The sequence below is a fragment of the Nicotiana tomentosiformis genome, chromosome 3 (genome assembly GCF_000390325.3).
Source record: "Nicotiana tomentosiformis chromosome 3, ASM39032v3, whole genome shotgun sequence".
NCBI classification, from domain to species: Eukaryota; Viridiplantae; Streptophyta; class Magnoliopsida; order Solanales; family Solanaceae; genus Nicotiana; species Nicotiana tomentosiformis.
In genome coordinates, this window is record NC_090814.1 from 90,204,451 (window position 1) to 90,276,539 (window position 72,089).

Below are 72,089 nucleotides of genomic sequence, written 5' to 3' on the forward strand. Positions count from 1 at the left end.
AATAAAAACTAAGCTTGTAGGTAGGGTGGAAGTCAAGAATGTGTTAGATGTTGCATATCAAAACGATATCTCCAATGTTCACCAAATAGTGGACGATCAGTTAGAAAATGATTTGGAACATCCTGAACGCATATTGGAAGAAGTTAATATAAATGAAGTAACAATTATAGAAAATGAGGATGAAGAATCAACTGATGAAGCTCAAACAAGTGAGGACGAAGAATTCTCGGACGAGGAAAAAATACGTTGATGAGGATTAAAAAGTTGGTTTTTTAAAGCACTCTCATTTTATAGCTAGTTTCTTATATGTTTCAATCTAAATGTATATTATATTATGCAGATGGCAGGCAAGGGTCAAGGTAACAATGACCCTACTAGTTCTCGGGGTCAAGAAAAGGGTAGGAAGGGAAAGCGGAGGGTAGAAAATAATAGTCCCTCTTGTCTATCCTTTTCAGAGATGCCTATGTATTATCCTCCACCACACGGCTATACTGAGCTGCCACAGCATCACGAGCCATACACCTTCATTCAGACACCAGGTCTTCCATCATAGGGCCATAGGACTATACGTCCGACATACAGTCCAGCTGCCTCACAGCCATCTGCATCACAGCCATCTACATCACATCCACATGGATCAAATCCCTACATATCACAGCCACATGGATCGCATCCATCCATGTCACAGCCACTCGGGTCACAGCCACTTGGGTCAGAGCCATCAGTATCATATCCACTTGGGTCGCATCCAGCTATGTCACAGTCACAGGGATCGCAACCATCTTCATCATCGACTCCATCTATTGCAGGTCTTCGCCTGCGAGGCAGTAGCTCTGACCCGCCTACACCGTCTTCACATGCCTCTGATACACATGCTTCGGATGGTGATGACGAGGTAATGCATTATGATCGATATGGCAGTATCATCATAGTCCCTGCGGGTGATGGGTAAGTGTTATTCATTATTTTTGCGTCTATTGATTTGTAACATTTTTACTAAGATATTAATGTATTTTTATTGTTAAATTGTAGGTTCAGGATGGGTAATAAGACTACGAAGATAATCACTAATGCCATCAGAAAGCTTTATGATGGCCCTTATGCGACTTGGACTGATTGTCCATTCTCGCTGAAGGAGCAAATTTTCAATCAATTTAAGATATAAATGTTCTTTTAAACAGTTTAATAATTTATATTTATGATGTTTCCATATAATATTTAACTTTTGAAATACAGAGCAAGTGTGTATGGGAAGACCACTATAGCGCGGAAGTGGCTGCAAATTTTCATCATAAATCTCGCAAGAGATTGGCGGATGCTTTCTCGGATGCTAGAAAGAAGAACAAGAGGCCTAGCTGGTTACTTGAGAATTTGTAGAATGATTTGCAAAGGCAATGGCTTACCGCAGAGTTCTTAGAGAGGAGCAAAAAAGGAAAGAAAGCTCGCGCATCCGAGAAGGGAGGCTCCTTGCACACTGGAGGTGCGATCAACCTAGGGACAATAAAAAGAAGATTGGTACGTAATTGCTTAAATTATTTTAGTTTTCTAAGTATATCTATTTTGTTTATTAACTAAATTAATTTTTTTTCAGAAAAAGAAGTATGGGCGTCCAATGAGTCATGATGAGATATTCAAGGAGACGCATATTGTGAAGAAGAAGAAAGAGGGGGATCAAGATAGGTGGGTCGAAGACTGAGCCTCGACTGCATATGTAAGCTTTCAATTTTCTTTAAGTATTATAATTTACTTTTATAAAAATTTTGAAATACTGATTTAATTTAAAATAATATAGGGTCTCTACCAAAGTAACATGGAGGAATTCATCCGTAGTCATCCAGCTGGTGAATCGGGTGAGCCGACCCAACCTTCGGACGAGGATGCTGAAAGAATATGGTTAGAGTCTGTTGGCGATCCAAAATGGGGGAAGGTATACGGGCTTCCTACTAAAAAATTTCATCGCTATAAGTGTGGAATGCGAGGAATAGGGACTTCCTCGCATGGCGAGCAACTTAATAGGGAGAACCTCTCCGCTATGCGGGAGACAGTGACAAATCTCACATCCGAGCTAGAAGCGGCCAAGGAAAGAGAAAGGCTTAGAGATGCTCAATTCCTTGGCATGCAAGCTCAGATCAGAACTCTCCTATCTAGTGGAGCTTTTCCGTTGCCCCGATCTCGTGAGTCATCTTTAGAGGGTCGACCTCCACATGATCGTTCCTCCCATCCTGCTCATGATCGTTCCTCCCGTCCTCCCCGTGATCGTTCTTCCCATCCTCCACAAGACTGTTCTCTATACCGTCTTGTAAATGAAAGTTCATCAGACGGTGTTGATGATGTTGTAGAAAATACCCCTTGACTTTTATATACTTTGAACTAGACAAATAGAACCAGTTTTGAACTAGTTGTAATTAGTTTTAACTTGGTTTTGGATTTTTATGTTCAATTGAACTTTAATTTGTTAGTTTTAAAGTATTTATTGAATGTTTTGGTTGTTGTTGTGTTGTTATTGTTGTTGTTGTTGTTGTTGTTGTTGCTGTTGTTGTTGTTGTTATGTTGTTGTTGTTGTTATTGTTGTTGTTGTTAATAGATGTATTGGTATGCTGGCAGGGGGTGTAGCTGCCAAAACAGGCATTTTATGCCAAAATTAAACCCTGAAAAACCGACCAAATTTGGTCGATTTTTAATTAAAAAAAATTTATTCCAAAATACCGACCAAAGTTGGTCGGTTAATGAACATTGAATTCCCAGAATTCAACATTACCGACCAACTTTGGTCGGTATTTTGCCTGCACTGTTGAGGTTACCAACCATAGTTGATCGGTAATGTTTAATTTTAATTATTTTTAAAAAATATACATTTTCAATTACCGACCAAAGTTGGTCGGTTTTTTAAAATTTTAATAAAAAAAAAATATAATTTAATTAAACCGACCAACTTTGTTCGGTAAAATTAAATTAATAAAATATGTTTCCGACCAAAGTTGGTCGGTAAATGCTTAAACTTGTCTGATGGTCGTTTTAAGCTACCGACCAAAGTTGGTCGGTAATTTCCGACCAACTTTGGTCGGTAAGCCATTCCGACCATCAAAACACCGTCCACACCCTAATGGTCGCGTTTTGGTCGATAATTGGCCATAACCGACCAACTTTATTTTTTTGGTCGGTTTTTAGCAAATTTCTAGTAGTGTAGTGTGTGTGTATATATATATATATATATAGGAGCACCAAAGAGTATTGCCATGACACCTCTAAGAAATTAGGATTCTTATTTATCTATTTTATTGTATTTTTACCTTTTTCCTTTATTAAGTACTCTATTAAAATCTGAACAGTCACTTCTAAAGATCACCTAACAGTCGTTTAAAAATTTAATCTGAGATAGAAATAGTCACAATTGCAGATATAATTGTTCCTAAAAGCTAATTCTCTGTTTAGTAGCTTTTTTTCTTACACAACCATTATTTTTTTCTTGCCTTTACAAATTCCAAGTAACTAAAGAAGTTGGAAATTATTTGCTTCCCTCATCAGTAGTATATTTTATTCTTCTCATCTTCAGATGAAAAATCCGACGGATTGGCGAAAGCTACATGTGTTTGGCTAATCAACTATCCTTAGACTCTTGACCAAGTTGCTCTAACCTCAAATTAGTACTTATCGTTTAGCGTTAATTTATTATTATTGTTGTACTGCCATGTAAATCGATTGAACCATTTACGAAGTAAAAGGTTAAACAACCCATGTTTTTTTGTGTGTTTGATCTATCGGATAACTTTAACAAAAATAGACGATGTTGGCTCTTTCTTTTCCCTCGACAAAGCATGTTATATTTATTCGTTGAGAAACTAAAACTGCAAATGTAAATGGAAGTGTATTTGCTTAGAATAAAATTACAGTATTTTTTTAAGAACTGAAAAACTTGTTACGTTCAGTTTTGGATAAGCACTGAAGGTTATTTTTTCTAGTTGTGAAGAATTGAACTTGAGAATTAAACCCACATAGATAATAATAGTGGATTACTATTTTAGTAGAGATATGTTAGGAGTGCATTTGTTTGTGATACATGCTTATTCCTTATCCTTGATATGAAATTGTTTGTTTTGTTGTCACTTTTTACGTTTTACAAGCTAACGGAATAATCATCGGCCATGATATGTTTGGTAGTTTATCTATATTTTACTGGAAATATTTTTCAAGTTACAACATCATATAATTATACTTTTATTCTCTAACTGAAATTCATTTTGATAATTTTGGTGACAGTAATTCCAAAATTTTATGTAAATTGAACATTAATATTACTATAACTTTTGGTGTATGATCTATTATGAAATTTTTATTTCTAATGAGCCTAAGTCCTCGGCCCCGAATATTCTCGTGCATTAGGTTGTATAACTTTACTAGCATTATTTGGTATTGCTTCAATGTGGTCAGATAACTTTTTCTTACTCTGATTAATTGTTTGTCGTGAATATAGTAAATTTTTCTAGATCAATCTCATTCTCTAAACCTAAGTGTCATTGGTGATTAGATAATAAGGTGTGCCATCATGTTATGCTCTACATGCTTAACATGATAATTCAAAGTTATTGAGACCATTAATCATATGCTTCAAAATGGAATTTGAAAGGACTAGATTGATAGACTTTAATTAACTTTAAAAAAATTGGATATAATTTTATAATCTATTATCTTAATCTTTTATATTTAGATATTATTTAGGGAACTTTATAAGACATTAGATGAAGATGTTAATTTTGGTGGAAGAATTTTTATGAGATGCTTGATTCAAGGATGAATGACAAATACGATTGTAGTTTTTTCCCATTTATATCGTGACGTTATCAATGATTAATGTAAAAGTGGTGATACTATACAAAGTGATGTACAAAATTTTCAACTTAACATGGTAATCAGTTTTTGGGTGAAGTTATTATGTGATTCTTTCTTCATCACTTCATTTTGGTTCACACTTAAGATAAGCGTGAACTCATATTTAAAAACTCTAAATAGAATTATTTATATTTATAATTTAATCTATTTTTATAATTAATTTTTGTACGCATATACACAAAATTCTGTAAATACATATTTTTTATGACGCGCGAAAAATTCACTAGTTAAATTAACTAGAGAGACAGTCGCACGCATGACACCCCACGCCAAGGCGCTCGTGCCTACACGAGACTCATCTATAAGTATCGCCGTTAAACACAATTACATCCTACTTATCATTCGATATAATGACAAACAAACAGGTCTTTATATCACTATCCTAATAATTACACTATCCTAATAATTACACAACCCCAAGTGTTTTGCCATACTAAAGATGGTAACATGAGTATATATAAAATAAGTCTAAAACGAAGTAATGCTATACCATTTAATTTGTGAAAGGCAAAGGTCCGGATTGGACCCCGGAGCCAAGCAATTGCAGAGTAGTCAGCCTGGACCATCTCGTACACTACAATTAAATGGACCAGCCTGTACCATCCCAGATTAAAGTCCTTAATTAGGACTATTTATGTAGTAAAGACATGAAATATGCAGCTTCTTTGACCTATATATACGTACTCGGAGTCGGTCCAAGCCCATGTGCACAAAGATATTGTATTTATTCGGGACATTTTCATATACATCTATTTTTTGGGGCAATCATTAAAGCTATATTTTTATGGTACAAAATTTTATAAAGTATATCCGCTCGCATTTGAATTAGTTCAATTTCTTCGATACAACTTCAGAAATCAAATATGAAGTTCTTTTATCTTTCAAATGCAACTTCATAAATTCGAATTTAAAGTAGTTCAATCTATTCAATGCAACTTCAGAAATCAAATCTGAAGATCTTTTATCTTTCAAATGCAACTTCAGAAATTCAAATCTGAAGTAGTTCGATTTATTGAATGCAACTTCAGGTTTCGAATCTTAAGTTCTGAAACATAAACATGTTTTTCGAATTTCAACAATCTAATACACGATTTCAATGCTCAAATCTACTCCAAATGAGCTCAAATTTGAAACATGACTTGTAAATATCATAAAGAACAAATCTCAATCATCATATTATCAAAACAACAACAAATTTAACAAACTCATTTTTCAACTAAGAAGAAGAAACTCTAAGCACAAAGAAGAAGAAAACATTAGTAAAAAAAGAAGAGAAGCGTGTATGTATTTGAAGTTATCCAAAAATTGAGTATCAATTAAATATTTTTTAAAAAGTAGGTACAATTCGTTGAGTGTCGTAAAACTAGGCGCACATGAAAATTTTACTATTTAAACATGATAAAATCTTCCATGGTTTTGGAACATTCTTCTAGAACACCACAAAAGAAAAGTGTAAGTGATAAGCCTCAATAGCCAAGTTGCTACTTGACAGGACTTGTTATTTAGCTGTATTTGTAAAATAATTATGGAGAAGATAAAATAACATAAATGTAAAAGAAACAGAATTTAATCCGAACCCACTGAATTCACAGTATTTTCTTAAGGAATTTAATCCCCTCCTAGTACCCAAGGTTGTGGATTGTTTTCTCCCAGGATAGAACGAATTATACACTGTTGTAGCGATACCTCAAACACCAATGTTTCAGCAAATACAAAGATCGGTAGCAAATCACACTTACTGATGCTTTGATTGTAGTTAAAACAATACAGAAGAAAGGAGGAGAAGTCAGAAATTCGTATAGAAAATCTGAGAGAATGGACTGGTATTTATAGCCAATGTTGAGCTCAAACTGAAGAGATGCAACTCTTCAAATCTGAAGAGGTGCAAACTGTTTCTTCAAATCTGAAGAGGTGCAAACTGTTCTTCAACTCTTCAGATTTGAAGAGGTGCAAACTGTTCTTCAAATCTGAAGAAGTGCAAACTGTTTTGTAAATGTCTTTTACAAAAAGCGAAGGGCATATACTATTACATTTTGATTTAATATTAATATTCCGTTTACAAAAAAACCCGGATATTTAATAACAATTCTGTTAATATTTACTATTAACAAATAAATTTGGTCCAAAAAATTAATCGATCATTTGACCAAATCCGAATCCAAATCCAAATCCAAATCTGAATTCGAAGCCGAAACCGAAGCCGAGCCGAGCGAGCGAGCGACGACGACAGCGCGAGGCTTGCCTTCTTCTTAACTCTTTAAGAGCTAGAAAAAGTGCAATTGTATATATACCATTAAAATCTTTTCCTCTTTCAATATGGGACAATATCCCTTTGCCAAGAAGGAAAACTCAAATATTTTTAATTTCCCTCCATTTCCTATTCACCCTCTTTTAAGCTACATTTAAGCTTAAAAAATCCAACAATCCCCCACATGAATGGGGAATGGCTATATCACGGAAATATGCATGAAAAACTGTATGATTCGCAAGCAAGGATTAATTGTATCAGGATAAGTAGATTTCCCTTTGAACTTTCCGTAGTGAACTTATGTCGGATATACTTGGTCAATCGGTAGATTTGATATCTTTGAACCGTCGAACTTTGGAGTATACCTAGACAACCATAAGTCACACAACCAACCCTAACCGTCTTTGGCTCTCATTGTTGTGTTCGTTTCAGCCATGAACATCGCCTGGTTTAATAAGTGCGTAGAGAATTAACCTTACAAAATTCTCCTTGAAGCGGCTAACACTTCACACTTACATAGGTGATTCCTAAACGTGTCATCCCGTAGATACACTATTTGATATATCCCGTATCAAATTTAGAAATCATTAAAAAGCCTTAATACTTTATCCTTGGTACTCAACATTATCTCATCACAAGAATGGACCAAACTTTTAGTTGACAATGTTGAACCGTCATTAATGACTTTGCTTTATCTCCTTGAACCTAGATCTTGGGATCTCCAGTCTTCTAGGTAGAGTTACCGCCACAATGGCTTCTTCTCGGCCATAGTCTCATTCCCCTCGATGATTTCTCAATTACCTCTCTAGTTAGGCCTTTTGTAAGTGGATTCGATACATTATCGCTTGACTTTACATAGTCAATTCTGATAATTCCTCTAGAGAGTAATTGCCTAACGGTTTTATGTCTTCGTCGTATATGACGAGATTTACCGTTATACATCACGCTCCCAGCCCTTCCAATTGCAGCTTGACTATCGCAATGTATGCATATTGGTGCCAACGGTTTGGGCCAAAATGGAATGTCTTCCAAGAAATTTCGGAGCCATTCAGCTTCTTCACCGGCTTTATCTAAGGCTATGAATTCAGCTTCCATTGTAGAGCGGCCAATACAAGTTTGCTTGGACGACTTCCAAGATACCGCTCCTCCACCAATAGTGAATACATATCCACTTGTGGACTTAGAATCAGTTGAACCGGTGATCCAATTTGCATCACAATATCCCTCAATCACCGCAGGATATTTACTGTAGTGCAAAGCAAAGTCCTGGGTATGTTCTAAATATCCCAAAACTCGTTTCATTGCCATCCAATGAGATTGACCTGGATTGCTCGTGTATCGACTCAATTTGCTTATAGCACAAGCTATATCTAGTCGTGTACAATGCATGATAGACATTAAGCATCCCAGTACACGAGCATAATCCAATTGTGATATGCTTTGGCCTTTGTTCTTTGCTAATGCAAGATTCACGTCAATTGGAGTCTTTGCAACTTTAAACCCTAAGTGCTTGAATTTTCCAAGTACTGTCTTAATATAATGAGATTGTGATAATGCCAGACCTTGAGGAGTCTTATTGATCTTAATCCCCAGAATTAAATCAGCAACTCCCAAGTCCTTCATATCAAACTTGCTAGTTAGCATACGCTTAGTCGCATTTATGTTGGCAATGTAATTACTCATTATCAGCATATCATCCACATATAAGCAAATAATGACTATGTGATTTGAACATTTTTAATGTACACACATTTATCATATTCATTTATCTTAAAATTATTTGACAATATTGTTTGGTCAAATTTCGCATGCCATTGTTTGGGTGCTTGTTTTAGTCCGTAAAGAGACTTAACAAGTCTACATACCTTCTTTTCTTTACCAGGAACCACAAACCCTTCAGGTTGTTCCATGTAGATTTCTTCCTCCAAGTCTCCATTTAAAAAGTCCGTCTTAACGTCCATTTGATGAATTTCAAGACCATAAACTGCAGCTAATGCTACTAACATTCGTATGGACGTAATTCTTATAACCGGAGAGTATGTATCAAAATAATCAAGACCTTCTTGCTGTCTATACCCTTTGACTACAAGTCTTGCCTTATATTTATCAATAGTGCCATCATCTTTCATTTTCCTCTTAAAAATCCATTTAGAACTCAAAGGTTTATTTCCAGGAGGAAGATAAACTAATTCCCATGTATGGTTATTCAATATAGATTCTATTTCACTATTGACTGCCTCTTTCCAAAATAATAATTCCGAAGAAGACATAGCTTCTTTAAATGTTCGAGGCTCATTTTTCAATAAGAAAGTCACAAAATCTGGTCCAAATGAAGTAGACGTTCTTTGACGTTTACTACGTCTTGGATCCTCCTGATTAAATATACTTTCTTTTGTTTCTTCCCGAGGTCGTTTAGATCCTTCACCAATCGACTCACATTCCTTATTATACGGGTATATATTTTCAAAGAATTCAGCATTATCTGATTCTATAACCGTATTATTATGAATGTCAGGATTTTCTGATTTATGAACCAGAAATCAATATGCTTTACTATTGGTCGCGTATCCTATGAAAACACAATCAACGGTTTTCGATCCTATTTTTACTCTTTTGGGTTTAGGAATTTGCACTTTTGCCAAACACCCCCACACTTTAAAATAATTCAAGTTGGGTTTTCTTTCTTTCCATTTTTCATATGGAATGGATTGTGTTTTGCTATGGGGTACTCGATTTAGTGTTCGGTTAGCCGTAAGAACGGCTTTCCCCCACAAGTTTTGTGGCAAACCAGAACTTATCAACAATGTGTTCATCATCTCCTTTAATGAACGATTCTTTCTTTTCGCAATCCCATTGGATTGGGGCGTGTAAGGGGCAGTTGTTTGATGAATTATTCCATATTCTAGACATATTTCTTCAAAAAGAGATTCATATTCGCCACCCCTATCACTTCTTATCATTTTAATTTTCTTATTAAGTTGCATTTCAACTTCATTTTTGTATTGCCCGAATGCATCTATTGCTTCATCTTTACTATTAAGTAAGTAAACATAGCAATATTGAGTACTGTCGTCAATAAAAGTTATGAAATACTTCTTTCCACCACGAGATGGTATTGACTTCTTGTCACAAATATCTATGTGAATTAAGTCTAAAGGATTTGAATTCCTTTCAACTCACTTATAAGGATGTTTAACATACTTAGATTCCATACATATTTGACATTTTGATTTGTCGCATTCGAACGTAGGCAATACTTCCAAATTAATCATTTTTCTCAAGGTTTTGTAATTGACATGACCCAAATGTATATGCCATAATTCATTTGACTCAAGTAAGTAAGAAGAAGCTGAAATTTTATTATTATTCTCAATAACCATTACATTCAGCTTGAAAAGGCCCTCAGTGAGGTAACCTTTTCCTACAAACATTTCATTCTTACTTATTACAACCTTATCGGATACAAAAACACACTTAAACCCATTCTTAATAAGAAGTCCAGCAGAGACTAAGTTCTTTCTAATCTCGGGAACATGAAGGACGTTGTTCAAGGTCACCACCTTACCAGAAGTCATTTTCATAAATATCTTTCCAGATCCTTCAATTTTTGCCGTTGCAGAATTTTCCATAGAAAGCGTCTCTTCGGGTCCAACAAGAGCATATGTAGCAAATGCTTCTCTAACAGCACAAACATGGCGAGTGGCTCCAGAATCAATCCACCACTCCTTAGGATTTCCTACCAGATTGCATTCAGAAAGCATAGCATACAAGTCATTGATATCTTCGTGCTTTTCAACCATGTTTGCTTGACCCTTTTTCTTGTCTTTCTTTGGAGCACGACAATCTGCAGATCTGTGTCCAGCTTTTCCACAGTTGTAGCAATTTCCGTTGAACCGCTTCTTGCTTGGGTTGCTTTTCGGTCCATTAGCCTTCTTCCTCTTTCTATCCTCAACAATGTTTGCTCTCATTATTGTTGAGTTTTCACGTCCTTTCTTTTCAGCAGCTTTATTGTCCTCTTTGATTCTCAACAGAATAATGAGATCTTCAAGGGACATCTCCTTTCGTTTGTGTTTCAAGTAGTTTTTGAAGTCCTTCCACAAAGGAGGCAACTTTTCAATCATTGCTGCAACTTGGAACGCTTCATTGATGACAAGACCTTCAGTGAAAATTCTGTTAGTAGAAATAATATAATTAATACTTTCAACATTAGTATTAATTTGACTTATACCTTCAGCAAGGAGATCGTGAATAATCACTTGCAATTCTTGGACTTGGGTAATAACAGACTTGCTATCTACTATTTTATAGTCCAAAAATTTAGCGGCAACGAATTTCTTTAACCCGGCATCTTCTATTTTGTATTTCCTTTCAAGCGTTATCCACAGTTGTTTTGACGTCTCCATATTACTATAGACGTTATACAGATTGTCCTCTAGTCCACTAAGAATGTAATTCTTGCATAGAAAATCAGAATGCTTCCACGACTCAGTCACGAGAAAGCGTTCATTTTCTGGAGTTTCGTCGGGCAGAACAAGAACATCTTCCTTAATGAACTTCTGCAGACTTAAAGTCGTCAAGTAGAAGAACATCTTCTGCTGCCAGCGCTTGAAGTCAATCCCGGAAAATTTTTCAGGTTTTTCTGCCGGTGCCAATGCCGGTGTTGTTCAGCTTGTCGATGCATTGGCAGTTACCATAGGAACAGTCTGGTTCCCGTTGTCATTCGTCATTTCTGTAAAAGAATGACACAAACAAACGTTAAAATTCCGTAGATTTTAATCTCCACTGGAGTAGAAACCACACAGGTTTTAGTCTTCAGAAACAGTGAATATAACACAAATACAGAAAATATTAAATTCCTTAAGCTTGTTATTTAGCTATATTTGTAAAATAATTATGGAGAAGATAAAATAACATAAATATAAAAGAAACAGAATTTAATCCGAGCCCACTGAATTCACAGTATTTTCTTAAGGAATTTAATCCCCTCCTAGTACCCAAGGTTGTGGATTGTTTTCTCCCAGGATAGAACGAATTGCACACTGTTGTAGCGATACTTCAAACACCAATGTTTCAGCAAACACAAAGATCGGTAGCAAATCACACTTACTGATGCTTTGATTGTAGTTAAAATAATACAGAAGAAAGGAGGAGAAGTCAGAAATTCGTATGGAAAATCTGAGAGAATGGACTGGTATTTATAGCCAATGTTGAGCTCAAACTGAAGAGATGCAACTCTTCAAATCTGAAGAGGTGCAAACTGTTCTTCAACTCTTCAGATTTGAAGAGGTACAAATTGTTCTTCAAATCTGAAGAGGTGCAAACTGTTTTATAAATGTCTTTTACAAAAAGCGAAAGGCATATACTATTACGTTTGGATTTAATATTAATATTCTGTTTACAAATAAATTTGGTCCAAAAAATTAATCCGAAGCCGAGCGACGACAACGGCGCGAGGCTTGCCTTTTTCTTAACTCTTTAAGAGCTAGAAGAAGTGCAATTGTATATATACCCATCAAAATCTTTTCCTCTTCCAATATGGGATAATATCCCTTTGTCAAGGAGGGAAACTCAAATATTTTCAATTTCCCTCCATTTCCCATTCACCCTCTTTTAAGCTATATTTAAGCTTAAAAACCCAACCGGACTAACTAACAAATCACATATGATCTAGCAGTCTAGTTAGTACTGGTCCAGTGAGAGTCTCCTGCTTAACAATTGTGGTTTCAGTTATTATTGTTTCTCTTCTTCAATTCCATTCATCTTCCCCATCACTTATATATGAAAAATAATAAGAGAAGTGGATAAAGATAAATTAATAGTATAACTGTTTTCAGGTAAATTCTGCTAGGATTCTTCAAATGATATTTCCTAGTATCATCCCTATGATTTATAGTTTAAATTAGAATAATAAAAAGTATTAATGTAAGTAAGAATCTACCTGATGCGGTGAGTAGTAGTCTTTCTTTCGTAATACCTAAATAGAGTTCTATCTCTAGCCTTCAGGATATATAACAAACGCCGGTGAGGACTTACGGATCATATTGGTGCCAAATGCTCAAGAAAAGATAATTATATTTAAACAACAAACATTAGAGATTAAAGAAAAACTAATTTGAGTTTCGACAAACATTAAAGATGTATGAAAAGCTAATCGAAATGGGACGTACTGCTGGACATTCTTAATCCTACTAGTCCCATTATTACATTAATTTATGACATTTGTCCTTGGACTTGGTATAGATCGCTCTCAAATATGAGTTAATTTGACAGAAGAATTTGGACCTTGGTGTGCCCCCTCTTTTTTCCTACATTTCTCCTAATTTGACATTTTTATTTTGTGCTTCAACAACTTCATTCTGCTTGCTTTCTTTATGTTTTGGGTTTGTCTCAAAACTATGCTCTTTCAGCCGGTTTAGTATAATAATTTCAAATCAATGCAAGCCATAGCAAGTGTTTGGGAAGTCGGCCAACTGTGTGTTTTCAACTTATTGTTTAAGTGTTCGAATTTGATGTACATATCCTACGTATATCTCATCCTCAATTCATATATGCAAATTGTTATTGCAATGTCTGTGGACTACTAAACATTTCATCATTTCATGAATTTACTCCTTGTTAGAGTTCTCTGATACATTGGAAGATGAAGTAATTAAACACACTAGAACTCGTCTCACAAATATTACTGCTTTTTGCTTTCAGTTCATGACACAGTTGTTATCCGGAGCCAAAAGAGAAGGGAAGTCTTAGTTTTGATGGCGTCTGAAGGGGACATATTCAGCCTCTCTGGTCCATTATTCCTCACTGCTATCGATTGGTAAGGGCATCTATTAAGCTTAGCTTTGAGATGGTTCAAGATGTTAATATGAGATTCTTTTCAAAAAAACAAAAAAAAAAGGCTATAATTCTTCAAATTTGGAATAGATCTATATATGAACTCTTCCTTTGGTACCACTTTCAAAGGATGGATTAATTTGAGTTCTAGGCCGCATTAGACATTCTGTAAATTAGGATAAATTAGAAATTTATCTTTTGTTAAAGTTACATGTAGTTGACTTTAAAATTTAAAGTCAAGTTTTCATCATTTTCACAGGAGAAATACAGATCATAGGAGGTGTGTAGCAGTCAGTTTAGTGCAGTGTGTGTACATTCTTGAACTCGACCGCCAGTAAAATCGTCTACGTCCTAAAGCCCTAGCTCCACCCTGGTGGGAATACTTCCATTTTCGTTTAATCCAAGTCTCGGTAGACAGTGAAACCAATCTTACTTTGGCGCCATTTTCGAATACACATTTCCAAATTCCCATTTCAACTACTCCTGTGAATCAGAATCAGAACCAGAATCAGAATCCGTCAAAATATGTGATCGCCTTTCGAGACACAATTGCGCAAAAAGATAGCAGATCACAGGACTACAAATTGGACCTTCGAGTCATTCGCAATAGTCTTCACACTAGCTCCCGTTTCCATATTGCCGTTCAAGCTGTACAAAGCATTGTTCACAATTACGGCCCCTCAGATATTTGGCTAGCTGGTCATTCATTAGGTTCTGCAATTGCATTAACAATTGAAAGGGATATGGTAATTAAAATGGGCATTCATCTCGAAACATATTTGTTTAATCCACCATTTGCATCTCTTCCAATAGAGAAAATCAAGAACGAGAAATTGAAGCATGGAATTCGCTTTGCTCATAGTGTAGTCAAAGCTGGACTTGCTGCTGCCGTCAAAAGTCAGAGGCCAGAGTCTCCACATAAAAGTGATCACTTTACTATATTATCTGAATGGGTTCCTTATTTGTTTGTAAATCCATCAGATCCTATTTGCTCGGAATATGTTGGATATTTCCAACATCGGGAAAAGATGGTTGCCATTGGCGCGAGGAAATTGAACGAATTGCGACACAGAATTCAATAAGAAGTATTATCTCGACTGCTATAGGAAACGATTCGGAACCGTCGCACCTACTTCCTTCGGCTTTTGTTACTGTTAATTCGAGTCCTTCTCCAGATTTCAAGCGAGCTCATGGAATCGACCAATGGTGGAAACCTGATTTGCAGTGCAACTTTAAGCTTTACCAGTTTTGATAAGATTTTGTTTACCCGAAAAAATTGGATAGAGTTAAATTTGTGTATGATTCTAAGTATATGTGATATAATTCGATACAAATCATATAGAGAAATAAAAATACGTGTATTCTTGACTATGAGAATGAGAATAGTGAGCAAGAAGAACGAATAAGATAAAGTGAAATAAACATAAGGGGATATCTTTCAATATGAGAAGAAACCTTTTTGTTAAAATGTGTCCCTCTTCCCCGTGCTTACAAGGATTCTCCCATTTATAGTAGATGAGTCTTACTTTATTTATAATAAAAAATATATAGTGGAGAACCCATGATGAATTGTCTCTTTCTCGATTCCTGCCAAGATTCTCTCCCCTAGTGCGGTCGCAATGGCTCCTGTCTGCGAGCTCGATACTTGCTCGAGCTCGGTATTGGGTCGAGCCCTCGGCCTTGGTTCGAGTTCGACATTCGGGGTGAGTGTCAATCGGTCTGTGCATCTCCGACAACCTTCACGTTGCCTTGCGGTTCGATTCGGTCATCGGCTCGATAATGATACCGAGCCGATTCCTCGATCGGTCTTGGAGCTCGAGGCTTGTTTGTACTATCCTCGGAACTCGTCTCGAGCTCTCACTTCGATCGCTTATCATTTGAACTCGATCAAACATACGGAGGTCGAAATCTATTTCGACCATATACAAACAGTCCCCTCGTTTCTCAGGAAGAATGTGGTGAGAAGCGATATGATTCGATCAGATTATAAGCTGACGTTTTCACCGGACTCGATCATGACGTACATGATAGCCGTTCCGTCGATTTAGTCTTTCAAGGTATTTAATGCACGTCAGACGATGGTCGGCCACCGTTGATACTGAACCGCCACGGTATAAACCTATAAATAACCCTTCCATTTATCATTTACCACTTTTACATCTTCAATCTCCCAAATTTTCTTACTCTTTCTGCCTCTATTTCGTCGCTTGTAGAGCCACCTTCATCAGCATTTTGCACCATCAACCTTTCATCTTCCTTTGCTTTTCTTTCTCTTACATCAATGGCAAAAACTTCAAAAACCGTACCTCAGAAGGAGAAAGCTTCCTCTTCACGGCCGTCCGGTGACAAGGCGCCAGTGGAGCCGCCTCCTCGCGAGTATGTTCTTGGCCCGTGTACTCTGAAGATCGATTTTAAGGTTGAAAATCCTTCGTCGGTTCCGGGTTGATGTGAGTATGTGTCGATGTACATGTGCTCGATAACAGAGGGCCATCTCGAGGCTTTGAGGAAAGACTGCAACTAGGGTCCCGAGGTTGTGTTGCAAATTCCCTCTCCCGAAGAGAGCGTCATCACTCATGTGGAGGGTTTTTTAAGTGTTTATACTTACCCCTTCACGTTGGGTCCCGTCGACCCAGTGATCATTGATTTTTGCAAAAGATATCAGGTCACCCTCGGTCAAATTTATCCTTCTCTATGGCGCATAGTAACCTTACTTCGCTTCTTCTCCAATAAGTGGGGGGGCTGGATTTCACCCTAAATCACCTCATACGATTGTATCGGCCTCAAATCTTTCGAGCACTAATCAGGCTTCATCGTCGGGCATCGAAAGCTTTAATGTCGAGCATCGACGAAGACAAGGATCGGGGTTGGATGGGCCGTTATATTCGGGTGAGGACCCATGACCTCATCCCGGAAGAGAAGATGTCGTTCCTTGAGGAATGGAATTTCGACCGTAAGTGATTTTCATAAGGCGTTGCTTTTCGTATCTTTCTCTGATTCTATCTGATATCTTTCTCCGACATACAGCTGCCCCTTGGATGCCACAAGTGGTACCTGACCTCGAGGATTGGGTTCGGAAGTTAGCCTCGACTTCCTCTTATGCCGAACGCGCTTGGCGTGATTTGGCAAAAGGTAGATAGGAGGCCAAGAATCACGGTAAGGGTCACTTCTCATATTTTTCGAAATGGTTTTTATGCTCCATTCGTTACAGACTTCCTTTCATGCAGGTGTAACCAAGGATGCCGTTTTGAGGCCTTCGAGTATTGAGGAAGGAACCAAGTCCCCGGTCCCAGAACCGGGGAAAGATAAAAAGCGAAAAGCTATTTCTTGGTCAGAGGACCACAAGCCCAAAACTCGAAGGGTGAGGAGGAAAGCAATCACTATTTCGACGGACTCGGTCCAACGACTGATAGAAGAAAAAGAAGAAGATGATGCTTCAACTTTGGTGATCCGATCCGTGAAAGCTATCGAGGTCGCCAGACCTTCTAAGCTGATGACGGTTATACCGGTCGGGGTCGGTTCTGATACCTCGAGTCTCGATCATAGCATCCCGAGTGATTCGCTCGGGACTATGATAGTGGATCATTTGCCTTCTCTTCCGACCTTTTCTGAGGAGGCGTTAAAGAAAGCTCGAGAATTGAAGACCCCCCGATATGGGCGGAGGCTTTAGTGTAGGGGACACTTTTCGGGATTGCTTTACTGGAGTCGATGATGCCTCTAATATTAGTAACGCTTCTCTTCTCCTAGAAGAGGCCCAACGTTTTATTTTTCGGGTAATGATTTTACTGTGCTTGGTTTCTTCATTCTTTTCTAAACTTGACTTGTGTTTTTCCCTACTGTGCAAGCCATTAGCAAGTTTTGAGTCGACCTCAGCCAGTGTGAGGTCGAGCTTCAGAAGGTCTCGGGGAGAGAGATGCTCTGCGGCTTCTTTGAGCCAAAAGGACGAGGTTATAAAGGACCTCCAAGCAGATTTGGCTAAGGCTCGTGAAGAAGAGGCTGAACTAGATAAGCAGGCGAGCCTTGTTCTGTTAGAGTATGGGTTTGACCCAACTGTGGAAGCTAACCCTTCGTTATCTCAGCTGCTGCAAAAGGTTGAAAAGATCGGGTTGCTACGGGAAGAAGTTGATCAAATTAAGGCCGAATGTGACCGGTGGAATGAGACTATCGACCGGCTGGCTATAGAAAAAGAAACCATCTTGGCCAAATTATTATCGGCCGATGTTCAGCTTCGAAGCGTCAAGCAAAAAGGTTCGGCTCAGGCCAAGAGGATCGAGGAGCTTGAAACAAGGCTTGCTGAGGCCAGGGCAGAGATTGAGTCATCTAAAGTCATGGCGGACAAGTCCATTGCCGTGTATCGGGCCGATGCCGAGGCTGCTCAAATGGAGGCAAGAGAGGCAGCGGATAATGCCGACACTCGAGCACATTGGGTTGCCGAACTTGCTAAGTGTCGGTCTCGGAGGGAGACCCTCGAGGAGATACACGCTCGAGGTTTCGACCTTGCTGAAGAGATAAAAAGGGCTAAAGAACTTGAAGCTGATGTTGAAGCCTTGGCTTCTGATGGCGATGATGATGATGATGATGACGGTAGCAAGAGCGGGTCCGAAAATGGAGGGGAGCCCGGTAGAGAAGAGACCGCTCTCGATGATAACCTAGAAGTTTAGCCCTTAGCTTTTTCTATGTTGCATTTATTTATGTAAACCATCTTTGTATATCTATACAAATATCTTTTTCTTTTACTGACTTGCTTCATGAAGATTGCATTCATGCCTTGCAGATGTTTTCATGAGGAGTTAGGTGATTTCATCGAATTCGGCCTTCGTAGCCTTTATGGCTAAGTGAGTGTTTGCTCGAGCTCGAAATAAAATTAGCCCCCATGCTTAGTGGTCGAGTGGGTGCTTGCCCGAACTCGAAAAATAAAATTATCCCACAGGCTTAGTAGTCGAGTGAACGTTTGGAACTCAAAGTAAGATAGCCCTTAGGCTTTGATAATTGAGTGCGTGATTGTTTCGAACTCGAACTCAAAGTATATTAGCCCGTAGACTTTTATGATCGAGTGAGTGATTGCTCGAACTCGAAGTAAGATAGCCTTTAGGCTTTAATAATTGAGTGAGTGATTGTTTTCGAACTCGAACTCAAAGTATCTTAGACCGTAGGCTTTTTATGATCAAGTGAGTGATTCCTCGAACTTGAAGTAAGATAGCCCTTAGGCTTTAATAATTGAGTGAGTGATTGTTTTCGAACTCGAACTCAAAGTATCTTAGCCCGTAGGCTTTTTATGATCGAGTGAGTGATTTCTCGAACTCGAAGTAAGATAGCCCTTAGGCTTTAATAATTGAGTGAGTGATTGTTTTTGAACTCGAACTCAAAGTATCTTAGCTCGTAGGCTTTTATGATCGAGTGAGTGATTGCTCGAACTCGAAGTAAGATAGCCCTTAGGCTTTAATAATTGAATGAGTGATTGTTTTCGAATTTGAACTCAAAGTTTCTTAGCCCGTAGGCTTTTTAATCGAGTGAGTGATTGCTCGAACTCGAAGTAAGATAGCCCTTAGGCTTTAATAATTGAGTGAGTGATTGTTTTCGAACTTGAACTCAAAGTATCTTAGCTCGTAGGTGTAATGAACCAATCGGTCATTTAAATTTTAGAAACCCGTTCCCAAAAATAAAACTCCCCGAACATGCTTTTATTAATTTATGACTCGCGGGGATGGTTGGTTTGGGATTTGGAAGTGTGCGGGTTGAAATCGAAATACTTGGTTCCTTAAGTTAGCTTTAAATGGACAAGTTTGACTTCGGTCAACATTTTGAGAAAACGACCCCAGAATCGAGATTTGACGGTTCTAATAGGTTCGTATGATGATTTTGGACTTGGGCGTATGTCCGAATCGGGTTTTGGATAACCCGGTAGCGTTTTGATACTTAATAGTAAAAATCAACTATTTGAAGGTTTAAAATTCTTTAAATTTGGTTTGGGGTAGGTTTTTGAGTAATTGAAGTCCGTTTGTAATTCTAAGTTTGGGAATAGTTCCGTATAGTGATTTAAGACTTGCACGCAAAATTTCGTGCCATTCCGAGTAGTTTAAGTATATTTCGACGCATTGGAAGTAAATTGAAGAACTTGAAATTCTTAAGTTTGAATCAATTTGGTTTAGGGTATGATTCTTAGATTTGATGTTGTTTTACGCGTTCCGAGAGTTCGAGCGAGTCCGTTTTATGATTTCAAACCTGTTGGTATGTTCGGGCGGGGTCCCGAGTGTTAATCAGACGAGGCTCGGACCAAGTTGGAAGTTGGGAGCCAAAACTGAAGCTCCCAGCTACTGTCAGAATCGCACTTGCGCTTGGCCAGCCGCAGGTGCGACATTCACAGGTGCGGCAGTAGCTCGCAGTAGCGAACCTCGCAGATGCGAGTCCTTGTGCGCAGAAGCGAAAAAAGGGAGGGGGCAGTGGACCGCAAATGCGGAGAATTTGCGCACCTGCGAACGCGCATGTGCGAAAAAGGATGCGTAGAAGCAACCTTGGCTCAGGCGAGTGAAACTCGCACCTGCGAGGATTTTCCGCAGGTGCGTTCCAACCTCCGCAGGTGCGAAAGGCTTGTTTGGCAGAAAGCTTAAAAGAACAGGAATTCACCATTTTTGCCCGTTTTCTCTTCACATTTGGGCGATTTCAGAGCTTTTGAGAGAGGGGTTTCAACTAGCAATTTGAAGGTAAGTTAATTCCATACCCCTTGAGTTAAAGACATAGATTATAAGTAGATTATAACTAGTAAATCTTAGAAATCAAAGATTTAGATGAAAAACTTAGATTTTTATAAAAGTGAGATTTTAACCTCGAAAATAGTTATGGAATTGGGTAGAAATTATATATTTAAGTTCTTGAGATTATGGGTAATGTTTTCATCCGAAAAGTTCCAGAATCTGAGCATGTGGACCCGGGGTGAATTTTAGGAATTTTACCATTTTGGATAAGGTAATTTATTTAATAGATAAATTTCGAATCATTTAGCATATATTAATTATTGTGTATAATAGTTGGATAGTTTCGGATCTTTCGGCGTCGAATCAAGAATTCAACGCAACGTGGTAATCAGAAAGTGGACTTTGAGACGAGGTAAGTCTCTTGTCTAATCTTGTGAGAGGGAAATTACCACATAGGGATTAAATTGAATAATTATTGCTAATTGCGGGGGCTACGTACGCACGAGGTGACGAGAGTCCGTGCATAGCTACTATTAATGCTAAAGTCCGGGTAGTTTAGGACTCAAAATATAAATTACTTGTGTAAATTATATTCCTTGTTTAATTAATATTAATTGATATATATGAATATATTGTGAATTATTAGATAAAGATATTAAACGATAAAAATCTCATATGCTTGATTTTTTGTTTAAATTAATTAATTATTAAAAGAAATTATTCTTCCTCCCGAATTTATCTTAAAATAAATATACTCTCCTTCCGGAGGTATATGAAAAAATGTCCTCCTTTCTTGTGGAGCGGGCCGAACTCCTCGGTAGGATAGATGCATCTATGGATCGTGTCGCACGTCCCTCGGTATTGTACACTACACTCTAGATCGGGTCGTACGTCCTCGGCAGAAATGGTGCTTAATAATAATAATTACACGATACTTTAATAGTTATTTCAAGCTTGCGAAGCTAATTGATTAATTGGAGAATCCTTGAAATTTAATGAATTATTATTTCTGCTTGTTAAGGAATTAATTGTTATTCCTGTATATGAGATTAATTGATAAATTGGAAATTATTTGAATTTAAGGAATTTAATTAATATATTGAGAATTGTTGCATTTGAAGGAATTAGATTATTTCTGATGATTAAATAATTATTGTAAATTCTGTAAATCATATTGATTTAAATATCCTAGTTGTATTTCAATTATTATTATTGACCCATAGTGAGTGTCAAAGTCGGCCATCTCGTCTCTACCACTTCGAGATTAGGCTTAATACCTACTAGGTACACGTTATTTACGTACTTATATTACATTTGCTGCACTTTTTATGCAAGACCTGAGGCAAGTACTAGTGGGGGACCTATCGTCTTACACCCAAGCTATCTAGGGGCTTAGTGGTGAGCTGCCTTTCTGAGCCGTTCTGCAGCTACTAGTGTCTGTCCTTGTATTTTTCATTCTGTCTATTTTTATTTCAGATAGTATTTGAGGTTTTGCATAATCTACTAGATGCTCATACACTTGTGACACCGGGTCTTGGCACACACATTGGTAGAATTTGGGTTTTATTATTTTTTTTGGTTTTAAATTTTGTCAATATATGCTTAATTTATTAATTTGGCTTACTATCTGTAGTGTTGGGCGCCATCACGACCTATAGGTGAAATTGGGTCGTGACAGTATGCTTTTTATGATCAAGTGAGTGATTGCTCGAACTCGAAGTAAGATAGCCCTTAGGCTTTAATAATTGAGTGAGTGATTGTTTTCGAACTCGAACTCAAAGTATCCTAGCCCGTAGGCTTTTATGATCGAGTGAGTAATTGCTCAAACTCGAAGTAAGATAGCACTTAGGCTTTAATAATTGAGTGAGTGATTGTTTTCGAACTCAAACTCAAAGTATCTTAGCCCGTAGGCTTTTTACGATTGAGTAGGTGATTGCTCAAAAAAGTAGCTCGTAGGCTTAGTAGTCAAGTGAATGATTCGAACTCGAAGTAATATAGCCCGTAGGCGTAATGGTCGAGTGAGTGCTTGCTCGAACTCGAAATAAAAGTAGCTCGTAGGCTTTGTAGTCGAGTGAATGATTTGAACTCCAAGTAATGTAGCTCGTAGGCATAATGGTCGAGTGAGTGCTTGCTTGAACTCGAAATAAAAGTAGCCCATAGGTGTAATGGTCGAGTGAGTGCTTGCTCGAGCTCGAAATAAAAGTAACCCGTAGGCATAATGGTCGAGTGAGTGCTTGCTCGAACTCGAAATAAAAGCAGCCCGTAGGCTTAGTGATCGAGTGAGTGCTTGCTCGAACTCGATCCTATTTGCATAATGAATCTTGGATGTAAGATATCGGTAAAGAAGAGAGATTTCTTTGCAAGTAATTATACATGCGTTCATGTTTTGCATCAGGGCTCGGGCCAACTACATGAGCATGGTTCGTTTTGACCATTTGGCTCTTACAACGTTTCCTGTCGAGACACTGTTTGTTATGAAATAACGAAGTAACTTCCTTTGCACCGAACTTGATAATCGTCATAGATATGTTCCATGATAGAGCCCCCCAAGTATTCGAGGTTGATTGTAAAGAGGCCTCGGATACTCAATACTAGTATCATTTTAGGCATTACACGTTCCAATTGCTTGGTAGTTGATTGCCATTTTATCAGACTGGGCTTGGGGGATTTCTACTATATGGTCGGTATCGATCTCTGGTAGACTTTTGCTTGGTAGTTCTTTTAGACCTAGAAATCAACTGGTCATCTTCGACTCTTATTTTGGATTGATATCGATTGTGCACATCGGTCCAAGTAATAGCTAGGTACTCGGTCAGATTATGCTTCAGCTGCCGTGAAGCCATCGAGCTTCGCTCGTTCAGACCTTGAGTGAAAGCTTGAACAGCCCAATCATCTGTTACTGGTGGAAGATCCATTCGTTCCATTTGAAAACGAGATACGAACTCCCTTAACATCTCGTTATCCTTTTGTATTACCTTGAACAAGTTCGACTTTCTGGTTTCGGCCTTTATGGCTCCGGCATATTCTTTTACGAAGCAATCTGCAAGCATAGCAAAAGAATCAATAGAGTTAGATGGTAAATTATGATACTATACCATTGCCCCATTTGACAGGGTTTCACCGAATATTTTTAATAATACGGATTCGATCTCATCATCTTACAAATCATTGCCCTTGATGGCACACGTGTAAGAAGTGAGATGCTCGTTGGGGTCGGTCGTTCCGTTATATTTGGGAATTTCGGGCATACGGAATTTCTTGGGGATTGGTTTTGGGGCCGCACTCGAGGGAAAAGGTTTTTGCACGAATATTTTGGAATCCAACCCTTTTATAATTGGTGGAGCTCCCGGGATCTGATCGACCCTAGAGTTATATGTTTCTACTTTTTTATCGTTAGCTTCGACTCACTTTGTGAGTTCCTCGAGCAATTTAGCAATTTCGGGAGTAGTCTCCTATTCTTACGCATTTGACTCCACTATGGCTGGCTCCGTTCTGTAGGTAATTTCTCGAAGCGGATTGGGCTCTAACCTGCTTTGCACCTGAGTTTGACTCTGCAACTGAGCTATCGCTATTTGCTGGGCTTGTAACATCTCGAAGATCATCCGTAAGTTGACTCCGATCTCCTCCACGTTATGGGTGTCTCGAGCTACGGATCGAGTTCCGCCCTGAATGCTTTTTCCTGGTTCGGAACGTTAATTCGCCTGAAGAGCCACTTGTGAATTGACATCCAGCGGTACTTAGACTCAGATTTCAGGTACTTCGACTTGAGCTTCAGTGACATCGTTAAATGGCCTTCCGGCCCTGTGTATCAAGTTGTTGGTTTCGTCTTGAAGGCCGGCTTTATGGTCGATAGGTAAAGCCATCAATCGAGGGTTTTCCATTACTGATTTGAGGTTGTAAACTTGTGTGTATTACAGATTTGTATCAAACAACCACCGTTACCCTTAGCCCCACGGTGGGCGCCAAACTGTTTACCCAAAAAATTGAATAGAGTTAAATTTGTGTATGCTTCTAAGGATATGTGATATAATTCGATACAAATCGTATAGAGAAATAGAAATACGTGTATTCTTGACTATGAGAATGAGAATAGTGAGCAAGAAGAACGAATAAGATAAAGTGAAATAAAGATAAGGGGATATCTTTCAATATAAGAAGAAACCTTTTTGTTACAATGTGTCCCTATTCCCCGTGCTTACAAGGATTCTCTCATTTATAGTATAGGGGTCTTACTTTATTTATAATAAAAAATATATAGTGGAGAACCAATGATGAATTGTCTCTTCCTCGATTCCTACCAAGATTCTCTCCCCTAGTGTGGTCGCAACGGCTCTTGTCCGCGAACTCGATACTGGTTCGAGCTCGGTATTGGGTCGAACCCTCGGCCTTGGTTCGAGTTCGATATTCGGGGTGAGTATCAATCGGTCTGTGCATCTCCGACAACCTTCACATTTCCGTGCGGTTCGATTCAGTCATCGGCTCGATAATGATACTGAGCTAATTCCTCGATCGGTCTTGGAGCTCGAGGCTTGTTTGTACTATCCTCGGAACCCGTCTCGAGCTCTCACTTCGATCGCTTACCATTCGAACTCGATCAAACGTACGGAGGCCGAAATCTATTTCGACTGTATACATATTTGATATTAATCATCTGTGAATTTATAGAAGCTGTGGCTCATGCGGCACAAAGTGTACAAAGCTGGCGTGCCTAATTATTTATTTATTTGCGGTTAGATTATTTTCTGAATTTATAGAAAATATTTTGTCATAGGATAAATCTGAATTTGTTTTCTTTGTAGTTAGATCGTTTTCTGTTCTATATTGAGAGATATACGTAGGGGTGTCAATGGATATTTAAAAACCGACCAAATCGATCGAATCGTACCGTACCGAACCGATTTTAGGTTTCTTTTAATAAACCATAGGTTTTTATATAAATTTATAACCGTACCGATAATTAGGGTAGGTTTTTTATTTTATGAAAATAAATCGAAAAAATACCGAACCGTACCGAATAAATTTACATGTAGAAAATATATTTATATATTAAGTTTAAAAATAATAAAGCATTAATTTTTTTTTTGGCATTGGAATTATAGAAATTGTTAAAAGCCAACGAGTAATTAAACTCAAAATCCTAATTCTCAAAACTATTATGCTACTTCTATTGAAACTACATTATTTTCAGCATATTCGCTAGCAAGACACAAAGTATTCTAGCGATTATGAGTAGCAAACTGCAATGTATTGAATATGTTTCTTTTCGTATGATTTAAATTTATATTTTTGAATATTTAATCTTTCATATACTTTATTCTTTAATCCCAACTTGGTTAATATATTTTCATTCGTGTGATTTATATTATTTTTTTTTGTCTTTGCTTAGTTTCTTTTATGCTGCTGTAGAATAGTTGATGGATCTAATACTATGATCATCTTTCATGTTTTCTTAATTCATCGCCCTTCAAAACAGTAAAAATGTCTAGAGCGTTTTGCGAAGTCCTATAAAAGTATGTATGTTATTGCATTCTACTTTTACTAGTGATTTTTACCTAACATTTAAAAAAAATACCGAAAATTAACCGAACCGTACCGATACCGAAGAGAAACCGACATGATTGGGACGGTTTCAAAAAGTCTAATTTTGGTTATACATAATAAAATAACCAAAAAATTGGTATGGTACAAATTTTGTAAAATAATCGGCCGAACCGAACCATTGACACCCCTTCATATACCCATTAAAACATTAAAAGAAGAAAAATACACAACCTATTTATTGATTTAGAATTTGGAATAAATATAACTTGACCCCTTTTAACATTTTGGTTTCTGGGAAACAATATAAACCATCATGGCCTGCTCAATGAGACATGTAATCTCTTCAATGCGGAAAAGGCGCAAGTACCCTCAGGCTGATTTCAATTAGACACTCAATTTTTATGGGGTCCTATTACTCGCTGAACTTTTTTGAAATGGTATAAATACATTCTTGAATGATGATATGACAGAAAATGTGCTCAGTCTCTTTATTTACTTGGGTTAATTACATCACGTTGTTTGTACAAATTATTTTAGTATTATACGATGCAATGCTTGATTCAAAGCAATATGACGATCCTTATAACATTAGCGACTATTTCATTTATATTTTTACTAGATTGACATAAATTTGCTATAAACACAAATGAATAAGATTAATAATGAGAAAATATAAAATTTCAATGTTATGCATATTTTTACATGGATCATGATGCGAGTAATAGTCATGTTAATTAGTGCGTATGAGAAAGAATTGTCATCGGCGCCGTAGAGAGAAATTAATTGAATTTTCTTAGAAGGCTTCATCGAAAAACCATGCAATTTTTTATTTTTATTTTTTTGCATTCTCAATCTTCTTTTCTTTTGTCCCCAAGATTTCATTCTCAATCTTCAACCTTTAAAAATCTTTGCCAACAGATAAAATGATCCTTTTAGGGTCGGTTTGGAAAGCCAACCGATAATTAGAATTGGTGTAATTATTAGGATTGTAATTACACAACCTAGTAATTATGATGACCTGTTTGTTTGTCATAATGTAATTACAGTATAATTACAAACATGTTGTTTGGTTGTACAAGTATAATTACACAGTTAGATTAAATTTTAAATAAAATAATTATCAAAACTTAAATGTTAGTAAGAAAATAAATATATGCCTATAAATAATTTTTTATAAGTATAAAAGATATTAGATTTGGTATTTAAGATGCATATTTTTTCTTGAATATACATACACTAATTAGTAATCATATATTTATAACTAATATTATAAAAATAATTGATATATATATTTCAAATTAATAACATTTAGTTTAATTAATTATAAAAACTAAAACCATACGTTTTGTAAGAGTATCATGGAATGCATGTTTGATAAAATAAATTAATATTTATAAATATAATGTCATAACTGTAACGACTCGATCGGTCGTTTTGAGAATTAGCGTCCCGTTTGGTGGCTTAAGGTCTCGAGAAACTTCGTATTATGTATTATGACTTGCATATGTGGTCGAGTTCGATTTTCGGATGATTCAGGATTGGTTTGGAAGGGTGATTCTTGTTTAAGAAGCTTAAGCGATAAGAGTTGACAGGAGTTTGACTTTTGTATGGACGACTCCGGAATGGTATTTTGATGATTCCAATAATTTCGTATGGTGATTTTGGACTTAGGCGAGTGTCCAGATTTAGATTTGGAGGTTCGTAGATTAGGTTGGTGCAATTTGGCAAAAATTGAAAAAGTTGAAGATTTGAAGATTGGGAGGTTTGACCGTAAGTTGAATTTGTTGATATCGGGTTCGGATTGCGATTTAGAGAGTTGGATTAGCTCTGTTATGTCATTTGGGACTTGCATACAAAATTTGATATCATTCCGTGTTGATTTGATATGTTTTGGCACGAGTTGTAGAATTTGAAAGTTCATAAGTTCATTAAGTTCGATTTGTGGTGCAATTTGTAGTTTTGATATTGTTTGATGTGATTTTAGATCTCGAGTAGTTATGGAACTTGTTGGTACATTTTGACTGGGTCCCGGAGGCCTCGGGTGTGTTCCAGATGAACTACAGACAATTTTCTCATGTTTTGAAATGCTAGTTCTGATATCTGTTTTTTCTTCATCGCATTCGGGTCAATTGCATCGTGTTCGCGTACTGTAATTTGGAGGCAGATAGTATTGTTCTTCACGTTCGCGATTAGGAGCTCGCGTTCGCAAAGGATTGGAAGACTTTTGTCTTTGCGTTCTCATACAGTGGTCCGCGATCGCGCAGAGATAAGGCGGGAAGGCACCAGACATTGTTTCTCTTCGTGTTCGCGAGTACACAGACGCGTTCGCGTAGTGTCTGAAGAACTTGGTCACCGCATTCGCAACCTTTATGTCGCGTTCGCAAAGCACGTTTTGGCAGCTGAAGATTTTTGCTCTTCGCGATGGATGTTCTGCGATCGCGATGTATAATTCAGTGGGAAGAATATAAGTTTCAAAAACGAGGGTTGAGTTATATTTCACAATTTGATTTTGGGAGCTCAGATTGAGATGATTCTTAGAGAGATTTTCAAGGGAGTGATTGGGGTAAGTGATTCTAACTCGGATTTGGTTAAATTACCTGAATATATCATTGTTTTCATCATTTAATTAGTGTTTTGGGTTGAGAAATTGGAAAAAATTGTAGAAACTTCCAAGACTTTAATTTGAGGATTTGAAGGGCAAGTTTTGATCAAATTTGAGTAATTTGGTATGGTTGGACTCGTAGTTGAATGAGTGTTCGGATTTTGTAACTTTTGTTGGATTCCGAGACATGGTCCCGGGGTTGACGTTTTGAGTTAACTGTTTATTTTCTTTTAAGATCGAAACTTTTGTTATTCAAAATTGTTTCTTATGGCTTTTATTTATGATATTAAGTTATTTTGGCTCGATTTAATCCGTCTGGAGGTTGTTTCACACCAAAAGACCATTTTAGAATATTGGTCTAGCTTAAGGGTGGCAAATAGGCCGAGACTGGTAGGACCGTTAGATGTGGGTTTGGGTCGGGCTCGTGGGTCGGTTCTTGCATAGTCCCGGTCCCTTGGCGGGCCAAACGGGCCCAATATATATTTTTTTAAAACTAGTCGTTTGGCTATTTAAAAAAAGAGCCGTTGGGCTTTAAAAAATAGACATTTAACCCCCCAACTTAGTTTTAACTCCAAACTTTTTATACTTTTTCCCTATTTTTAACTATAAATACCTTCTCATTCTTTTATTTTCTTACAACATCAATATCAATCTATTACAATCTGTCTCTAATTTTCTTCTATACTTGCTACTATTGCTTACTTTATTCCAAAAATAGTAAAACAATATTGAAGTTGTTATAATTTGTGAAACATTTGTGAAGTTGGTGAATTGAAGTCTTCAACGATAATAAATTTTAACCCACTAGTCCTGCTCCTGATGTTAACCCAACCTGAGGATGCTGCTTCGTCCGACAATAGAAGCGGCGATGACCAAGCTACTTTTCCGCCACCACCAACGGAACTTCCTCCGAACTTTGAAGGATTTATGAAGTTTGTAAGAGATAGCATATAACTTGTATGAATAAAAATTAGTATGTATTATGTAACTTGTATTTTGACATATCTTGATTAGTTACTGTTTCTTCTCAATGATGGTATTAGCACCTTGTTGTGCTCATTGCATAGGAAGAGGAAGACTAAGAAAGATATTGTCATATTTTTTATTGCTATAATAAAAGTACAACGCATTGCTTTTAACATCTTTTTACAATATTTTTGTCTTTAAATTTGAATTAAATTTTTTTTATCATAATTCTATAATAAATTTACAAGGCATTGCCTTAGATATTTTTTTAACATCTTTTTGTCTCTAATTTCTATTTAATTTTTTTAAAAAAATTATTACTTAGTTGTTGGGCCCACTTAGCCCACTTAGCCCACTTAGCCCGCGGGCCCGTTCTGTTTAGCCCGGGACCATAAATTTATGGGCCAGGTCCCGGGCCGATTCCTACAAAAAGACTGTTTAGCCCGGGACCATTTAGAACCGGGACCGTTGCCCACGAGACCGGCCTATTTGGCCAGTTAAGGGCCCGACCCAGCCCACTTGCCATCCCTAGTCTAGCTTCTTTGAAGTAAGTATCTTGGCTAACTCTATGTGGGGGAACTACCCCTTAGGATTTGAGTCATTTGTGTTAATTGTGTCATGTGAAGGCCGTGTACGTGAGGTGACGAGTATGTACTCGGACTTATTTATGAGAATTTGACCGTTTTGGGCTCTTTGGTTCTTATGTCCATTAAAAATGAAATTGTCTCATCATGTTAAATACTCCACTTACTAAATTCACCCTTACGTGTCTTATTTGGAGTTGATCGATTCATGTTCTATCCTTGTTGCCAATAAACCCTGATGTGCCTTAATTGAAGTTGTCGCCTCTTTATTACCATGTTGTCTTTTCCGTGATTGTTAGCCTTAATTGAAGTTATTGATGTCTTTTTCGTAATTGCTTAATCTAAATTAAAGTTATTGATGTCTTTTCTGTAAATGCTTAAACTTAATTGAAGTTATTATTATCTCTTCCATAATTGCTTAATCTTAACTGAAGTTTTGTTACCCCTTTTATTGTTGACTTATCCTTATTTGGAATCAATGATTCATGCTATCTCTCTTATCGTCGAGTTGTACTTATGTGAAATCATTGTTATACATTATCTCTCCCCTCGTTGAGCTATTCTCGTTGAAACCATTATTACCTGTTGTGTCTTTCATTGTGAGCTCGTTCTTCCGTTTATTTGTGTGTTTATAGTTCTTGTGTTGATTTACTTGCCGTACTCTCGTATTATTGTTGTTGATTATTGTTGTACTCAGTGTTGTTGAGCTGAGGGCTATGCGTGTGTGTGGTATTAAAATTGTTTCAAGGAAAAGTTGTGGCATATGGGCACATGTGGTGAAACACCATATATTGTGCTATTATATTTTTGGCACATGCGGTATTATTGAGAGAATTGTCGGGGTGTTCGTACTGAGTTGTCCGTACTATAATTATTATTGATATTTGCATATGCGACGTAATAAAGCGGGTTATATATGTGGATTTGCGCATGTGACGAGACAATGTGGAATATTGTTATGCGCGTGCGGCGAGACAAGGCGGGCATTTAATTCATTGTTTTGCACGTGGCGACAAGGTGGTAATGTCTGGGAATAAATTATGATGACATGTAATGGCCTGGGGGCATTATTATTGACGATATTTGTGGGGTGATTGTTGGTTCCCCAAGTACACGCAAGTATACGTGGCCGTCAAGTAATAAAGTGACTCAAAAGTCGGATGTCGAACCCACAGAGACTTAGATTAATCGTTAACTAAGTAAACTAAAATTAATTAACTATCCAAGATAATCAAAAATATTATTTATCTACTAAACTACTTTTGCAAATATTGAACAAGTAATTAGCTAATTTATCGGGGATGCATACGTGTGTTTTGGATTTTACTTAGAGGAGATGAAGATTCCATGGTTGTGGTCGGTTTATCAATCCTATTAAGTTCCATAATCACACTTGTTAATCCAGATTATCAATGGTTGCTAATTGACCGGATCGTTTATATGAGTAGCATGTTCCCACAATACTACTCGTATATCCACAATATTTCAATCCTATATTCCTATGGTTTTGAGTCTACCATGAACGGATATAATATGGTTTTATACTAAGCAAGACTATTAGGTATATTCCTATCCTAACCGCGAAATCGTTCCCTAAGCCACGGGTTTAGAAACAAGTTCTCGTTAATTCTATTCTAATCTAAACATGGCTTTCCCAAGCATAGCATAGATAGTAGGGTGAATTGGTAGTTACAACAATTCACAAGTTAAAACTAGAATTAAGATGATAATCCGAATTAATGAAGATGTAATTAATAAACATCAATAATCATGTCAACCATAACCCTAGAAACTAGAGTGCTTAGCCACTCATGTTCTTAGTAAAAATTTCCCAAATATTTTGGATAAACAAATTACAAAGAAAAGATGAAGTATTCCTTAACGTTATCTATCCCTCATGAAATCATGTGCCCTCACAACGCGTCGCCACGCGGAACACGTGAAGCATCTCATGCTAGACTGCGCAACGCGAGCTTAAACGCGAGAAAATTGCCTCGCTTCGCTTGACTTCTGCTTGAGTTTGATTCACTTTGTGCTTAGCTGCCAAACTTTGCATTCCTTAATTTCTCGTTCTTTTCCTTTCTTTTTCAATTTGCAATTGTCTTTCTTTTGTCTTCATTTATAATACTAAACTTCATTGTCCAATAATTAAATAATTATGAACCCATTCTTATAGTGTATAAAATACACATAAAATCTCTAATTCACTCCCAATTTCATCTTCAAAGTACTTATACATAAAATAAACTCAATTAAGTACACATATAATACAATATAATATTAAACCACCTAAATATAAGGTAAGTAATGCACTAAAAATATATAATTATAGCCAAACATCACTACCCCACACTTAAATGTTGCTCGTCCTCGAAGCAACCAACAATTTACTCTATATTGGAGCACTTTATATTTACCCAATCGATGCACACTACACCAATGGCCATGGTTGATAGCAACAATTAAGCTAGAGCATATGCAATCACATACATACTTCCTATAACTCATTCCATTCTTCAAAAGAAATAATCACAACGAAGACAACATGCTCCTGACAATCCTAGCCTCAAAAACTGACTTAATGTCACAATGCACTCGTGGCTTGAACGCTCAATATCCTAGAGAAGTCTAATAACGTTACCTATCCCTCATGAAACCATGTGCCCTCACAACAAGAATGAAAGAGTAAGTTGAATCCACACACTTAAATCAAATGCTCGAATATATTTGAAGGACTCATATATATATCAAAGAATATCACTCACTCTCACAAAAGAAGTCACATACATGCAATTGGTACCATAGGATTGCCCTTAATGAAAATCTCTACTGATGTAGGCTCACTTGGTCTAAAATTAATTAGGACTTTTTTATGGTTCTAATGTGGGCTAAGGGACGGGAATGATATATTTAGAAATAATGCTTAACCCTCCTAAGCACTTTAACACGTCACATAATCAACTGCAAGCGCAAATTCTTCAATCCCAATTTTAATTTCCTAACTAAAATCATCCCTAACAACGTTCGCTCTTTTTTTAAGCACTACTTTAATTCATACCCACTAGCAAGAATAAGATATCAATTTATTCAACTAAGTTTTTCCTTCTCTTTTTTCAGATTTTTTTTTTTTTACAATTTTCGCTAGTGGTGTATTCTTTACAAAACAAGTGCAGCTTTCTTCCTTTTATTGGTTCCACTCGAAAGCCACCCAAATTCCCTCCTTACTTCTTTTAGCGCCCATCTCACTATTAAAGTGCTTTAAGAGGTAAAAGGATCAAAACAACGCCAATTAAGAATAAAAAGAGTATAGGCTTATTTTATTTGTGATAGCAATAAAGCTATCACAAGTGGTTCAAAATGGTTAACTAGGAATATATTTTATTTGTGATAGTAATAAAGCTCGAAAAGATCAAAGAAAGCCTAAAATCATTTTTCAAACCGAACCTCACCTAAACATTCGCTTCGACTCACATACGAGGCAAGTTCAAGACACAAGTACAATGACATGGACTACAAAAATACATGGCACATGATTCACTAAGGACGGTCTCATTCCGACTCTCAAACTAATGCAAATATTTACGGAGCCACAAAATATTAATCATTAAGCACAAAGTGAACATAAGTCAAGAAAATGAGACATAGGCGTCACAAAACATGCTATCCAAATAACCAAGGCATCATAAGCAGTTTTAGCATATAGGGAAGATACTACACATGCCAAAACCTAATATGCTACTATCAAACAAGTCAAGGGCGCCTAGTAATTTCATCTTTCTTCCTCCATTTTTTCCTAAGTCCTACTCTAAAAAATAAAATAAAAGAAAAAACTACCACCCGGTTCAAACTACATCCCATGAAAAAGAACCGAGGTATAAAGAAAAATTACGGAGGATTTTTACTACCTAAAGGAAACTAAAAGACATATTTTTGGATTTTTGTTTAGACTTTAATCCCTCAAGAAAACCGTCTAGGAGATCCATCGTCGGGAAAAGTCCAATATTTCTCACTTTTTTTTTCGATTTGTTTTTTATTTTTCTTATTTAAAAAAAATAGGAGCTACTAAAATACTACTAAACTATGAAAACAAAAATAAGAAGATAAAATCAAAATAAGAAGTTAACATTTTTCTATCATACTACTAATAATTATCTAGAGGAATTCTCCCACCCCACACTTAAAGGAGTGCAGTATCCCTAATGCACAAATAAAGTAAAACAATAACGAGGGTGGACAAGAAACTCCCTAAAAGGCCAAAGGCTGAAGCAATAGCGGCTCACGGGTTACTTAGACTTCCCTCATGCATGGTCCTTTGTATGAGCACCCCACACTTAGTTCTCACCATCTAGCTCATTTTTGCACTCTTCCAATGACTTTGCTTCCTATGCTTATAATCCTACAAAATAAAAATAGACACTGCAAAAATAATATAATAAAAATAAAAATAAAAAAAAAACAGTAAAGTTGGGTTGTCTCCCAACAAGCGCCTAATTTAACGTCGCGGCACGATGCAAAATCTTGTATAATTATTGGCAAGTAACACCTTCGACTTCTGACGATCAAAGTCACCTTCATAATAGTTCTTTGCTCTTTGTCCGTTCACTAAGAACATTCTATCGCCACCTATGATGCGCAGCTCAATTGCACCATGTGGAGTGACTCTCACTACCTCAAACGGGTCCGACCATCTCGATTTGAGCTTCCCTGGAAAGAGTCTCAACCTCGAATTGAATAAGAGAACCAATTGGCCCAGTTCGAACTCACGATTATGGATATTCTTATCATGCCAGCGCTTGGTCTTTTCTTTATATAACTTGGCATTATCATACGCGCGCAAGCAAAACTCATCAAGCTCGTTCAATTGCATCAACTGTTTTTGACCCGCTAATTCTACATCAAAGTTCAGCTTCTTTATCGCCCAATAGGCCTTGTGCTCAAGTTCCACCGGTAAATGGCATGCCTTCCCATAAACCAGCTTGTAAGGGGAGGCTTTGATTAGAGTTTTGTAGGCGGTCTGGTATGCCCATAGAGCATCATCACGCTTTGCAGCCCAATCTTTCCTACTTGCACTAACAGTCTTCTCCAGAATCTGCTTTACTCTCTATTTGGAACTTCAACTTATCCACTAGTCTGAGGATGGTAGGCGGTCGCAACTTTATGTTTGACCCCGTATTTCGTTAAGACATTGTCCAATAGTTTATTACAGAAATGGGTGCCCCTATCACTTATCATCACTCTCGGAGTGCCGAATCTTGTAAAGATATGTTTTTTCACCAAGTTAACCACAACCTTGGCATCATTGGTAGGAAGAGGAGTGGCCTCCACCCACTTAGACACATAGTCAACGACCACCAAAATGTACTTGAACCCATTGGACGAGGGAAACAGGCCTATAAAATCAATTCCCCACACATCAAATTCCTGCAAGAGTAAAACCCAATGGATTAGCCTTGGTTTAGCGTCTTTCTTTTCGAACAAATACCTGATGGATGCATGGTGATGATGACTTTGGTGACAACCAAATAGGCCTGAAATTTATCGAACGCCCACACTACAACAAGCAACTCCTTTTTCTGTCACAATATAATTTATTTGAGCAGGAGTGAGAGTCTTGCTTGCGTAGTAAATGGAGTGAAATATTTTGCTCCTCCTCTGGCCCAATACGGCCCCAATTGCACCATCACTAGTGTCACACATCAGCTCGAATGGCTCGTTTCAGTCAGGAGCCACTATGATTGGTGCACTCACTAACTTCTTTTTCACTCCTCGAATGCTTTTAGACAAGGCTCGTCAAACGTGAACGGAACATCCTTCTCTAATAACCTGCACAAATGAGAGGAAATGTTTGAGAAATCCTTTATAAATCAGTGATAAAAACCTACATGTCCCAGAAAACTCCTAACTTCGTTCACTGAAATTGGTGGTGGCAACTTTTCAATTGTTTCCACCTTATGCTTGTCAACTTCCAGTCCATCTTTGGACATCTTGTGCCCTAGAACTATACCTCACGTACCATAAAATGGCACTTTTCCCAATTCAATACCAGATTAGTCTCCTCGCACCTAGCAAGCACTTTAGCAATATTGGTCAAGTATTCATCAAAAGAAGGATCAAACATAGAAAATCATCCATGAAGACCTCCACAAATCGTTCCACCATATCGATAAAAATAGCCATCATACACCTTTGAAAAGTCGCAGGTGCATTACATAACTCAAATGGCATTCTCTTAAATGCATAAGTGCCATAAGGGTATGTAAAAATGGCCTTTTATTGATCTTCCGGGGCAATATCAATCTGATTATACCCCGAATAGTCATCAAGGAAACAATAGTATTCCTGTCGGGCTAACCTATCAAGCATTTGATCAATGAAGGGGAGATGGAAGTGATCTTTTCGTGTAGCATTATTCAACTTCCTGTAATCCATGCATATTGACCAACCAGTCACCGTCCTAGTTGGGATTAATCCATTTTGTTCATTTACTACAACAGTCATACCCCCTCCCCCCCTTTTAGGTACACATTGGACAGGGCTTACCCACTTACTATAGGAGATACGAAATACTACACATGCGTCAAGACACCTAATCACTTCTTTTCTTACCACCTCTTTCATGATTGGATTTAGGTGGCGTTGATATTCCATGCTAGGCTTGTATCCCTCCTCCATGAGTATTTTGTGCAGGCAGAATGCAGGGCTAATACCCTTTATATCATACATTGTCCAACCAATGGCATGTTTGTGCTCCCTCAGCACCCTTAATAGCTTTTCTTCCTGCAAGTTAGACAAATGAGAAGAAACAATCACAGGTAAAGTGTTAGAACTTCCCAACTATGCATAATGAAGATGAGATGGTAAAGGTTTAAGTTCCAGTTTTGGGGCCTCCTCAACTGAGGGTTTAGGGGGCGGGGCCGATTGGTGTATTCATAAGATGCATCCAGAATTTGCAACATCTCCTCAACCTCTTCTTCAAGTTCCAAATGATTGAAAAACATCAATGCCTTTTCTAGTGCATCTTCTTTAAACGCACTTGTCTCCATGACTGGTTCATTTATCTCCACCACATAAATCATGGCAAGGTCCTCGTAATGACGAGGCAACTGAATGGCTAGATATACATTGAAGATTTCTTCTTCATTGTCTACACTCATGATCATCTTACCTTTTCAGACTTTGACAATTGCATATCCAGTGGCCAAGAGAGGCCGTCCCAAGATGATAGGAACTAACTCATCAGCTTCATAGTCTAGGATGATAAAATCTGCAGGGAAATAAACTTCCCAATATGCAGCAAGACGTCCTCAATTACCCCCTCAGGATAAATATAAGATCTATCAGCTAACTGTAGTATCACCACGGTGGGTCTTGGAGCTCCTAAGCCCAATTGTTTGAACACTGACAATGGAATCATATTGATACTTGCACTCAAATCACACAAAGCTCTACCTATATCAATTTCACCAAGCCTCACAGGGATGATAAAACTACACAGATCCTTAAGATTTTGTGGAAGCTTATGTTGAATCTTGGAAGTACACTCCTCAATAAGTGAGACGGTATCAAACTCAGTTAACCTCATTTTATTTACCACTATATCCTTAATATAATATGCATATTTTGGGACATTACGGAGCGTGTCCACCAAAGGGATGTTCAAGTGTATCTGCTTCAGCATATCTAGAAATTTGTGAAACATGTGGTCATCATTCTTATTTCTCAATTTTTAAGGAAAAGGGGGTGGCACCCTCTCTGATATATGCTCAGACTCTGTTTTGTTTTTCTCATATACCTTTACAGGTTTTGGCACTCTTTCTTCTTCGAGCCCAGACGACTCCTTTTTCTTCTTAGGGACTTCTACCAACTCTCTCCCATTTCTCAACGTCATTGTATTGACTTGAGAATTTTTCTCTGTATCACTTGGGAGAGCTCCAGCATGTCTAGTGTTCTGATTGTTAGCCATTTTCCCAAATTGCCTTTCTAGATTTCTTAACTCTGTGCGCAACTATTGATTATCTATCAAGAGCTTTTTTATCATGTCAGTTAAACTTTCCTCTGCTTGCTGTAGGGGTTTAGGCGACTGATTGTAATTAACTTGAGGCCTGTTATTCTTATTTCCACCCCAAGAGAAGTTAGGATGATTCCTCAAGTTCGAATTGTATGTGTTACCATATTGAGCATTTTGATTCATCGGCCATCTAGCTTGTTGCCCCACATAGTAGATGGATTCAGGATTCATGGGGTATATGTCACTTGTGTGACCTTCATCACATAACTCATAGCAAGTAGACATTCATTGCACATGTTGCATCTGTTGTGCTTTGTGCATTGTCATTTATTCTTCTGATTTGCTAATCTCGCTATATCTGCCCTCATGGCTGAGAAATCATAAAGCACAATTACACATGTTGCCTTCTGTTTAAGTGTTCTTCGTGGTTCCCCGTCTCATTGTCAATTATTATCATTAGCAGTGAAATATTTTAGCAGGATCTGAATTTCACTATACAGTCTTGGCATGCAACTACCCCCACATACTGAGTCAAGTTTCATCTTTGATGTCTCGTCCAACCCATCAACAAAAGTGTGACCTAACACCACATTAGTCTGACAATGATGTTGGCAATCTCTGTGTAACTTTTTGTATCTTTCCCAAGTTTGATGAAGAGTCTTGCCATCTCGTTGTTGAAATCCAAGAATGGGGCTCCTCAGGGACTTTGTCTTCTTAGTGGAAAAAACGTGATTAAAAATTTTTGTGCTAGATCATCCCAAGTGTGGATCGAGTTTGCGGGCTCCTTCTGCAACCATTCTTTGGCTTCCCCCAATAGTGAAAAGGGAAATAGTGTCAGTGTGACATAGTCTTTGGAAACATTCGGATAATTGTAAGTATCCGTAATTTCCAAAAACTTCTGAATGTGCCGTTGCGGATCTTCATGAGATAGACCCACATACTGTCATGTGCACTGAATAAGTTGTACCATGTACTGCGAGAGCTCAAAGTGACACGTGATATCAAGCTTCACTATAGCATGCATCATATTAGCAAGATTAGGCCTTGTAGCCTCGATCACTGGTCACTCTTCATTACCTACCATCTCAAGTGGTTGAGGTTGAACTACGATGTCCAACTCTCCTTCTGTTCTAGTCTTAGCTTTGACTTCCCTCCTTACCCTGTGAAGTTTTCGTTCTATTTCAGGATCAAGAGGAGGGAGGTTGTTCACACTTCTACTCCTCCACATTCAAGAGAAGAACCTGCGTTATCACAAATAAAGAAAACTAAACATTAAAATTTGAACAAATAACGAATAAAAGCTTAACTTAAATAAACAATCAATAACTAAGTCCCTGGTAACAGTGCCTAAAACTTGTTGGTTTCCCAAGTACACGCAAGTATACGTGGTCGTCAAATAATAAAGTGACTCGAAAGTCGGATGTCGAACCCACATAGACTTAGATTAATCATTAACTAAGCAAACTAAAACTAATTAACTGTCCAAAATAATAAAAAAATATTGTTTATCTATTAAACTACTTTTGCAAATATTGAACTAGTAATTAGCTAATTTATCAGGGATGCAAACGTGTGTTTTGAATTTTACTCATAGGAGATGAAGATTCTAGGGTTGTGGTCGGTTTATCAATCCTATTAAGTTCAATAACCACACTTGTTAATATAGATTATCAATGGTTGCTAATTGACCGGATCGTTTATATGAGTAGCATGTTCCCACAATACTACTTGCCTATCCACAATATATCAATCCTATATTCCTATGGTATTGAGTCTATCAAGAATGAATATAATACAGTTTTTAACTAAGCAAGACTGTTAGGTATATTCCTATCCTAATCGCGAAATAGTTCCCAGAGCCACGGTTTTAGAAACAAACTCTCTTTAATTATACTCTAATCTAAATATGGCTTTCCCAAGAATAGCATAGATAGTAGGGTGAATTGGTAGCTACAACAATTCACAAGTTAAAACTAGAATTAAAGAAACAACCACAAGATGATAATCTGAATTAACAAAGATGTAATTAATAAACATTAATAATGTTACGCGGCGCCTTCCTGAAGTTCCTTGAAAGGGCGACGTAAGGTTAAGCAACCAATGTCAGTACGGTTGTTGTCCGCCAACTGAGGTCCCCTCCGTACGCTAGACTAGATTGTCAATGCCGTACGAAAAAATCAATGTCATGAGCAATTGAAAGAGAGCAGAAAAGAGAATTGAGAATGAAAGAAAGCTTGATTGCATTGAATGAAAGCTATTACAGAAAAACAAGACGGTGTCAAGGGGGAGAGACACCAGTACAGAGAATTATTTGCTTGCTTGAAAGTTTTGATTGCTTGGTCCCCCTTAATAATGCTTAAAAAAAATAAACCAAAGTTACACGACTAGACCTATGAAAGCTGGAAAATCACACTTAAAGAAAATGCAGTAAAACTACTCTATATTTACAATGAAAAGGACTTAGTCTTCTACAAAGCAAAAACAAGTCCGTTGGCAGCAACTTTGTCTTTAACTTAAGGGTTTGCGTGCGCGACATTGTCTGCGCGCGCGACGTTGTTGGCATCTGCCTGTGGCTGGGCACTGGCGATGGCTATCGGTGGGGCGACAGAGGCACATGCACGCTTGTCACTTGGAGCTGCCGAGACCACGGGGCCGACCGTGGCGACGAGCATTGGGAAGCTTGCCAGGACGCCATGGGGCGCGTCCAAGGGGTCATGGGGCATGGCTGGAAAGCCGCCCATGACATTCTCCCCTACCTGAGTTGGCGACGTCCTCGGCGCCTTCCTTGCAAGGTAATCATCAATCAGGATCTTGTAGGCTTTGAGGTTTGTTCCCCTCTCCCAAGTATTCTCCTCTGCATCACATCCCTGCCATTTCACCAAGAACGCCTGGTGATCTTTTCTTGAGGTGTGAATCACTCTGTCATCAAGAATAGCTTCAGCACGCCTTTTCCCGGTTGAATTGGGACCTCGAATACTTGGTATTGTGAGTTGGCTTCGTGAAGGATCCTCCATGTCTTCCCGAAAAGGTCTTAGGAGACTGAAATGGAAAACATGATGGATTTTCCACCAAGCTGGGGTATCCACCCAGTATGCAACTTTCCCAATGTGTTTTTCAATGGACAAGGGTCCAATATATTTTTGCAATAGGCGAGGGTCATGGACCCCTGCAAACAAGTACCGCTTTGGGATTTTGACCATCACTTTGTCCCCCACTTGGTATTTAACAAAGCAGCGATTCTGATCATCATGCCTCTTCATCCGCTTTTGGGCTTTGACAAGATAGCTCCGCACTATCTACAAATTTTGCTTTCATTCTTTTGAGAAGCTAGCAGCCCGAGGAGATTTTGACATGTTTGGTGCGTTCACTGTGTGTAGGAGTAGCGGTTGCTCTCCGTTAACAATTTCAAAAGCGCTTTTGTTGGTACTTGAGCTCTTTTGTGAATTGAAACACAGTTGAGCAGCATCCAAAATCTTTACCCAATTCTTCTGCGATCTAGTCACAAAATGCCGGAGATATTCCTCTAGCATGCCATTGAATCGCTCCGTCTGGCCATCAGATTGCGGATGAAAACTTGAGCTATGACTCAATTTTGACCCGAGACACTTAAAGAGTTGGGTCCAAAAATTGCTAGTGAAGCGTGAGTCGCGATCACTAACAATGTCTTTAGGTAGGCCCCAATATTTGACGACATGAGAAAAGAATAGCCGAGCTGTCTCTTCTGCTGATATATATTGTGGGGCTGCTATAAAGTAGTATACTTGGAAAACTGATCCACCACAACCAAGATAGTTGTGAGATCTCCGACCTTGGGCAATTCGGTGATGAAGTCTAGGGAAACGCTTTCCCAAGGTATTTTTGGGACAGGTAGTGGTTCCAAGAGCCCTGCTTGCGTCAAGTGGTCTGACTTATCCTTCTGGCATCCTAGACAAGTCTTCACATACTGAGCGACGTCGTCGACCATTTGGGGCCAATAATATGCACGGCGAAGTAATGCCATGGTGCGTTCCTCACGGGGATGACCGGCCAACAAAGTATCGTGGCATTCCGCCAGAAGAGCCCTTCACAGATCTCCTCCTTTAGGAACATAAAGTCGGTTCCCTTTCACTTTCAGGAAACCATCTTCGGTGTAGAACTGGCGAGTCTTGCCCTGTCCTACCAAATCAACCAAATACTATGCAGCAGGATCCTTGATGAGTAGATCCTGTATCTAGTCTTTTATGGTGGTGCTTACTTCACTTCCCTTTAGGGCGGCGAGTACACACACCGATGCTAGATCAACTCTCCGACTGAGTGCATCAGCAACATGATTGGTCTTCTCACTTCGGTACTCCAGGTTGAAGTGAAATTCCGCTAGGAGTTCCTGCCACCTAGCCTATCGACCATTCAGCTTTGGCTGGGTCATGAAATGGCTAACGGCTGTATTGTCTATCTTGACCACAAATGGGGCTCCCAAAAGATAATGCCTCCAAAGGCATAAGCAATGAACGATAGCCAATAATTCTTTATCATGGGCGGCATAGTGCCGCTCTGCATCCTTCAGTTTTCGGCTCTTGTACGCTACCGGATGCCCTTCTTGTAGCAATACTCCACCAAGTGCATAGTCGGAGGCACCCGTTTGCACTTCGAATGGCCTGGCCAAGTCAGGGAGGGCCAAGACTGGGCTACTAGACATGGCCATTTTCAAAGCGTCGAAGGCCTCTGCCCGCTTGGGGCCCCAATCCCACGGTGTGACCTTCTTGAGGAGTTCTGTCAGCAGCACTGCAATGAGGGAGTAACTTTTCACAAAATGCCAATAAAAGTTGCATAGGCCAAGGAACGACCTCAAGGCGTGGATATCCTTAGGAGGCGTCCATTCTGTGATGGCCTGAATCTTCTGTTGGTCCATCTTGATCCGCCCTTCCTCGATGACATGTCCGAGGATGTCAATTTGTTTCTGAGCAAAGGAGCACTTGGATAGCTTCGCATATAATTCGTGCTCCCGCAATCGGGTTAGGACCTTCCGCAAATGCTCCAGGTGTTCTTCCAGTGTCTGGCTATATACCACAATGTCATCCAAATAAACCATGATGAATTCATCAATGTATTCTCGGAAGACTTGGTTCATTAAGGTGCAAAATGTGGTTGGCGCGTTAGTCAAGTCAAAGGGCATAACCAGGAAGTCGTACGACCCATATCTTGTCACACAGGTCGTCTTGTGCTCATCACCCTCTGCAATCCGAACTTGCCAATAACCTGTCCTCAGGTCTATTTTGGTGAACACCGTCGCACCACCCAGTCTATCAAACAAGTCTGCCATTAGCGGAATAGGGTACTTGTTTTTCACGGTGATTTTGTTTAGAGCCCGGTAATCCACGCAGAGTCGTAAACTACCATCATGTTTCTTTTGGAATAACACAGGGGACCCGTATGGGTACTTGGAGGGCACAATGATCCCTGTGTCTAACATTTCTGTCAATTGTCTCCAAAGCTCGGTGAGTTCGGGTTGTGACATTTTGTATGGTGCCCGGGCAGGTGGCTTCGCCCCGGCACCAACTCAATCTCATGGTCCACAGTACGCCTAGGCGGGAGTCGCTTTGGCATGTCTTGTGGCATTATATCTTCAAATTCCAGTAGCATCTCCTTCACGGGTGCAGGAATGGGACCCGAGGAGCACTCAATATCTTCCATGCAAAGGGTAGCCAAGAACGTGGGTTCATGTCTTTTGACTCCCTTCTTCAACTGCAAGGCCGAGATGTTCTCGGCGGCCATCTTCATGGGCATGCAGGGCTTGGCCCCATTTGCTCCCATCATCAGTAGCATGTCTGCATACGGTGCGGGCATAGTATTGGTCTGTCTCAGAAATTCCAACCCCACTATTAACTCAAAGTCATCTATGATCACTACGCGCAGGTTGAACTTTCCTTCATAAGGGCCAAGCTTCACTGGTACTTCTTTGGCTATTCCACCCACTGGTTGAGGTGGTGAGTTGATAGCCTTCACACGGCCTTTGCCCTTTCCTACAACTAGTCCAAGGCGCTCCACCTGAGTCGAGGCTAAGTAGTTGTGGGTAGCACCCATGTCTATCATTGCCCGAATGGGCTTGCCATTTATCTTCATGTCAACGAACATTAAGGTCCTCTCTTGATGAGGAGGAGTCCTCTCATTCGCCTTCTTTTTTCCTTTCTTAGCAATTGGACAGGGGTCCTTCTTCTTGTGGATACCGGCACTGATTCCTGCTAAGGGCTCAGAAATGGAGCCAACAATTTCATTGAATGCACCTACTGGCTCGGTCTAGTCCGCATCATCGGCGTCGTCATCCGTCCCATCCTCAAAACCTTGATGGGCATTCATCTGTGCATGTGGGCATTCATTATTCCAATGTGGTCCGCCACAATGACGGCATCCTGAGGGGGCCTTCCTCCTCCGATCATTGTTGTTAGATGCAGCACTAGTACTGCCTGAAGAGGGAGCCTTAGATTTGGGTGCACTCCGGTCTCCTCCACTTCTGCTAGGGCCACCAGTGTTTGGCTGGCCCCCTTTGTATCCTCCTCGGACAGGCTGTTGAGGACTATCCTTCTGGGCTTCCACTTGGTAATCCCCAAGGAACTCTGCTACTTGGATTGCCTTAGGCAACGTGTCTACCCTTTGCCTCTGCAACTCCATGCGGGCATAAGGTTTCAACCCTTCTAGGAAGGTGAAGAGTTTGTCTTTTTCCCCCATGTCACGGATGTTCAGCATGAGCGCAGAGAATTCCCGCACATAATCTCGCACTAATTTGGTCTGGCGGAGCTCCCGTAACTTTCTCCTGGCATTGTACTCAACATTTTCGGGGAAGAACTGTAGGCGTATGGCTGCCTTCAGTTTTGCCCATGTCTCGAGGGCATCTTCACCAGCCTTGATGGCTTCGTACTTCACCCGCCACCAGAGTTTGGCATCACCCTGAAGATACATGGCAGCAGTTGCTACCTTCTTAGCTTCTTCTAGGCCTCCCACGGCATCGAAGTATTGCTCGATGTCGAAAATGAAGTTTTCCACTTTTTTGGCATTCCGAGCTCCACTGTATGGCTTTGGATCAAGAATTTTCAGCTTTTGTGCCATAGGGGCGAGGTTCACACCACCCCCAAATTGGTTTCCGCCTCCTCGAAGTATGCCTTGTAAAGCAGCATTGACAACGTTGAGCTAGCCTGTCAAGTTGTCTATAGTTTGTTGCATGGCAGTCACCCTGTCTGCTTCTTGTTCCCTGTTGGCTAAATCCTCGGCACGCTCCTGCTGGAGGGCCTCAAATTTACCAAAGATTTCGGCTGCCTCTGTGGCTGCCGTTTGCCTGTCTCCTTCAGAGTCGCGACTGATGTTTTCTATGTCAACTTCGGCCTGAACCATTTTGCGGCCCAAGTCGTCCAACCTTTGCACTAGACTGGTCTTTGTGTCAGGTATCATTTCCACGATGGGCCAAAATGCGTCAACCGTTCCCTCAAGGGTCACGATGCGATCACCATAATTCACCATGGTCAGAAATGGTGGTAATTGTAATGTAATCCCACGTCCGATGTCGAGCCTAGGTTCCGATACCAACTGTAACGCGGTGCCTTCCTGAAATTCCTTGGAAGGGCGACATAAGGCTAAGCAACCAATGTCAATACGGTTGTTGTCCGCCAACTGAGGTCCCCTCCGTACGCTAGACTAGATTGTCAGTGCCGTACGGGAAAACCAATGTCATGAGCAATTGAAATAGAGAAGAAAAGAGAATTGAGAATGAAAGAAAGCTTGATTGCATTGAATAAAAGCTATTACAGAAAAATAAGACAGTGTCGGAGGGGAGAGACACCAGTACAGAGAATTGTTTGCTTGCTTGAAAGTTTTGATTGCTTGGTCCCCCTTAATAATGCTTTAAAAAAAAAAACAAAGTTACATGACTAGACCTATGAAAGCTGGAAAATCACACTTAAAGAAAATGTAGTAAAACTACTCTATATTTACAATGAAAAGGACTTAGTCTTCTACAAAGCAGAAACAAGTCCGTTGGCAGTAACTTTGTCTTTAGCATCAGGGTCTGCGTGCACGGCATTGTCTGCGCGCACGACGCTATTGGCATCTGCCTGAGGCTGGGCGCTAGCGATGGCTATCGGTGGGGTGACAGAGGAACATGCGCGCTTATCACTTGGAGCTGCCGAGAACACGGGGCCAACCGTGGCGACGGGCGTTGGGAAGCTTGCCAGGATGCCACGGGGCGCATCTAAGGGGTCATGGGGCATGGCTGGAAAGCCGCCCATGACATTAATCATGTCAACCACAACCCTAGAAACTAGAGTGCTTAGCCACTCATGTTCGTTGTAACAATTTTTTGAGTATTTTGCATAAACAAATTACAAAGAAAATATGAAGGAATAAAGAACTCGATGATTTTCTCCTCCAAAATTTGTTCCACGTGATGTTCTTGTCTCCAAAATGGCTTGTTCTCCCTTCGTCAAAATATTCTGTAAAAATAATGTTTAAAGACTATTTATAGGTGTAGGAAAAACTCCTAGACAAAATAACCAAGTCCAAAACCAAAAAGGAGACAAAATAGGCTTGAAACCCAGACCACGCGTCGCTATGCGGAACGTGCGAAGCATCTCGCGCTGGATTGAGCAACGCAAGCTTAAACGCGAGAAAATTGCCTCACGTCGCCTGACTTCTGCCCGAGTTTGATTCACTGTGTGCTTAGCTGCCAAACTTTGCATTCCTTAATTTCTCGTTCTTTTCCTTTCTTTTTCAATTTGCAATTGTCTTTCGTTTGTCTTCTTTTATAATACTAATTGGGCGTTTGGACATAAGAATTGTAAAATTCCAAAATAGGGGGAAACAATTTTCAAGTGAAAATGGTATTTGAAATTTAGAGTTGTGTTTGGACATGAATATAATTTTGGGTTATTTTTGAAGTTTTGTGATTGATTTGAGTGAAAATTTTGAAAAATAACTTTTTGGAGTTTTTCAAATTTTTGAAAATTTCCAGAATGCATCTTCAAGTGAAAATTGAAAATTTTATGAACAAACGCTGATTTCGAAAAAAAGTAAAAATTTATTGGAAAAAAGAAAAATATTTCTTATGTCCAAACGGGCTCTAAACTTCAATCATTGTCCAATAATTAAATAATCATGAACCCATTCATATAGTGTATAAAATATACATAAAATCTCTAGTTCGCTCCCAATTTCATCTCTAAAGTACCTACACATAAAATAAACGCAATTAAGCACATATAATACAATTTAGCATTAAATCACCTAAATGTAAGGTAAGTAATGCACTAAAAATATATAATTATAGCCAAACATCAGTGGTGTACCTACCTTGTACGAGTTATACATTGTACGTTTCGTGGTGTTGTATCCTATGTGTCATTCGTTGTACCTACTTGTACTTGTTGACTTGAGTTTTGATAGAAAACTTACACAAGCATTGACTTGAGTTCTGATAGAAAACTTACACAAGCATACACGTAATTAATCACCCATATCGGTTTAAGAAGATGAATTTTGATGATATTGACCATTTATATGTACCCTCGTTTACTTGTCTTATGTGTGAGAGTTATCCTATTGGCATGTGAGCTGTCCCTATTGTCATAAGTCATTGTTATTATTGACACGTGAGTTGTCCGTGCAGATATGAGATATTGTCACTCCGTTGGCACGTGAGTCATCCGTGCGGTTATTGATTGTAATGTGGGCACAAGATGCCAAAAGATTAGGGTTCATGAATTGGAACCCATGAAATGTGACTATGAGGTGAAATACCTCGGGAAAATCCTTGAACAAATCTTGTGTTACACTCCATATTTTTGTACGTGAGAGTACAATATAAGTCAATTGATGTAAGCTCATAAATGAGATCATCTTTGAAAGTACATAAAGTAAGTTAATCATATTACCTTGAAGGTTACAAATCTTTAAGATCAGGGATAACAACTACCAAGAGGGTTGAAAGGCTTAGAAGCTAAGCAAATTGAAGAAAATACGTTTCGTCGAATGTCGACAATATGGGAATGTTATAACATATACTTTTGGGGTGATACTAGGATTTTTTTACGTGATAAGTAGGTTATGTTATGATTTATTTTAGTCGTATGATAGTCGTGTGTTACATTTTGAAGTCAAGCGAGTTTTGGAACAAAAGTTGGCAAACGTCATCACAAGTTACATTCATAATGTGCTAATATTAGGACAAATGTATCGGGGATTTTCTCCTAATATACTTGGATTTACAGGATAATACACATATAAAATTGAATATATATGAGTCTAGTTTCTAACGCATTAAACTTTTCATTGATACGACATCGGAGTAGAGCGATATTTGCAGTTTCGCGAGACTGCACAGACTGCATAGGTGACAAGTAGGTGGGTCACTAAAACTTTTTGAGCAATACCTTTTGTGTAATATTAGGTCTTTTTAGGACATATTATATACCAAAGTGAAGGTCTTGGAATATAGTTTCTAACACTTTTAACCGTTCATTCATACGACATACGAATAAAAAGATATAAGCGTTAGAAGAAGGGCCAATGCTAGGGTGCCAAGTAGCACCTTTTTGACTTTTCAACAAAATGGATATTTATATCCCTTATGTCATCTCTTTCTTCATTTTTGCAGAAACCATGGCCAAATAAGACCCATAAACCTACCCTTAATCTCTCTACAAGGGTTTAAAATAAGATAAACATCCCGGGTACGAAATCAAGAAGCGATAACATTAGAATGATCCCTACAACATAAGTATCGCTATATCGCCTCTCTTTTTCTTTGTAGTTTGACTTTTGGAAGGTACTTAATAGTTACGAAAATTCCTTATTTCTGTATTTAAGATTTTAAATATTAAGAAAGGTTGATAAATTCATTTCCTAATAGTTAGAACTCACGGGACGGTGATCGGAAGCAGTGAGTTCGAGTTATTCGACTTGTAGTGGACGGTTTTTTTTTGTGGGCTATTTCGTGTTGTTTTTGGGATGTCTATTTTTTAATGTTTAATTGAGTTTTTGAGGAGAAATTGTGTGGATAAAAACCACAAAATGGCAAAATTGTGGATTAGTCGTTCTTTGTAATATTTTCGGGATGTTTGACACTACTATAGTTGTCGTTTTGGGTATGAAGTGATTTGGGTGTGCTGGGGTGTTGTAAGCTAAATATAACATGGATTTCAAATTGAATCCATTGCAGAGTAATTATATTGTGTTCTTGCTTGTGCTTAAGGTTATCTTAATGTTGATTAAGTTAAATGGATGGGCTAGACATAAACTAGTGAATGAAGTTGCTAATTGAGGATAGTTGGAGTTGTGAATTATTTTTTTTTTGTTATAAATATAAGATATAAGGCTGGAATAATTGATGAATGACTTCAATATCATGTTAATTATAATGTTAATTTAAATTAAGAAGTCTATAAGGGGTGATATGGGGTATAAAGGTTTCAATCAGAGCTTGCCGCTCATCATGAAGTAGTTGTGACTTGTTATTATTTTATGATGTCTTGTTATTGATAATTATGTATTGCTAGATTGCTCTGTTCATTGTTGTTGGTATATGGTATTGAAGGAGGCTCTTGTTATAGGGGATATGCTGCCCAAATTTACATAAACGAGCTATTAGTTTAAGTTGTTGATTTAGCCTTTACTCAACACTGATTTTGAATCTCTTTATGCTATGGTAGATTTAGTTGAGTTGTTTGAAGAATTTCTTGGAAGGTATTAAGGACTCAATGGAGTTAAGGTATGTTAAGGATATCCCTTCTTTCCTTTTAGTATGATCCATATGATACAAACGAAACGAGCAAACGCTAAACTTTTACAAATGACTCTATTCTTAGAAGTACTAGGGGTGCCTATGTTCTTGATTCCCATGAGTCTTATTACTATATCGTCTGTTCTTGGGTCTCAAAAAATACGTAAGTTGATAAAGTTTATTTCATGGTATTAACCGAAGGAAAATTGATCTTATGACATCCCGAGAGACATTATTGACTTACTTCTTATGCATTGCATTCATTTATACATGTACATTGACTCATGACCAGATGGCATTATATACGCGTATATTATATGTATATGGGATATGAGGAAAGATTATGGCGTTATATATGCACCACCACCTGATTAGCTGGTCTACGTTGATGATTTCGCCCACATAGGTTTAATGATGTTATGTACGCACATACCTATGCATGATGCAACATTTATATGCATATGCATGACATTATAAATGCTTCATGATTCGTAGAGCTATTCAGACTTACAGGTTGAGTTCTTTACTCCATGTTTATTTTATGTCTTTTATATACTCGGTACTTTATTTGTACTGATGTCCCTTTTTTCTGGGGACGCTGCGTTTCATGCCCGCATGTTCCGATAGATAGGTTGAGAGTCCTCCTAGTAGGCTATCAGCTCAGCGGAAGGTGTGGGTATACTCCACTTGCTCCGGAGTTGCCTATTTGGTCAGTATGATTTGGACATGTATTGATTGGTATGGCGGGGTCCTTTACCGATATTTATGAAGTTTATGTACTCTTATATGCGTGTAGACATATATATATATATATATATATATATATATATATATATATATATATATATATATATATATATATGATTGTACGGCCTTGTCGGCCTATGTTTTGAGTGTATAAATGATCGTGTCGGCCTTATAACCCCGTATGTTACATGTATAAGTTTCTATATCATATTGGATCATCCTATGTCTAGTATTACCTTATGTTTTATTCTGGTTATCTCATTACGTCACTTCTGGCCCATTTACATATGATGGTATGATAAGAAAGATATGTTACGTTGGTGCTCGGTTAGGTAAGGCACCGGGTGCCCGTCGTGGCCCATCTATTTGGGTCGTAACAAAAGTGGTATCAGAGAAATTTTGTCCTAGGGAGTCTATAAGTCATGTCTAGTAGAGTCTTGTTTATGTGTGTCTTGTGCACTACACTTATAAGCAGGAGGCTACAGGGAATTTAGGATTGTCACACATTCTTCTTACTCTAGATCGTGTGGTAGAGCTTAGTTGTAAGAATTCAAACTCCTAAATTCTATTTTATTTGTAATACAACGATATCTACATACAGAAAGAAGTTGTTAAGAGATTGAATATGGTTGTGGAAGAGTTGAGTAAGAGGAACTCGATTTTGCATCATACTTATGATGAGTAAATGTAAGGTCTTTAGCATATCATGTGTGTACTAAGATGTGTAAGCTTTTTGATAAGGAAACTAAGGCATGAATATCTATCTTCCCTATGGTAAAAAGCAACGAGAGAATCAGAAGGTAGATACAAGTTTCAACAAGTAAAAAAAAGCAAGATGAAGAAGGGTACGAGGTACCTAGTTAATAAAGATTATCAGTATTTACAATTCAGGCAGAGAAATATAAGCATTCTGAGTTACTTTCAACATAACAGAGATATATACAATTGACCACATTCATCTCAGTTATGACCTATGGGAGCTAATAAATATAGTTTAAGAGAAGGATGGGACATCAAGATCCAACTAGGATTAGGGCACCCCAAAATGGTGGATGGATTGTTAGCGTTGGCTGACGTTTTCGAAGTATATTGCAAACGTGGCAATAGTTCTCCTTGTGAGACACCCAGGTGGTGCACTCTATAATAGTACAGTCACATATGAATACTAGAATATTCAGAAAATTCAGAAGATACGCACTTGAATCCTAGAATGGATAAATATTTACCTTATTATGACTCTCGCCCCTAGGAAAAAAGAGAATGTTAAGCCACCCGAAGAGCCAGTGAGATGAATCAAGGGGAGCTAAAAGTGAAAGAATCTTTTGTTGAAGTTTTCAGAACAAAGTGATAGACATAAATATTAACGGAAGAATAGGAAGAGAGTAAATGAAGCATTATGAGTAAGATGTGATAAATGGATGATAACAGTAAATCAAAATATGACAGGATTATATATTCTGCAGTCAACTGAAGGAAAAGACAAGAGGTGACAGGTCTTGAGACAATAAAAGAGTATAAGCCATAAATTCCTGTCCCCATTTCGAGAAATGAGATGGTGACTCGTACGTGATTACCAGAAGGAAAGTTAGACCCCCGGAGTAATAGAAATTAGTATGGGCTAGTGAATAAGATAAGCTGAACATGAATTCGGGACCAAAGGATTTGATAATATTCGACATCGTGAGAATTTTAGAGATCGCGTTTCGGCGATAATAGAATGGACAACAGAAGAATAACCTTTAAAGGTCATTCAGGAAGACGTTTCCCTAAAGCAAGCACTGCAAGTAGAGTTAAGCTTAAGGGACTAAGTGTGCTAGTTACACTAGGGTGCCACCCTCGTGCATAAACAAATTCAGTTATCCTTGGTACAAAAGGGTTATCGCAAAATGAGTAAGATGTTAGTGAATATGTGAAAAGACGCCAAAGATGATGAGGAAAAAGGAATGAGATTGCATTTATTTAGATCCCAAGGATATGTTACGACTCCAGAACATTATGCAAGAACGATACCGGGGAGAGGAAGTAAAGGTTCCCGCCTGGGATGTTATTGATAAATAAGTGTGAATAAACACTTGATACATAAGGAGACAATATGAGAGGTAAGTTCAAATAAAGGACATATCCCAAGGGAGATTACGCGGAATATAGATATGAGAATAGACCAACGAGTAGTTAGTAGTTGATTCACGAAGAGTCTAGTTATGGCTAAACAAGAGGATACAGAAAAATCAGCAGATTGTGCAAGATAAACATAGTGAAACCCAACATAGGGAGTTCAGTCTCGGAAATATGATGGCATTGTGATCCTTGAGAAATATTCAGATATGAGTTGGGGTTGTTAAAGGTACCGTATAAGTGTTATGAAAATAAAAGACGGTGCCACTGAGAAGACAGTAAAATTTTTTAGTTCAGAAGCAACCCTACAAGCACAAGTGCGCATAGGTAAGTAACTAAGGATAATTATAGGCGAGTAAGAACATCAAAAATTCTTTTGGGTATACGATATAATAAGCTCGCAACTTTACATGAGTCAAAGGGTCTCTCTTAAGTACTACAAAGAAAGACTAACTAAGGAAATCAGGACGAAGGCTTCAACTTAAGCATAGTGACATAAAAAAGAAATGGTCTTGTAACAACAGTCTCACAATATCATTGTATGTACTCCATAAGAAAGTGGCACATATCGTGGCTAATGAATGGGAAGAAGAAAAAAAATCAAAAGATGCTACTTGAGATCATATGAGTTACATGAAATTCTAGTATTCATGGGCAATGAGATAAGCCATGTATTCATGCAACAAGTGGCAGAACGACTAGGAAAAGTAATTGCTTATGTTTAAAGGCAATTGAGAAGGCACGAAAGGAAATATATATGGTGCTAGAAGGTTAAAGGAAGGCTGCGAGTAGTATGAATAGATATGTGTAGGTCGCAAGCTAAAGTATCGTAGAGCGACAAGGGTTTAGGTAGATCGGATTAAGGATAAGTAAAGATGAGTGAAAATGTGACAAGAATAGGTAAGGCCTCGGGATTAAGCCCGTCAAAATAAGAGAGTCGATGGTTACCGTAAGTTATAGAAAGCTTAATATAGCTTGAATTGACTCGGAGGAGTCTAAGACTAGGAGCAATTAGAAGAGATGAAATGCTACCTTGGTATTAGAATAAGGGTGTAATTATGATATATAAGAGGATGACGTTTAGGCCTTTGATTGAGTAATGATTTTGAGAAAAAATGATTTCATGAATTGCACTGGATTAGAACCCATATTATGAATCACGTTGGGATGCTATGAAATATGGTTATTGAAGTATAGTATTGTCCCTAGGTGGATCAGGCAAATCACTTCAAATGTTCCCCAATGAGACGTGAGCCCTAGTGACAAGGTATTACATAAGAGGTTTCAAGTTATCAGTGGTAGATTATAGATCAATATTAAGGTTAATCGACCATAAAGGGGTAGATATTCCAAAGTATGGCATGATATTAGGCTGTTATTATTAAGATGAACGGTAATTAGGAAGCATTAAAGGACTTAGATTTATACATATACGATAAGTAACGAGAGAGTAACCTTGAGTTGGGTAGCAGACCTCAGTAACAATAAACCAAAGTAAGAGCTATGGTTTAGTATGGAGGAAAAAGGAGAGAAGAGTCGCATAGGCACTTACAAGGTCAGTGTCATACATACTACATGGTAGAAGGTAGCAACTGTTACGACATTGAAATGATTCCGACCACAAGTCGTGGTGTGATAAAGAGGCCTAAAGGGGGGAATGCTCTGGCCTTTGAATTTATTCACAAAACAGTTGCCTAGATGGAAATGATAGTATTAAAGTTTTCATAAAAGCTATAGGTTATGAGAATGATTGGCGCATCAGTCAACATTCGAGGACGAATGTTCCAAAGGAGAAATGATGTTACACCCCATATTTTCGTACGTGAGAGTACAACATAAATCAAATGATGTAAGCTCAGAAATGAGATCGTCTTTGAAATTACATAAATTAAGTTAATCATGTTAATTTGGAGGTTACAAAACTTTAAGATCATGGATAACAACTACCAAGAGGGTTGAAAGGCTTAGGAGCTAAGCAAATTGAAGAAAATAAGTTTCGTCGAATGTCGACAAGTTGGGAATGTTATAACATGTACTTTTGTGATGATACTAGGGTTATTAATGTGATAAGGAGGTTATGTTATGAGTTATTTTAGTCGTATGATATTCGTGTGTTACATTTTGAAGTCAAGCGAGTTTTGGAACAAAATTTGGCAAAGGTCATCACACGTTTCATTCATAATGTGATGAATATCATGTCAAAATAGAGTCTAATATACTTGGAATTACAGGATGATCCATATATAAAATTGAATATCTACGAGTCTAGTTTCTAACGCATTAAACTGTTTGTCGATACGACATCGGAGTAGAGAGATATTTGCAGTTTTGCGAGACTGCACAGACTGCATAGGTGGGTCACTAAAGTCTTTTGGGAAATACCTTTCGTGAGTTATGTGAGGTCTTTTTGGGACATGTTATATACTAAATTGAAGGTCTTAGAATGTAGTTTCCAACATTTTCAACCGTTTGTTTATATGACATACGGATAAAAGGATATAAGCGTTGGAAGAGGGGCAATGCTAGGGTGCCAAGTAGTACCTTTTTGACTTTTCAACAAAATGGATATTTATATCCCTTATGTCGTCTCTTTCTTCATTTTTCCAGAAACCACAACTAAATAAGACCCATAATTAAACTCTCTACAAGGTTTTCAAAGAATATTAACATCCCGGGTATGAAATCAAGAAGCGATAACATTAGAACGATCCCTACGACGTAAGTAACGCTATATCACCTCTCTTTTTCTTTGTAGTTTGAGTTTTAGAAGGTATTTAATAGTTAAGAAAAATCATAATTTCTGTATTTAAGATTTTAAATATCAAGTAAGGTTATAAATTCGTTTCCTAATAGTTAGAACTCACGGGACGGTGATCGGAAGCCGTGAGTTCGAGTTATTTGACTTGTAGTGAACTGTTTTGTGGGTTGTTTCACGTTATTTTTGGAATGTCTATTTTTCTACTGTTTAATGGATTTAATGTGATAATGAGGTTATGTTATGAGTTATTTTAGTCTTATGATATTCGTGTGTTACATTTTGAAGTCAAGCGAGTTTTGGAACAAAATTTGGCAAAGGTCATCACACGTTTCTATCATAATGTGATGAATATCATGTCAAATGTATCAGGGATTTTCTCCTAATATACTTGGAATTAAATGATGATCCATATATAAAATTTAATATCTACGAGTCTAGTTTCTAACGCATTAAACTGTTTGTCGATACGACATCGGAGTAGGGAGATATTTGCAGTTTCGCGAGACTGCATAAGTGGGTCACTAAAGTCTTTTGAGAAATACCTTTCGTGAGTTATGTGAGGTCTTTTTGGGACATGTTATATACTAAATTGAAGGTCTTGGAATGTAGTTTCCAATGTTTTCAACCGTTTGTTTATACAACATACGGATATAAAGATATAAGCATTGGAAGAGGGCCAATGTTAGGGTGCCAAGTAGTACCTTTTTGACTTTTCAACAAAATGGATATTTATATCTCTTATGTCGTCTCTTTCTTCATTTTTCCAGAAACCACAATCAAATAAGACCCATAATTAAACTCTCTACAAGAGTTTCAAAGAATATTAACATCCCGGGTATGAAATCAAGAAGTGATAACATTAGAACGATCCCTACGGCGTAAGTAACGCTATATCACCTCTCTTTTTCTTTGTAGTTTGAGTTTTAGAAGGTATTTAATAATTAAGAAATTCCTACTTTCTGTATTTAAGATTTTAAATATCAAGGAAGGTTGATAAATTCGTTTCCTAATAGTTAGAACTCACGAGACGGTGATCGGAAGCTGTGAGTTCGAGTTATTTGACTTGTAGTGAACTGTTTTGTGGGTTGTTTCACGTTATTTTTGGAATGTCTATTTTGCTACTGTTTAATGGATTTTTAGAGGAGAAATTATTTGTAGAAACACCACATAATGGTTAAATGGTGGATTAGTCGTTCTTTATAATATTTTTGGGATGTTTGACACTACTATAGTTGTCGTTTTGGGTATGAAGTGATTGGGGTGTATTGGGCTGTTGTAAGCTAAATATAACATGGATTTCAACTTGAATCCACTGCAGGAGGTAATTATATTGTGTTCTTGCATGTGCTTAAGGTTATCTTGATGTTGTTTGAGTTAAATAGATGAGCTAGACATGAACTAGTGAATAAAGTTACAAATACTTTTAAGTTAAATTAAGAAGTCTATAAGGGGTGATATGGGGTATACAGGTTTCAATCGGAGCTTGCCGCTCATCGTGAAGTAGTTGTGACTTGTTGTTGTTATATGGTGTCTTGTTATTTATAATTATGTATTGCTGGATTGCTCTGGTCATTGTTGTTGGTATATGGTATTGGAGGAGGCTCTTGGTACAGGGGAGATGCTACCCAAAGTTACATAACCGAGCTACTAGTTTAAGTTGCGGATTTAGCCTTTACTCAACACTGATTTTGAATCTCTTTATGCTATGGTAGATTGAGTTGAGTTGTTTGAAGAATTGCTTGGAAGGTATTAAGGTCACAATGGAGTTAAGGTATGTTAAGTCTATCCCTTCTTTCCTTTTGGCATGATCCATATGATACAAACGAAACAAGCAAACGCGAAACTTTCACAAATGACTCTATTCTTAGAAGTACTAGGGGTGCCGATGTTATTGATTCCCCATGTGTCCTATTATTATATCTTCTATTCTTGGGTCTTAGAAAATATGTAAGTCAATAAAGTTTATTTCACGATATTAATCAAAGGCATACTGATCCTATGACATCCCAAGAGATATTATTGACTTACTTCTTATGTATTGCATTCATTTATACATGTGCATTGATCTATGATCATATGGCATTATATACGAGTATATTATATGTATATGGTATATGGTGAAAGGTTATGGCGTTATATATGCACCACCACCTGATCAGCTGGTCTACGTTGATGATTTCGCCCGCAGGGGCGAGATGATATGATGGGATGCCCTCAGAGGCTTAATGATATTATGTACGCACATACCTATGCATGATGTGACATTTATACGCATATGCATGACATTATAAATGTTTCATGATACGTATAGCTATTCAGACTTACAGGTTGAGTGTTTTACTACATGTTTCTTTCATGTCTTTTATATACTGCTTTCATGCCTTACATACTCGGTACTTTATTTGTACTGATGTCCCTTTTGCCTGGGGACACTGTATTTCATGTCCACAGGTCCCGATAGACAGGTTGAGAGTCCTCCTAGTAGGCTATCAGCTCAGCAGAAGGTGTTGGTGCACTCCACTTGCTCCGGAGTTGCCTATTTGGTCAATATGATTTGGACATGTATTGATTGGTATGGCGGGGCCTTGTCTCGACCTTTATGACACTTATGTACTCTTAGAGGCTTGTAGACATATGTTATGTGTGATATATATATATATATATATATATATATATATATATATATATATATATATATATATATATATATATGATTGTATGGCCTTGTAGGCCTATTTTTGGGGTGTACAAATGATCATGTCGGCCCTATAGGCCCGTATGTCACATGTATAAGTTTCTATATCATGTTGGGTCGTTCTATGTCTAGTATTCCCTTATATTTTATTTTAGTTATCTCATGAAGTCACTTCTGGCATGTTTACCCATGATGATATGATAAGAAATATACATTACGTTGGTGCTCGGTTAGGTAAGGAAATGGGTGCCTGTCACGGCCCATCGGTTTGGGTCGTGACATCTTGTGTGGGAGCGGTTGCTCTTATTGAGTTGTTACTTGTTTTCTTTACTTGGTTTCACCAGACTTAAACCGTTGTCACGACCCAAAATCTCACCACAGACGTCGTGATGGCACCTTGTCTCTAAGACTAGGTAAGCCGATTTCAATTACATTTTGAAGCCACTTTTGTTTTTGAATTAAATAAGTGATCAAAACTAACAGCAGAATAAATATGAATATACAACCTCCCAAGAATGGTAGTACTGAATCACGAACTCTAACTGAATACATGGAATGATCACGAGGACCGAATATACAATACTGTTTGATTAAAAATTAACAGTACAATGAAATAAAAAGACTCCAAGGGACTGCGACGAACAAATAGCTCTACCTTGAATCCTTACGATCCCGCTTTAACTCTGCTCAAGTCCGATATCTCCAATACTTGGCTCTGCACAAAAATATGCAGAAGTATAGTATGAGTACACCACGGTCGGTACCCAGTAAGTATCAAGACTAACCTCAGTGGAGTAGAGACGAGGTACAGTCAAGACACTCACTAGTCTAATAGCATGTGCAATATAGTATACAAAATAATAGGAAATAAATAACAATAAGAGCAACACAAATCAACCAGTGATATGCCCGGCATGGCAACAAGAACACTATTAATAAATACAATTACACCCAATTAAATCAAGTCCTTCAAATAAATGTCTTTCACATATAATTCTTTCAAATAACTCTCTTTCAAATATAATTTTCTCAAATAATTATCTTTCAAATATAATTCTTTCAATAAATCTCTTCAAATATAATTTCCTCAAATAAATATCTTTCAAATACAATTCATTCATATAATACTTTCTAAATAAAAATTCTTCCAAATAAATATTTTGAATATAATTCTTTCAATTAAAAAGTCACCATGTGACACCTCATTTCATAATCATAAAAATACGGGTCTCAGCCCATTTTTCATATTTCCACAATTGCATGGATAATTCACGTGTAAAATATCATTATCATTTAATCACAACACCTCGTGCCCACATTTCATATCACAATTGCACGGATAATTCACGTGCCAATATCCTCATTATTTACTCACGACACCTCATGCCCACATTTCATTTTATAATCCGCCTGGCAATAGCCACAAGCTCTCAATTTTAACATAAACCAGATTGTTATCAATTTACCAACAATAAGACAAATTGTACAAGGTATAAAAATAAACACAAGAAAATCACAACATCACATGAAAATCACCAACACCACAACTCCACATCATCACATATCGTCCCTAACAATAGCCACTCTTATCTCTCTTATAGCCGCACTTATCACTCTTATAATAGCCTCCTTTATCCATCCACCCTGACAATATCAATAACCACCCTTATCGCTCCTATTTCCATCCTTATCTCTCCTATAAACAACCTTATCGCTCTGCCCAGACAATATTCCAACAAACACAACAGCAGTGAAATGCCACCATTATACCCACATAATAGCAATGGTGAAATGCCACCCTTATATCCTCAAAATAATAACTCACACAACACAATAATTTACATGAAAAATTATCACGGCAACAAAACAAAATCAATTTATATCACAATTTGCCCAATGGACATAACCAAAATTCCAAAGATACGACCAAATCAATAAATTTCACAACAAATAGCCGAAGGCTCTATACAATGTGTATAACACCCCAAAAAACAATCAACAGAGATGGAAATTACTCAGCATAAAGCAAACCTTCATTAATTCAAATTTAGATAATTATATTAATACTTCTTTTTAAACTTGCTTAATTAATTATTTCCATAGGAAAAATTCATATTAAAATTTAATTCCAAGAAATATCAAGCCAACAATACTCACGAAATTACATAAGTTTTCAAGTAACAATCACATCAAATTGTCATATAAAAATAAATTCAACAACAAGGATTTAGGCATGGCAATTAGATGATTTAATAAATACTAACAATTATCTAAATTACTACACAATATGTCCAAGAATTTAACTCAATGAATTTTGCACATATAAGCCCGAGTATATACTCGTCACCTCGCGTATATAGTTTTTCACATTTCACAAATGGCACATAAAACTCGATGCCTAAGGGGTAATTCCCCCACTCAAGGTTAAGAAAGACACTTATCTTATTGAAGTTATGTCGATATTCCAAAATCGCCTTCTTTCTTGAATTGACCTCCGGACAGCTCAAATCTATCCAATTCAATTATATAACTTCATTAAAATTAATCGAAATCAATTCCGGATAATAAAACGTCGACTTAAAAATTTATTCTAAAAAGTCAACAAAAGTCAACGCGGGGCTCGCCCCTCGGAACCCGATATAATTTTCATGAAATCCGAACACCCATTCTGATACGAGTTCAACCATACCAATTTTATCGAATTCCAATAAAAATTGACCTCCAAATCTTAAATTTAAACCAAGAAGATTTTCTAAATTTTTTAACTTAATTCATCCATTAAATGATGGATTCAAAGACATAATCATGGAAATTAATCAAAACTGGATAAGAATCACTTACCCCAAACACCCATGCAAGAGTCTCTCCGAAAATCGCCTTCTACTGAGCTCCCAATTTGATTTTGTGTTATGAACTCAAAACCCCATTTTGTGGAACTTTTAGTTCTGCCCAAAAATGCCTTCATCGCATTCGCGACCATGGCTTCGCGTTCGCAAAGCACGAACTTGACTGCCTAGAATTTAACCCTTCGCGAACGCGAAGCTTTACCAATCTCACCCTTCGCAAATGCGTCCATGGTTTCGCGAACGCAAAGCTTTACTATCTCAGACATTCGCGAACGCGACCACTACCTCACGAACGCGTAGAACAAGGACATGGGGTCCCCAACTGCCTTCTCTTCTTTGCGAACGTGAGCCTATCTTTGCGAACGCGTAGCTTTAACACCAGCTCCTCTTCGCGAATGCGACACTGCTCCCGCATTCGCGATGCACACGTAAACCACACCCTCGCGTTCGCGTCCTCCCCTTCGCGAACGCGGAAAAAAAAACTCACCACTCAGAAAACACTCTTCGCGAATGCGAAGGCCCACTCGCGAACGCGAAAGAGGAAACCAGAAGAATACAGCAGCAGATATCATCAATCTCACCAAGGCCAAAAATGATCCGTTAACCACCCGAAACTCATCCGAGGCCCTCAAGACCTCAACTAAACATACCAACGCGTCTCATAATATCATACGAACTTAGTCGAACCTTCAAATCACCTTCAATAACACCAAAAACACGAATTACATACAGATTCAAGCCTAATGAACTTAGAAATTTTTGAATTCCACAAGCGACGCCGAAACTTAACAAACCATGTCCGAATGACCTCAAATTTTGCACATAAGTCATAAATGACACAACGAACCTATTCCAATTTCCAGAATCGGATTCCGACCCTGATATCAAAAGTCAATCCCCCGGTCAAACTTCTCAAAAATTCATCTTTTGCCATTTCAAGCCTAATTCCACTACAGACCTCCAAATAATTTTTCGGACACGCTCCTAATTTCATAACCACCATACCGTACTATTGACATCATCAAAATTCTATTCTGGAGTCGTTTGCTCAAAAGTCAAATCTCCGGTCAACTCTTTCCATTTAAATTTCTAAATAAGGATTGTTCTTTTAATTTAATTCCGAATCTTCAGTAAATCAAACTCGACCATACCCACGGGTCATAATACATATTACGAAGCTACTCGAGACATTAAGTCACTAAACGGGGCATTAATTTTTAAAACGACAAGTCGGGTCGTTATAATCGTATTCAACTTACTCCACGACATTATTACCTATTGCTAAGTGTTGCTCTTTGTTTCCCATTTCAAGCATTGTTTTGTTATTGTTATCCTGCTTAGCTATATATTGATATCGTCCCCGGTTAGTTTTACCTTTATACTTGTACATGTTATTATATTTAGTAGGTGTCTTGACTGTTCCTCGTCACTACTCCACCGAGGTTAGTCTTGATACTTAGTGGGTACCGCTTTGATGTACTCATGCTACACTTTCTATATATTTTTGTGCAAATTCAGGTACTCCAGATTGGTTGATCACTAGCTAGTTGTTCGTGTTTTGCTGTGGAGACTCAAGGTAAACCTGTTGTCGCATTCGCAGGCCTCGGAGTCACCTTCTGATATTGTACTTGTACTGTCTATTTCTATTTTAGAACAGTTGCACTTAGAAGATTTGTCCTAGTAAACTCGGTAGAGCTTATGACTTGTACTACCGGTTTTGGGATTGTTGGCTTTGTATAGATAAAATTCGGTTTCATATTTAATAGTTATTGGTTGGGTTTGCCATTAATTCAATAAGTATTAGGCTTACCTAGTCCCTACCCTAACGACATGCTACGAAGGGAAATTGAGGTCGTGACAATAACATAATGCAAATGTTTGACAAAACTAATCTATCAATTCTAACTAAAAAATGAATAACATGCAATGTGAAACAACAAGTCGTCACTATTAAAACAAGTTAATTAGAACCATAAATATAACACAATTTCAAAATCCTACAAAAAAAAATACTTTAACATATGTCAAATTCCAACATAATAAAAATAAGTTCCAATACAACTTAAGATTAGGAAACATAATAAGTTCATCACTCATTATATGTCATGTTTGTTAATGACTCATTATTTCTAATATTAGGAAGTGTAGTTTCAAAAACTAGAATAATAGCGCAATTACGCAAAATGAAGAAAATAAAATAATTAAGAAATAAAATATACGAGCAATTATATGGAATCATAAGAAGTAAAGGTAGAGAAATAAAGGATAAATAATGTAAAAAATAAAATATATTTTAAAATATAAAATAAAAATAAAATTAAAAAAAAAGTTATAAAGAAAGAAATTAAAAGGTAACCTTGTAATTACACAGTATAATTGCCACCAATTCTCATCTCCCCCTTGAGAATTGGAGAGTGTAATTACACATCTCCAATTACACCAAATTTCATGCCGACTAAGTAATTATTTGGCCAGACAAACATGTCAAATGGTGTAATTACACCCAAATCTAATTCTAAGATGGCTTTCCAAACAGGCTCTTAAAGATAAGTACTTAATTGCTAACGCTGAGAGAATTATTACTGGCGAGCAGATTCCCATTAAGAATTAACCCAAATAGCCTTTACCCTACCACTTAAATAAAGAATAGCCGGTAAATGTATAATATATGTATAAATTATGCATTATATGTGTATAATTGTGTTTAATCTATGTATATAACTAGAAAAAATAAATAATTAATATGGCCGGCTATTTGTGTAAAGATGATAGAAGGGCACTGCGAGCAATAAAGGGATCTTTACACAAATAGTCGGTCATATTCATTGTATACTTTTTATAGCCATATACATAGATTATATAATTATTATACACAACAATACATATATAATATATAAATTATACATATATTATACCTCCACCGATTATTTTTAGTTTAAGCGGTTGGGTGGATGGCTATTTGGGTTAATTCTTCAGCAATAAAAGATCAAATGTTGACAGTTGACACCGTGAACTCGTGAAGGGCCTAACATAAAGCCCAATTAGTACTAGGCCTAGCCCAATACCTGAACAAGGATATCATCAATGAGGTTTGAGATTTAGAAGAAAACTGAAATGCAGTTCACGTTTTTATTAGGGCAAAATACAAAATTAGCAGGTCAGCGAACTAACTGCATTCACTAATCAAAATATATTTATTATATAAATAAAATATACATTCTATCGGCTATTATTTGGAAGCAGCTAAAAATATACATTTCTCTTTTTTTATTAGTATTATTTTTTCTTTTTAGGATAGGCAGGTTCAGAATAGGAGAAAGGATGAATAATTTTAATTTCTGAAATTCCTATTAATCATTTGATACATTTAGTTAGAATATGCCGAATCATGCCTCACTCAGCAGAAACATTCACATGCAATTTTGTTCACATACACATATCAATTTATGAAATATTAATTCTTTTAAAAAAAAGAAGAGTGGAAATAAGTTTTATTTATAGCAATTTAATTTTAGATTACTTGAAAGAAAATCATATATATTATCATACCTCACTCTCCTCATCCAAAAGCAAAACAAAGTACCCTTTCAAATCCTTATCTTATACGTCCTTCAATTATATATTCTCACCTCAAACTTCACGGCGAGTAAAATTGACAAATTTTATACACACTTACTCACACCCTTGGCTATCACTATTAAACTAAATTAAGTTGCCTTTCATGAATTTCTATGTAATTAAAAATTCTAACTTGGAATTAGTTAACGACAATACGAAACTATGAGAAATGCATCACTATGCCATTTCGAATTAGAGAAAATTTAAATAATGAAACGTCGTCGTCATTGACTATGACCCCAAACCTTCCAAGCTAATGAAAGATGTAACTCGTACATTGTTTAATTAATAAAGTCGATATATATATTGGTGGTTATCAGACAAGAAATGAAGCTTAAGGTCTATTCAACTTTTTATTTTCTTTGGCTTACCACAAAAAAATTGACAAAAAAAATTGATTTTGATTTGCTTAACGAGACCTCTAGCATTGTATTTGGGTCCTTAATGTCTCCATCAGCCCACGAAAATGAATTGTGAGTGGAGAATTAGAAATTGACGAATGGTTCCAAGATATGCGATGGCAGAGACATCGTTTAGCAAAAAGTTTCATCATACTTCGATCCACAATTTATTTTTTATGTGTTTGTGTAAGTAATATCTTTTCCTTCGGTATAAGTTACTTGAATATATGTAAAATGAAGTAAATAGCCATTTCGGTCAAGGAATAAAAAAAATTACACCATTTTGCAAAAAGTTCTGCATACGTCACTAAAAATATGTATCTAACGCATAGACTTATTTCTGAATGTAATACTAATTACTCCTCGGGACAATACTCCAACTACTGTGTAACTATAAACTTGTTTATGTTATTATCACCTGCATGTAACATGTTACTGGTCGAAATTATAGACTTGCAGTTGGCTGGTCGATGTTACAAACAAGACTTAAAACTAAAAGCCAACTGTACGTTAACTATTACTACGACTAATGTTATGCAAAATTAATATAGATGATTTTGGTGCTTTCTATCCTTAATTTGTTCCCCTGAGTAGGGTCGTGATACAGAAGTTACGTGATTGTGGAGGAGGCTAAAGTCTACGTCTATATTGTGAATCCAACACAAAAGTCAAGAGACATGTGCAATCAAAAGAGTATTTTATGACCAATAATATTTCTACTATGAGGAACCCTTCACGTGGAGGATGGCTTATCAACATCCATGAATATTATCACCGCCATTAATAAGCTATGAATTATATTCTTTTTTTGTTTTGCCATACTATTACATCAAATCTGACGCAAGAATATTCTAACGCAGAAAATGGTATAGGCCGTCCTATACGGCCAGGGTCGGATGCACCATAAAATTACTGGATTTAACTGAATCCAATATTTTCGACACGAACTATAAATTTATGCGTAAAATTAATAAAATTATAATAAATAATAGATATGATAAACTCATAACCTTAAAAATATAATAGGTTCAATTCGAAAATTTTAAATGTTGATATAGATTTAAAACCCTAGATATCACTACTAGAAATTCGCTAAAAACCGACCAAATATTTCCGACCAACGTTGGTCGGTCAAAAAAAGCGACCAAAAACCGTCCAGCTTGGACGGAAACTGGAAAAAAAAATTATATTTTTTTAAAACTAAATACCGACCAACGTTGGTCGGTAAATTGGTCAACGAATTGACCCAGCTGGTCAGACAAGAAAATTTTGGATTACCGACCAACGCTGGTCGGTAATCTGGACCCAATTTTTTAAATTTTAATAATTATTTTATTATTTAAATTTTTTTATAATATTTAAGAATTTATATTTAAAATTACCGACCAACGTTGGTCGGTTAATGCAAGGGAAATATTTACCGACCAACTTTGGTCGGTAATTATTATTTTTTGCAAAATAACTGACCAAAATTGGTCGATTATTGCGTCAACATTGGTCAAACTTTTGAATTACTTTTATTTTTACTATCTAAATAATATAAATGTAATTCGTTAACACTTTTGTAATACATATAATGAATACACTAACATATACTATATATAACATGCTATATATATAGTTAAAGTAGTACAACAAAGCGTGTTATATATATACACACACAAACATATACTATAACAAGCTATATATATAGTTAAAGTATTACAATGAAGTGTGTGTGTGTGTGTGTGTCTATATATATATATATATATATATATATATATATATATATATAGAGAGAGAGAGAGAGAGAGAGAGAGAGAGAGAGAGAGAGAGAGAGAGAGAGAGAGAGAGGTATAGCTGTATATATATATAAGAACATGAAGCGCTAGGACCACATGGTCGGGTTCTTTTAGGGATAGACTTATGAAGATCCTAATTATTATATATACTTTATCATCAAATATATCTATTTGTAAATTGATTCATCGACTTATAACTTACTTAGATGCATCGATGAATATTAATCGATGATTCATCAAAATGTCTCGACCTATATATCGATTAATCTATGTCATGCATTATTAGTGATGAACGAATGAAAAAAGAAGTTATTAGCATCAATTACAATATAGTGTATGTGTGTGTGTGTGAGAGAGAGAGAGAAATTACTCACATACTTAATTATCACTTAGAAAATTTACTTAGATAGATGTTATTATAATTTATTAAAAGTAAATAGTTAATATAATTATTTATAAAGATTATGCTTATAGTTTATAATTATTTATAATAATTATATAGTTAAATAAAATAAATGCTTATAGTTTATAATATGTTTTTATAGATTATAATATTTTAAGAAAAAAATACAACAAAAAAAAAGAATTTAATTTTTTTTTAAAAAAAACCGACTAAAGTTGGTCGGTTTTTGGTCAAACGGTCAACACTTAATGTACCGACCAACTTTGGTCGGTAATTCTGAAATCAGAATTGAAATAACGGGGGAACCCCCATTTCTCTCTTACCTTCCCCTCTCCTTCTCTATTTCCCTCACTCAATACCTTCCCTCTCCTTCTCTATTTTCCTCACATAAATCCTATTTCCCACCCCGCGTCACCACCGCCCAGCCCCCGCCGTAGCCGCGTCGTCGCCGTCGTCGCTGCCACTGCCACTGCCGCCCCTCTCCTTCTCCACCTCCTAAATATTCTAGGTTTGAATTACAACCTATTTATTTATTATTTCTAAGTTTTGTTAATTAGTTATGAATTAGTTTAAATTGATTAGTATTTCAATTATTTGAATATTGTATTTTATGGAGGATTAGGGTTTAAGTCTTGTATTAATTAATTTTATCAATTAGTTTTATTAACTAATTAGTTTTATTAATTAGTCAATTAGTTATGAATTAGTTTTAATTGATGAGTGTTTCAATTTTGAGTTTGCATTGTCTTGAATAGTTAAGTTAGAATTGAATTATTAACTTTGTATTGTCTTGAATAGTTTAGTTAGAATCTAGGGTTTAGAATTTGTTCTTGTGAATCGAACTTTTAAGGTATGGGTTGAATTTCTTTAGTTTAGTTAGTTTATGTTTAAACTCGTATCATATGAATTGAAATTTTAGTTTTTAGGATTTGTTCTTGTGAATTGAACTTTTAGGATATGAATTGAACTTTTAAGATATTAATTGGACCTTTTGGATATGAATTGAACTTTAAGGATATAAATTGGTGTAATTAGGAAAAAATAATTATCTTGAATTAACTAAATAAATATAATTAATTTATAATTGTAGAATAAATTAATTTGTTCTTGTGAATCGAACTTTTAGGGTATGGGTTGAATTTCTTTAGTTTAGTTAGTTTATGTTTAAACTCGTATGATATGAATTGAAATTTTAGTTTTTAGGATTTGTTCTTGTGAATTGAACTTTTAGGATATGAATTGGACCTTTTGGATATGAATTGAACTTTTAGGATATAAATTGGTGTAATTAGGAAAAAATAATTATTTTAAATTAACTTAAAAAGATATAATTAATTTATAATTATAGAATAAATTAATTTGTTCTTGTGAATCGAACTTTTAGGGTACGGGTTGAATTTCTTTAGTTTAGTTAGTTTATGTTTAAACTCATAGGATATGAATTAAAATTTTAGTTTTTAGGATTTGTTCTTGTGAATTAAACTTTTAGGATATGAATTGGACCTTTTGGATATGAATTGAACTTTTAGGATATAAATTGGTGTAATTAGGAAAAAATAATTATCTTGAATTAACTAAAAAAGATATAATTAATTTATAATTGTAGAATAAATTAATTTGTTCTTGTGAATCGAACTTTTAGGGTATGGATTGAATTTCTTTAGTTTAATTAGTTTATGTTTAAACTCGTAGGATATGAATTGAAATTTTAGTTTTTAGGATTTGTTCTTGTGAATTGAACTTTTAGGATATTAATTGGACCTTTTGGATATGAATTGAACTTTTAGGATATAAATTAAACTTTTAGTATTATAATTTACTTTTATAAAAATTTTAAAATACTGATTTAATTTAAAATAATATAGGGTCGCTACCAAAGTAACGTGGAGGAATTCATCCATAGTCATCCAGCTGGTGAATCAGATGAGCCAACCCAACCTTCGGACGGGGATGCTGAAAGAATATGGTTGGAGTCTGTTGGCGGTCCAAAATGGGGGAAGGTATACGTGCTTCCTACTAAAAACTTCCATCACTATAAGTGTGGAATGCGAGGAATAGGAACTTCCTCGCAAGGCGAGCAACTTAATAGGGAGAGCCTCTCCGCTATGCGGGAGACAGTGACAAAGCTCACATCCGAGCTAGAAGCGGCCAAGGAAAGAGAAAGGCTTAGAGATGCTCAATTCCTTGGCATGCAAGCTCAGATCAAAACTCTCATATCTAATAGAGCTTTTCCGTTGCCCTGATCTCGTGAGTCATCTCCAGAGGGTTGACCTCCACATGATCGTTCCTCCCGTCCTGCTCGTGATCGTTCCTCCTGTCCTCCCCCTGATCGTTCTTCCCGTTCTCCACAAGACCGTTCTCTATACCATATTGTAAATGAAAGTTCATCAGACGGGGATAATGATGTTGTAGAAAATATCCCTTGACTTTTATATACTTTGAACTAGACAAATAGAACCAGTTTTGAACTAGTTGTAATTAGTTTTAACTTGGTTTTGGATTTTTATGTTCAATTGAACTTTCATTTGTTAGTTTTAAAGTATTTATTGAATGTTTTGGTTGTTGTTGTTGTTGTTGTTGTTGTTATTGTTGTTGTTGTTGTTATTATTGTTGTGTTGTTGTTGTTGTTGTTGTTGTTGTTGTTAGGTGTATTGGTATGCTGGCAGGTGGAATAGCTGCCAAAACAGGCATTTTATGCCAAAATTAAACCCAGAAAAACCGACCAAAATTGTTCGGTTTTTAATAATAAAAAAAAATTATTCCAAAATACCGACCAAAGTTGGTCGGTTAATGAACATTGAATTCCCAGAATTCAATATTACCGACCAACTTTGGTCGGTATTTTGCCTGCACTGTTGAGGTTACCGACCATAGTTGGTCGGTAATGTTTAATTTTAATTATTTTAAAAAATATATATTTTCAATTACCGACCAAAGTTGGTCATTTTTTTAAAATTTTAATAATTAATAAAAAAAATATAATTTAGTTAAACCGACCAACTTTGGTCGGTAAAATTAAATTAATAAAATATGTTTCCGACCAAAGTTGGTCGGTAAGTACTTAAACTTGTGAGATGGTCGTTTTAAACTACCAACCAACGTTGGTTAGTAATTTCCGACCAACTTTGGTCGGTAAGCCATTCCGATCATCAAAACACCGTCCACACTCTAATGGTCACGTTTTGGTCGGTAATTGGCCATAACCGACCAACTTTGATCGATTTTTTTGGTCGATTTTTAGCGAATTTCTAGTAGTGTATGCCTCTATATACGGCTAAAAGAAGTATAGGAACTAGAGGAGTAATTTGGGAAGATTTAGGACCCGTTTGGCCATAGATTTTGTCAAATATTTTTAAAATTAGTTTTGAAAAATACATGTTTGTTCATAAATTTTATCCATATTTTATCAAATTCCCAAAACCCAAAACCCAGAGCTGGTTTTGGCCCAAAATATTACTATTATATTTTTTAAAAATTGCCCCAAACTTTTATATTTTATAAAAGAGCCCACCATTTATTATTTTGTAACAATGCTGCTTCGTCTTCTCGGTCATCTGATAGTGTGTTATGTAGTTTATTATAAAAATGATAATTTTTCACCAAATTTTTTTATGTTCAAGACTATGTTTTGTGATAATGATAATGAATGTTTTTGATAAATGTACTGTCGGGTATTTGTGATAATTTTTAGAACTTGTGAGTATAAGTCATGTTTCATTTTTTTTTTTTTTAAAATAAAATATATTTTGAAAACGGATATCCAAACATATTTTTATCTTTAAATTACAATTCACCAAAATTAGATTTTTTAAATCAAATTTGGAAATATATGATCAAACTCTAACTTAGTTTAGAGAAGCATATATAAAAATCTATTTTAGGACTAAACATTAGCAGTTTCGGCTGCAGTCTGGTTTACCAACTATAATTATAAAAAGATACTCCTATTGCTGTTGGACCATAAAGCAGTACGTACTAGTGATGTATTACAGCACTATATTAATTAGTTACGCACCGCAGCGTAAGCTGATTACGTCGTCCTTTTTTGGATTTGACAATAAAGTATACATACGAAAGAGACATATAATTCTATTAGCTGTCCATCGTCGTCATAGAGCAGTAAATACACATGCATTATAAAAAATATTTACACAATTACAGTGTAATGATTCGGTCGATCGTTTTGAGTATTTTAGCCACGATCCCTTATTTAATGCCTTATCTATATTGTATTATGGTTATGTGACTTGTCAGGGGTGTTTGATTTTGGTTTCGGGTGAGTTTCGGAGTGGAATGGGACACATAGTCCATAAGTTGGAAGTTTAAGTTGTAAGAGTTGACAGTAGTTTGACTTTTGTATAGACGACTCCGCAATGGAGTTTTGATGGTTCCAATAGCTCCGTATGATGATTTTAGACTTAGGAGTGTATCCGGATGTTGATTTGGAGATCCGTGAGTCGTTTCGGCATGAATTGACGAAAGTTGAAAAGTTAGAAAGTTGGAAAGTTTCAACGGGAGTTGACTTTATTGATATCGGGGTCGGATCCCGATTTCGGAAGTTGGATTAGGTCCGTAATATTATTTATGACTTGTGTGCAAAATTTGAAGTCAATCAAAGTTATTTTTGTA

The 72,089-nt window shown here is 37.1% G+C and overlaps 3 protein-coding genes, 1 long non-coding RNA gene and 1 pseudogene across 4 annotated transcripts; 3 read left to right on the forward strand and 2 right to left on the reverse strand.

Annotated features, from left to right (window-relative positions):
* Positions 1–13,450: 13,450 nt before the first annotated feature.
* On the forward strand, positions 13,451–15,383 carry LOC104096765 (GDSL esterase/lipase At4g10955-like; annotated as a pseudogene).
* Positions 15,384–16,247: 864 nt separating this feature from the next.
* On the forward strand, positions 16,248–18,749 carry LOC138908153 (uncharacterized). Its single transcript, XM_070198798.1, has 5 exons — positions 16,248–16,359; positions 16,991–17,095; positions 17,191–17,462; positions 17,809–18,348; positions 18,738–18,749. The coding sequence occupies exons 1-5, from the start codon at positions 16,248–16,250 to the stop codon at positions 18,747–18,749; spliced, it is 1,041 nt and encodes a 346-aa protein (XP_070054899.1).
* Positions 18,750–34,840: 16,091 nt separating this feature from the next.
* LOC138908154 (uncharacterized) lies at positions 34,841–36,332 on the reverse strand. The gene is made up of 3 exons (XM_070198800.1): positions 36,231–36,332; positions 35,623–35,769; positions 34,841–35,449 (listed from the first exon to the last, which is right to left on the reverse strand). Exons 1-3 carry the CDS (start codon positions 36,330–36,332, stop codon positions 34,841–34,843), a joined length of 858 nt encoding a protein of 285 aa, XP_070054901.1.
* A 1,265-nt stretch (positions 36,333–37,597) lies between these two features.
* Positions 37,598–38,311, reverse strand: LOC104102782 (uncharacterized). The gene is made up of 2 exons (XM_009610605.1): positions 38,141–38,311; positions 37,598–38,014 (listed from the first exon to the last, which is right to left on the reverse strand). Exons 1-2 carry the CDS (start codon positions 38,309–38,311, stop codon positions 37,598–37,600), a joined length of 588 nt encoding a protein of 195 aa, XP_009608900.1.
* An 18,186-nt stretch (positions 38,312–56,497) lies between these two features.
* Positions 56,498–58,345, forward strand: LOC138908779 (uncharacterized). Its single transcript, XR_011415183.1, has 3 exons — positions 56,498–56,594; positions 57,429–57,487; positions 58,168–58,345. It is a non-coding gene; the product is annotated as an uncharacterized lncRNA (long non-coding RNA).
* Positions 58,346–72,089: the final 13,744 nt, after the last annotated feature.

What these genes read in the sequence shown, in the direction of transcription:
- LOC138908153 (XM_070198798.1), top strand. Translation starts at nt 16,248, where the DNA reads ATGGCAAAAACTTCAAAAACCGTACCTCAGAAGGAGAAAGCTTCCTCT. An exon ending in TTGGCGTGATTTGGCAAAAG is followed by an intron (nt 17,096 to 17,190) that starts GTAGATAGGAGG and finishes CCTTTCATGCAG; the next exon opens with GTGTAACCAAGGATGCCGTT. An exon ending in GACCTTCTAAGCTGATGACG is followed by an intron (nt 17,463 to 17,808) that starts GTTATACCGGTC and finishes CTACTGTGCAAG; the next exon opens with CCATTAGCAAGTTTTGAGTC.
- LOC104102782 (XM_009610605.1), bottom strand. Translation starts at nt 38,311, where the DNA reads ATGGCTAACAATCAGAACACTAGACATGCTGGAGCTCTCCCAAGTGAT. An exon ending in GAGTGCCAAAACCTGTAAAG is followed by an intron (nt 38,015 to 38,140) that starts GTATATGAGAAA and finishes ATGCTGAAGCAG; the next exon opens with ATACACTTGAACATCCCTTT.
- LOC138908154 (XM_070198800.1), bottom strand. Translation starts at nt 36,332, where the DNA reads ATGTCCAAAGATGGACTGGAAGTTGACAAGCATAAGGTGGAAACAATT. An exon ending in TTAGGAGTTTTCTGGGACAT is followed by an intron (nt 35,770 to 36,230) that starts GTAGGTTTTTAT and finishes TTACTCTTGCAG; the next exon opens with GAATTTGATGTGTGGGGAAT. An exon ending in CCAAGGTTGTGGTTAACTTG is followed by an intron (nt 35,450 to 35,622) that starts GTGAAAAAACAT and finishes AGTTCCAAATAG; the next exon opens with AGAGTAAAGCAGATTCTGGA.